Source organism: Plectropomus leopardus, chromosome 17, assembly GCF_008729295.1.
Source record: "Plectropomus leopardus isolate mb chromosome 17, YSFRI_Pleo_2.0, whole genome shotgun sequence".
In the NCBI taxonomy this organism is placed as follows: domain Eukaryota; kingdom Metazoa; phylum Chordata; class Actinopteri; order Perciformes; family Serranidae; genus Plectropomus; species Plectropomus leopardus.
In genome coordinates this window covers 1,811,608-1,882,801 of record NC_056479.1, presented here as the reverse complement: position 1 = coordinate 1,882,801, position 71,194 = coordinate 1,811,608, and the positions used below count along the sequence as shown (strand labels likewise).

Sequence of the window (71,194 nt, the reverse complement as noted above, 5' to 3'; positions counted from 1 at the left end):
CAGACAGATGGTTCCAGTGCTCTGTGTGAGCACTATGAGTCCACGCTTCCTGCATGCTGTCTAACACACAGTACAGTGCGTGCTGATTGTCACAGTGAGACAAAAACCTGCTGGTCTAGTTTCCTTTACTTTAAGAAATTATGTCATGTGTGTTATAAACACGGCTGCAGTGGTGAAGGAAGTCTCCAGATCCTTTGCTTTAGTAAAAGTGCTAAAACCACTAAACACTAGAATACCAATAGTTCCACATGGAAAATATTACTTAAATAAAAGTATTTAAGTATAATCAGGAACATGTACTTAAAGTATTAAAAGTAAAAGTAACCCATATCAGAAAAAAAACCCAAACCTAAAAATAATTCAAACTTAATCAGAAAAAAGCTTAAATGTTATCAAAATTATATGCCAATTAATTTTCTGTCGTTTGGCTAATTGGTTCATCAACTCTTAGTGTCAGCCTTACTTATATAATCTGATGTGTAGCTTAGTTTATAACAAAACATCATATTTTATAATTTTTTTAAAGTGAAGTAAAAAGTACAATATTTCACTCTGAAATGTAAAGGAAATAAAGTGGTGAAAGAAAGAATAGACTCAAGTGAATTACAAGTGCCTTAAATTCATACTTAAAGAAAGAAAGAAAGAAACATAAAAAAATGGACTTTTTTAAAAAAAATAAATAAATAGTTTGTGAGACATGGATGAAGAGGGCAAAGGCAGGGGGCCACAGTGCCTCCTTATTCATAGGGCCCAGAATTAGTAGTTGCACCCCTGCCTATGTGAAATGTAGCCTATAATGTATATTTTTATTTTGATTGTTATTTTGATATTGTTATTTTGATTTTCGTCCAGTGAATCAGATCCAACTCTGGCACTGGTGTGTGTTGTGAGTCATGTTGTTGGTATGAGGATCCCAGAGGAAATAAATGTTGAATAGAGACAGTCCGATTATTTCACACTAAGTCATACAGAGCTGTAGAGCTAGCGCAGAGCTGTGTGGGTGTGTGCTTGTTTATTATGGATGTACAGCACATATCACAGTGTATTTCACACCCAGGGTGCCTTAAGTCATTTTTACCAAATCCAAACCATGTACTGTGTGTGGTTTTTTTTAAATGGCTCTCATTATTTAGACACTTTCAGATCAGTAAAGGCATTTTAGCACACCAGCAGCAAAGTCTAAGAGTTGTAATGTACAGTATGTTAATTTGGTTTGTCCATCCAACATCTTTCAAACTAATGTTCAGACCTGAAATTAGCAGTGAATATTAGGGATTAAGTTTTTTTCCTCAATCCCCATCAGTGTCCTTTAACATCAGGTATCTGCTTATACTGAGTCTAATCTGTTACTCATATTTACATAAATGTAGATTAAATATGTAGCTGACTCACTGCAGTAACAGCTGTCACCTTCTTCATCTGACACACCGGATCTTCCACAAGTTACTTGATCCGAATACTAAAAAGGTTCTGGTTCAAAGATATTAGGTGTATAAGCTTAAAATACTGATTTGATATAATACGTTTGAGTGAATGCAAACACTAAAATTTATGTGATGCGAATAACTAGAAAGAGCGTAGCTCACTCTGTTCTGCTGGAGTGGTGGAGCATCTTCCCTTACAGAAGATCTTAAGCAGAGTACAGACACGGGGTTATAGAGGGCATGTTGTCTTGACAACAGACAAGTTTAATTTGTTCTAAGCGGTGAAAGCAAAAGTCAATGCAGGCAAAACATGAGGAGCTGACAAGAAGCGCTGTTGAAAAACAAAACAAAACCACGGTCAAGTCTGATAAAGAAGGATGAGATTTTGATAGCTTTATTCTAGCCAACAGGCTTAGGCAGTATGTAATATTCCATACCTTCCTAAAGCTTTGTATATGGTATTTGACTGTATGAGTGTGGGGTGCCTGTTCCACCAGTAGAGACCAGACACTGAGCTCTGATGGTGCCTGCTGTGCTTTACATACAATGAGTTTAATAGAAAGAAAGGTGCATGACAGTACTGAAAAACATACCTTCAGAATTTCTAACTACCCTGGTAATGGACTGTACTTGTATAGAGGTTACTGTACATGGTGCATCCTGCTACTCATTAACCATTCATACGCACTCCCACTCAGATGGTGCATGAATTTAATAAAAACCTCAGACATTTTGATATTCCATTGACATTATAAAAAAAAGCAATTGATGTTCTGACACATTGCGGCATTAAAAGTTACAGTCTTGATATTTCTGATTATGAAAATAAAGTTTTGAAACAGTGGATATAGCATACAGCATCCCCATTCACCTCTCTGTTTGTCTTGCAGGGCTCCGGCCACAGAACTGGGCGCTCTGATCGACAAGCTGCAGAAGAATGCTGATAAAGTGGAGAAGAACTGCTATGACGTCGAGCAGAACCTCAACAAGGTACAGTCTGATGGCCGCGTTTCCCAAAGGCCTCTGAGATCTTTTAATACTACCAATGCATACATACTATACAAACATCTGACTCTGTAGAGGTTCTTTTAGTACAACCAAGTGCTGAACAAGACTATTGTAAGCAATCATTACCTTTTATGAACGGAAAACCCACTGAAATAGTGTCAGCTAACATTAAAGCTAGGCCTTAACTGCAAATCCTGCATATTATTAAAGGTAAAATAATGATTTTAAGTGCACTTCATTGCATCATTTAATATTTTCTGCTCTGAATCTGTAAAAAAGTTAGTGTTTTTAGAGAGGATGCTAACATTATATTAGATTATATCTAAACTACAGCAAATAAATACTTATATAGGGATACACACAAATACAGTGTACAGTGACTAGCCAGCCCCACCCACCATAAAAGACTGCACCTAACCATCAGGTAGTGTGTGTGGCCAGCGGAGTAATATCTAAGGGAGAGGTGTGTGTCTGAATTTCAGCAAAATCTTTGTTGACATTTCCAAAGAATGTGGTTAAAGTCCAGTGTGTTCATTCGCTCCTTCTCTTCCTTCTCCTGCTGGATAGTTACAGTCTAAGAGCTCCATATTATTGCCACAAAGCCAGACCCACTCCCACCAGGCCAAATTCCAATCAGATTTAGAGGATTTGTCTTCTGTTTGTTTCACTGACTATAAAAAAAAACAAAACACAATTCAAATGGCTCTCACGTACCTGCACAAACACTGGACCTCATGCAGCAACGTTCTCTTATATTTCTCTTATATTTTCTCTTAACTTTCTTGAAATAGAAAATATAAGAGAAGTTGACTCCAGATGCACGAAACGCTCTCAACCAACCCAATCTGCGCTGACCAGGTGTGCTCAGTGATGAATCCCACATGAGGCACAATGTTACCCCTCATCATAAATTATAAGGGTTGACCAACATTGGTTTTTCAGGGCCAATACCGTTACCAATTATTAGTAGTTAACCAATAACCAATATTGCAACCAATATGCATTTACAATAAAAATGAAAATATTTCTGTTGAATTTTAGAATTTGGAATATAACAAACTCTCAAATATGAAAACCAAACTGAAATGTTCAACAACATAAACAGCAAGTTCCCAGCAACTTTTTTTTAATATAAAGTCAAGTGAAAATTTAAATTAAAAAATGAATAAATAAAAATAGTTCCCTGAGATTTCACAAAGTAAAAGTTCCCCTTATGCTGACACTTTCTTTGCACCTTTTAATTGATTTATTTTATTGGCTGTCATCAAAATAAAATGCTGATACAAATAATCTGCAAAATGCCAAATATTGTCCCCAATAATCAGCCAGGCCGATAATCGGTCGTAACCTAATAAAAATCACCTCTCTTAAGTAACTGAAAAGAAGGGAAGAACTCGACCACTTGCTTCATTTTGCGTGTATTCTGCTGCTGTTTGTGTTTAAATAGTGAGCAGATGTGTTTGTCTGACTGCACGTGACTGATGTTCTTACATTGCTTCGCAGGATGTGAGTAAGATCAATGAGGGGAAGCAGCCACTGTATCAGGATGACACCAACAAGAGACTTCTCAACTCTCTGGAGATGCTCAACAGCCTGGACGAGGACGCTGTTGAGGCCAAGCGCCTCCAGCATCCGCAGACTGCGATGATAGAAAAAGAGTAAGTAGTGCTCAGCTCCTGGGCTTTTTCCAATTCTTCTATGTCACATTATGAAATGATTTAAACTACAATATCCACAAGAGGCATGTATGGCAGTGTCAGCAAGATGCACATAACTCACAGTAGACACTGTCTGATGAACTCCCAGATATATAACTGAGTGGCAGAGAGAAGCAGGATGTTATTTTGAGCAAGATTATTCAATATGAGACAAGCCCTAATTGACCTGTTTCCTGCTATATGCAAATTCATAACTTCCTCCATGTTTATCTGTTGTCTTGATTCATTTGGTATAGTGTACATTTTCACAACAATATTTCCATCATTGCATCACCAGTGTCACCACTCTGTTAGTATTATCATATACTTGTTATTTTTGATTGCTTCCAATTTGCCATTTTTCTGATTGTTTTTTAGCTGCCATCAAGAGCTCCTGGTTCTTTCATCAGAGTACAAGTTTAGCTAGAAATATTATAAATATTTGTACTTACAGAGGCTGTGTTGTTTAAAAAAATGTTTTGCTTTATGGTTCTAGTTGTTCTCTTTTTGTATTGGTGCCCTCTTTCTCTTCTGATTAAGTTACAGACTGTTTAAATGTGATTAATTGATTGTGTGTAATTGCTTTAGTTACCTATTCAGGAAGACTGTCATCAAGAAGCTTCTTTGTACTTACATGTGAATAAGATTATCCAGAAACCCCCATTAATGCAGACACAGCAGAGGGTTTGAAAGGAGTAGAGCAGACTGAATTACTGTATTGTCAATTATCCTGCCAACAATGATTTATTACTGATTTTAAAAAAAAAAATCTTTCAGGTGTAATTCTGTGGCTGGTGCAGATTTGTTTTGTTCACTGTGCAGTGGAGATAGTATTCTACTCTATTCTTCTTTTTTGTTCTGATTTTCTGCAGGATAAGTAACAATACAGTGTGATTCAGACTGCTCTCATCCTTTCATCAACAGTTGTCATACTAAATTTAATGAATTCAATTAATGCATGTGTGTTCAGCATGAAGCAGCTGCGTGAGAAAGTGATGAAGCTGAAGGAGGACCACGACCGAATCTACCACCTGACCCGCACAGAGGGGAAGCCCAGCATCAACTGGGGCACCATGATGGATGAGAAACTGGTAGGAAGCACTTACACAGGCTGCCTCTGTGGACCTGATGTGAACCTCTCTGAAATTTCCATGAATTAATGAAGCTGGCTTATATCGACCGTAGGGTTGGGCAATGTGGAGAAAATCAGGTATCATAATATTTTTGACAAAGATACCTCAATATTGATATTGCAATGATAATGTAGGGTCAGTGCTTTCACAAAATATTTATACAATGATATTTGTGATAAATATTCATCAGTAAGGTGGATATAATGACTAAGTGGCCAAGGGCAGCAATGTCACCACTGAATGGGACCAAATCCTACACACCGCTCCTTTAATGTAAAAGATTTTTGCTAACTTGATGCACACACTCTCTTATACATCCACAAACTTGTACAATAGTCAAGAAGAGCTTAAGTCCAAAGTAATTTAGAAGAACCAGATCCAGTCCAAAGTCAATGCCACTACTTATCAGCAATTTGTGAAATCAGATGTCAAAGTGATGTCAAATATGTATTTTGGAGTGCTGACTAAATTATAAGATAACAAAGTTGCTTCTTCTGTATGTGTAACTGTCCCTTGGTTTTATTACCAGGATTCTTTCAAAGTTTAAAAAGCATGTAACACTTTGAAACAAGTGCAATGCTTTAATGAAATATTTTGTTTAGCTCATTGATTTGTTTTCAAACAATTTATTTTATAATACTCTCTAAGTATACTCTGTGGCTTTCAAGAATATTATAGACACAGTTTATTTCAGTAGTACTCAGACAAAGTTTAGTCACAACTGTTAACATGTGGTGCAGTGGACTCAAGTGTGTTGTTATGTGTCCCTGCCCAGGACAACCTAAAAAACAAGGGCTTTGGCCAGGACCTACCATCTGTGGAGAGCGAGGTGGAGGAACACAACATCTTCCAGAGCGAGGTGGAGGCTCTGGCTCCTTTGCTCTGCAGTGGAGACAAGGTACAAGCAGGAAACCTGCAGGATTTCTTTCAATCATTCATAGTGACCAAAACTCGACTGGGTTTCATGAGCTGTTATAATTATGTAACTATGTTAGTTAATTCAAAATATTGGTTGAACTGGACATTATGAAACAAACACTGAACCACTGAAACTATTGCTAGTTTTTTTTTTTCATTGTTTATATTGAAAATTGCACAGTTGCTTAAGATGACTAAAAGCTTGCAGTATTTTAATTAAAGGATTACTTACTCCCAAACACTTTTATATAAATTACTCACCCCATGTAACATTAAATTCTTGAAAGAAAAAAAACTGTTTTCTTGCATACATTCACAGTGAACAAAGAATCCAAAACTTGAGAAAATTTATAAAGAATTGAATTTGTAGGCGACTGCGTTTTACAACAGCAAAACAATATCAAAACACCCGTCAACAAACTTTTATACATGTGCAGTGTAATCTAAGTCTCAAACAGACTGCTCCAACCAACAGGTAACTGCACTATGGGTGAATCTTGTTTATGCTCTCTTCAAAGCCAGACCCTTGACAAAACACACAGGAGTTACTGATCGAACACCGACTTGATCAGTATTTTGTTTCTGTTATTGTGTGACTTCAGTGTTTTGAAGGTTTAGTTTGGATTGGGTTGCCTTTGACTTCAATTAATCAAGAACTTTCAGAGTTTTTGGATTATTTGTTTACCATGCAGGCGTGCAAGAAAAAATTAGTTTTCTTCACAAATACAATGTAACACAGAATGAGAAGAAAATTAGCAAAAGGTCATTTGGGAAGGGAGAAGTATTCCTTTAACATTTAACAGAACTTTTAAAAGTATTGTGCAATATGTAGAAGTTCTCTGTTTGTAAATTACTCACATGACCCTTATCTTGTTCATCTTGTAAACTTGTTCTCACTGTTCCTGTTTCCTCTGTTTCTTCAGGAATACGTCAATAGCCTCCAGGAAAAGCACAAAAAGCTACTGGTAAATAACACCCACACACACATTCACTCTCTGAGCCCATGGGTGTGTGCTTTGTTTCCTCCTTGTGTGTCATTCTGATCAGCATAAGCTTTGACTGTAAGCTGCTCTTATTCGTCGAGCCGATCACAGTCTCATCAGCACCCTGGTTTTATCTGCAAAAAACAAAAAAGCAAAAAACACTTACCTGCAAGTTTACTGTATCATACTGAGTACACACCTAATGTGTCTTTACTTGCCAGCCAGTTTTTACATTCAAATAAAACCTTCATTACATCTGTTCAAAACACTAAAACCTGTTTGTTTTCCCTATTTTTCCTCCTCATCAAATCCCATGTGCAGAGCAAAAGCAACCATGAATGTGTTGTACCAACAAGTATGAATATGTGTATATGTGTATGAATCATTTCCACGAGTGCATACATTCGATCTCACATGTACCATCCTGCTCTGACAAATGTTCACAGGAGCACCAAATGTAGATCAATGCGCAGCCGAAAATAGTCCCCAACAAATGTACTACTTTCTCCTATTTGTGTAGTGTTTACTAAATACTACAGTGACCAGCTATTTGACCAAACTACATATTTGTGTGCTGTTTTTAAAGATTTACTTCCTCAGAAGGAGCCAGTGGGCTTTCAGCTGAGTATTTTACTGGATTTGTTTAAAATAAGAATAACATAGTTTGCTAGTCTGTAGCTGCTGCCAGTTTTTCAAAATAAAATGCAATAATTCAAGATTTTTGTGCATATAATCTTTTGTGCATATAACATGTTATCCACTTTTATGTTGTTAACACTGCTGTAGCAGAACATATGCCACCTTAGAATAATTAAAAAGATGATATAATAACATAAAAAGTCTACACTTAAGAGCTGTATTAAATTTGTAATATCACCTAAATGCATTAAAACCTGTGCAAATGGGTTTACTATCCTTCAAAAACATTTAAACACAATTAAGCCAAAAAAAGAGAAAAATAAAAAACAAAAACAATCAAGTAAATTACCCAAAAAGTGCTGAAAATTGAAAAAAATGCACGTGTACATTTTTTTCCTGTAAACTTTAAATATATAATAGTAACAATTAAAAATATATAATTTTTCTGAACCCCCTTCTTGTCCTCAGGTCATTTTCTGGACACCTTTTAATAATTTCCTATAATTTCTGGGACATTTCTTATCAAGTTGCTCATGCTTGTTTTCTCCATTTTTCCAAAAGAAATCAAACCAGTTTGTTTGCTCAGGTTTCACAGCACAAGCAAATGATGTAAATCCAGGTTTAAAGGGTTAAATTTATTAAATTAACTTAAATTAAATTAGATTCCATAAAACTTCAGCAGATTAGGACCTCCTTTTATTATTTAAATATCTAAGGTTTACTTTAAATTAATTTTGTAAGTTTAGTGCTATAGATTTCAAGTATTCTAAATCATCATGTTTGAAAATGTTGCTCTAAGCTTTTGCTTCCTTTGGTTAGGCCAGTTCAAGCGCTCGTCAGCGCAACCTGGTGAGCCTGCGGGACTACATGCAGCACTGCACCAATGAGCTGTACTGGATGGACCAGCAGGCCGAGGAGAGGGTCAACTACGACTGGAGTGATACTAACCTGGAGTACAAAACTCGCCAGAAGCAGTATGAGGTAGCTAAGGGATGGACACACACCACACATCAAAATAAGCTGCATATATAAAATGAGCATCAGTGCAAGGATGGGCACTAACAAATAAAAAAATATGGCCCCCAGTTTTTTCACCACATCTGTCTTGCCCCAACAGAACTTTATTGGTAAATGTCTGGAGTCCAAGGAGGCCACCATCACCAAGCTGAATGACGACGGAGAGAAGCTGATTGCTGCTGAGCATCCAGGGAAAAATGTTATTGAGGTACAGACTCATCCTTTAACTCAGTTCATAAGAGTTGCTAGATTTAACTCTCTTACCTTGATACTTGGGCTTCTGGAACAATATTGACCGTGTTGGAGTTCCCCAAGGATTCATTCAAGTGCCTCTTCTTTTCTCCATATACATGATTTCTTTTTTGACTAATCTATCATAGAGACACATTTTTTTATTTCACTGCTCAGCTGGTGGCCAAGTGACCACCTTTTGTCAGTGATTGGCTGGTATGCCATCTCAAACGAATCCCAGTCTAAAGTTGTGATTCGTCACTCATTGCCATGTTTGACTCTGATCAGTTTTAAGAGGCAAATTAATTTGGTGGTTAGATTCAGTTTCCTTCAGCTGTGGACAATATTTAAGGCCTTCCACTTATGTCATGATCTGGAAAAAAGGTAATCCACACTCTTTTATCTAAAAAGAAAACAAACAAACAAAAAAACATTAATTTGATTGGCCAATAATCAAAGACTGTTTTTTTTTAAAGACCACCAAACTTGATAAAGTTTTTTAATTAAGCTGTTGAAGCATGTCCCCAAAATGTTTCTGCAGTTTACCAATAGGGGGTGACAATGTTGCCAGAGAAGAGCCTGGCCCATCTGAGATTTGGATGGAGATGAATGAGCGTCTGTCTGATCATCATAAAATCTGTCAGTTATCTTAAATGCAGGTGTTGTGAACTGTCAAAAGTCTTTATACTTTGCAGCTTTTAACTTCTAATACCTGGAACAAAGTGCGGGAATTAGCAGCGTGTGAATGTTGTGGAACCTTTTTTTTTTTTTTTTTGCCAGCGCCTGCATTAACAGGTTAGAGCAGCCACACTGCCTGTGTTAGCAGTGCTGCTCAGGCGCGTTTTTTCCTTCGTGCTGTGCACGGTTGTCAGCAGAAATAGCCAGTCAAATTGTGTTTTGATAATTATATTTACTGCAGTTTCAATGTCTTTATCTGTCACAGAGATGAGGAAATACAAACATATCTGTTTTATTCAAGCTTTCCTGTTTTTGTTTCAAAATAAAAGTCCTCTGACAGGGTTTCTGTTGACAGAATCCCTTACGCTGTTGACTCAAGGAATTTAATCATGAAACATTTGTAGGACTTGTTGACAATACAGGAGGTGCACGATTTCATAAATGAGTGGAACATGTGCTTATAAATGTGGAAATACAGTACTGATAGCAGCAGGCAGCTCTGCAGCAGCATTGCAGCAACAAAGCTGCCAGTGTGAACACCGCGTGTGTGATAGGTGAAGCAGTTCGGCGAGGCTGCCGTCACGCACTGCTCACACATGCAGTGCGTGAGTGAGTGTTCCAGGTGCAACCGCCTATGCTGGCTTGAATCCCAGAATTGTCCCTTGTGGGTACATTTTAAAATGTGCTTTGAATAGAAAATGACATTACTTTATTTTTACTAATGAATTGCTCACACTCACATTGTTGTTTGACAGGCTCATATGGAGGCAGTCCATGCTGACTGGAAGGAGTACCTGAACCTGCTCATCTGTGAGGAAAACCACCTCAAACACATGGCTGAGTACCACAAGGTTAGACACAATGGAAAGATGAGCATTCCACAGAAATGTACATATTTCAAACACACTTGTACAGATTTAAACAGGTAAAGCTCATCAGTGTCTGCATATCTGTGTCTCTAGTACCACAAGGAAGCCCGTGACACTCAGGACCTGCTGAAGCGGCTGGATACAGAGCTCAGCCAGAAGTACAACCCAGAGTTCAAAGATGTGTATCAGATGGAGAGTCTCATCGAGGAGTTGGATGTGAGTATTTCTCTGCATCTGGCAGTGCCACTGACTCCTTCTACAACACTGGAAAATATGCTACCCTGTGTGTGTGTGTGTGTGTAGGACCAAGCCAAGGCCATGGACCACTTTGATGAACGGGTCAAGGCTCTTCAGAAGCGCAGCCTGCAGGTTTCTCCTCTGCCCTACCGCCGAGAAACCCCCTCGAAGCTGATGCCTGTTGAGGCTCTGTGCGAGTTTGACACAGATGATGTAAGTAGTGTGTTGCTGAAAGCTAATACTAATCATTTTGGAGGATAGCTGCAACTACATAGCATTTCACTTTAAATGTGAGAAACCAAAAACCTTTAAGTAGGGCTACCTTTAAGGGATCCACCGAAAACACCCAGTACCAGTCAAACCTGCATCCTTGATCCTTTGAGATTTCACTAGATCAGCAAGTGAAGTGTGTATATATATATATTGAACACTTTGTTATATCTGACACCCTGTGTTAGAGTATTTCATTTAAAATGAACTTATTTGTAATTGAGGTTTTGAATTACAACATTTATATTTAAAAGACTTCTAGATCTGCTTTTCCATTTCCTTATGTAATGTTCTACCAAATCATTTGTAGCCAAAAAGAAATTAAAACCAAGTCAGAGTCCTGAAAAGAGCAGCAAGAGCTCTGACTGGCCAGACTCCTGATAACGCATCATAGCTATCTAGAGCCCACAACAAAATGAGCAAAAGTGCTATTTAAAAAATTCAAGTTTGGGTATTATCTGGATATTCATATTACAATTAATTTATTTGTTAACTAAGTTTTGATGTAAGCTGTGTGTTTTTGTGCCGTGAATGTGATTGTTTTAGATGGGTCAGGTTGATGACAGGTTGTAATTTTTGGATGTGTACAGGGGCAGATTGTGCGTGGGGAGAGGTACACTCTGATCCGGAACAATGGTACCAAATGGGACGTGAAGGATGCATCTGGGCGTCAAATCACTGCCCCGGCGGTCTGCTTCGTGTTCCCCCCCACCGACCCTGAGGCAGTGGCCATCTCTGACAAGTGAGTGTAAACACGTACCAAAACAACTTTCACTGCATTAGAATCTCTATAATATTTTATTCCAGTGCAGATAATACAGTTTTTGATATTGTGTACTTGTAGCCTGGCCAGCCAACAAAAAGCCCTCAAGCAGAAGACTGCAAACAGCAAAGCAGCTCTGCAGAAACGCTTCAGCGAGCTGAAGAAGGAGAGTGGGACTGCGGGCACAGGTACAGGACACATCCACTCCTGCTGCGTGGCAGCTTTTAGGAAACCCATCACGTCTTCACATTCAAGCAACTTAGGTTATCTATTGTAAAAAATGAGGTGGTGGTTTGCTAGAGGACTGTCTTTGTCATATGCAACTCAACAAAAAACATAGGTGCTCTTAATTAAAAAAGGTCACCACATGGAAGGAAAAAACAAACTTCAAGCACTTCTGTGTTGAGCGGGGATAAATGCAGTTAAATTAGATTGAAAAGCATTTATTCAAAACATAGCTATTTTCATAAAAACACTGACTAGTTTCAACACTGTGGTCTTCTTTTGGGTGCAAAAGGGGAAACAGTAACCAAGCAAACAATTTCTAAACTTGGCTGTTAACCAATCCTGTATCTGCATTCATACATTACTTGTGTACATGGATCTGCAAAAACAACTAAAAACACTGTAGTATGAATGCGAGGCCAGAAGTTGACGGTGTAACTTTGTAATGACACACCATAGAAGAAGACCACGCACCTGCGCAAAGTGCACCATGATGTCACTGTTTTCCCAGGATCCGCGCATTGCCAGTTTACACAACAACACAAAGGGTGGCGTTTTCAAAAGATGTGAAAGAAAGGCCAAACCACAACAAAAGTTTAATGTTTCATGCAAGAACAGTTGACAAGTAAATGGCCCCAAAGAGGTCGTGTTGAACGTGACACACCTCCAAAAGTGGTCAGAGAATGATTCTGTACAGAAAAACAACAAAGTTACACAAAAAAAGCCATTTTATTAAAGCAACGTTGCACAGACATTTGATCCCACAACTCTCCGGTTCTCAAGCCAAGTCTCTTTGCCAAGGACTGATAAGTAGTATTGATGGTTGATTCACAGAATGTATGGTCTTGAAAATTTGCAGCCAAGTCATGGAAAAGTCATGGAAATGTATTGTTAAAACCATGCGTATGAGCTATGTATTTTACCTGCTAAGTTAACTGCTGAGATCTGGAAACACTGTGACATCAGTAAAAACAGGTCTGATAGGATAAGAAACACAAGCTGTCAGATGATCAGAAAGGTTGGAAACAAAGCAGATTATTCCAATTTATTTGGAAGAAAAAACGCTGGAATTCTCTGGGATTCTTATTGGCACTGCAGGTGTGATCGCTTTTAGTTTTACCACAGGTTTCTTGGTGGGCCAGAGTGGGCTGCAGGGATGTCATTGTGTCCCCAGATCTTACTTTGTTAAGTACAATGTGTGGTGTCAGAAAAACATTTCACCCCAGAGCTGTCACTTTGTACTGCTGACGAAAATGGTCGAAGCCAAATAATGAAGCTCATCATGCTGTGTGTGATGTGTGACCTCAGACAAGCAGGAGCAGCAGTGTCGCCAGCTGATGGCTGGTCTGGACAAGGTCACCAGTGACCTGGGCAAACAGGAGAAAGCCATTTATGCTGGTGTGCGCCCGCCACTGGAGGAGAACAGGCCAATGCAGGACAGCGCTGACCGCCTGCAGGATATGAGGGTAATGACCCCCACTGCATTCTGTTGTTGGTTCCAAATGCTATTTCATAAACTGGCTACATCTCTCAATTTAGCTTGATAAGCTTGGAGAGAGTATTTACATCTCACCAAGTGTGATATTTCCCTCCAGGACATCGCTGCTGCTGTCAGTAAGATTGAACCAGAGAAGTCCGCCAAAGTGCAGGAAGCAAGAAACTTCTTGGTCTCCAATCCAAACAGTGCCAGCTCTTCTCAGCTTCACAGCAAGGTGGATGAAGCCGAAAAGAAGTACAACAAGATCGAGCAGCTTCTTCAGTGCTCTCAGGAGAAGTATGGGACTTTATCTTTTTGTAGTAGTAATGATGAGAGCAGTATTCCTCCAGTTGTTTATTTCTGAATTGCTTTTAAGGGTGCAATATGTAATTTTCTGCTTCAAGGGGTCTCTCAATCAAAACGGTAACAAAAGACAGAGCAATGCCATCAGCATAGTCAGTCACTAGTTATCTGCAGAGGTCTGTGTCAAATCATTTTTTAAGCCTGGGGAGGGACTTATGTTTTTTTGTTGTTGTTTTTTGCTTATGGGAGGGCATGTGACTTCAAAGGTTTTGTTTTTATTTTACCGCAAATTTGTATTGATTTTTTTTTCATTAATCATTTTTACTGATTTGTGAAAAAAAAGTGGGTGTTTTTTTTTGTAAAAAATGTTGGCCTTTTTTTCATTTTTGGCACATCAGGGGCTGGAGCCATTTGTTCAGCTTGTTTCTGTGATAGCTTAAAGGAATACTTGGTGACATGTCATTTCTTAAAATGACAGATTTCTCTGGTTTGAACAATGTTGGAAATGTCTGAAAAAAATGTAAGGATACAACGTAACAATATATAACATTGGTCTTCTCAATTTTATACATTTTAATGTGGAAAAGTTACATGTTATATTTTTATATCTGATTTAAAAGGGTTCAATGGGTTCAGTTTGTAATTAAAAATTACATTTTAGTTGAATTGCATGCTTTTCTACTCACCTAATATCTGCACTTGCCTTTGTTTTAGACTGAAGAATTCAAACCAGCTGGAGACTTCCCTTCAAAATGGAAAGACTCTTCTTGCCAGCCATGAGAACAAGCTGGCCAGGGAGGAGGTTGCTCCTGCTGACCTGTCCTCACTTGAGAAGGCACAGCGGGAACTTGCAGTAAGATGGCTATTTTATTCTCAGCCACATGCTTTAATCATATCTCACTCAGACTGAAAGTTACACCACAGAGTTTTCAATCCCAAGTAGTGCTACTGATTACTACTGTAGTCCCCATTTTGTTTGTATTCTGTGCACGCACACGAGGAAAACCATGAACAAGCAGGACCCAATACACAGTGCTGCACATGATTTTATGGTGTTACATTGATCTGTGGGCAGCAAGAGGCCAAGAAATATAAGCAATGTGCCAACAAAAGGAAAGGAAGGAAGAATATTCAAAGAATCAGATCTACAAATTAGTAAATGTACAAGAAAATTCTTGAAAATAAGAGGAGAAAAAAAGTATTTTTTTAAATTATCCAATTATTCTAGCTACACATTACTGTGTAAAATGAAACAGTATGCTTTGCTTCTCTGGTAGGATACTGCATCAGAACTGAGGTCCAAGAGGTCACTTATTGCTGAGACTGAGCAGAATCTGCGTTTGGCCCAAAACAGCTGTGACAACATGGCGACCAAATTCCATGAGCACTGTCCTGACATTGAGAGGCAAAAGGCAGATGTCCAGAAGCTCAACAAGCGTTATAACAACCTCACCAAGCAGACTGATGCCAGGTGAGAGGCCTGGTGAAAAGGAGGGGAAGTTCATGAAGATCTGTGTATCAATAATTACTGGAAGAAACACTGAATACCACATCACAAAAACACACAACGTAATGCATGAGATCTGTATAATGAGCTCTTCTGCTTTGTGTTGCAGAGCCCAATGCTTGCAAAGAGCCAAGATGTCGCTCGTAAATTACAACAATGGTTATGACAATCTGAACAAGTGGTTGGCTCGTGTCCCAAACTACGAGCCCAATGAAACTGATGACGCAAGACAAATTGAGACCAAGCTGAAGAATCAAAAGGTGAGAGTGATGAGCAACAGGGTGATTCACAATATGCATACTGACTGCTGTACAGAGATACTCTCCCAGTGGCATCATAGAAAAATACATATAACAACTTCTTTATTTTCTACAGAACTTGCTCTCTGACATTGCCAGAAAGGAGTCCGACTTGAACAATGTGTCCAAAAATGCTCAGCTTTACCAAGCAGCCGTCAAAGTAGGATTTTCTACATTGATTTAATCACCATGTTACTACATTTATTTTGTAGAAATACAATAAGATAAAGGTTGACCATTGGTTTACCAATTCTTCTTTGTAGGACTACGAGAATGAATGTGAGAGGTTTAGAGCCATCCTTGAACTTGATGATGGACTTGTACCTCAGACATACAAGAGGAACAGAATTGAATCACCTTCACTGAGAGTCAGAGCAGAGGTGAGGCACCATAGTCACACTGAATATCAGTATATCTTCTTTAGGTGAATGCAGTGAAATGAGTAAGCAGATAGATAGATAGATAGATAGATAAATAGATACTTACTTTACATTTTGTATTGCACTTCCATAATTTCAAGGGGGTAAAAGTATTCTGTTTCACAAGTTCTTTTAATTTTTCAAGCTCTCCTTTAATCTGCTTTGCTTTGCTTTTTTTTTTCGACAGTTTTCCCCACTTCACAATTCCAAAAACTACTTAACTGAGACAAAATTAAATGTTTAAAGGGTCATGAGCCAAAAAGGTTGTGAACCACTGAGGTAACTGAAGGATTTACTGTATGTTATGTTATGTCAATGTTTACAGGAATCTGCTATTGAGGCCAAGTTTACTGAGGTGAATGCTGTGAACTCGGCAAGGCTTCAGAATCTGGAATACGCCCAAAATCTTCTCAACCAGGTGAAATATTTTGTAATAATAATGATAATAATAATAATTTGAATAATAATAAGAAGAAGAATCTAACAACTATAATAACCACCCCCCATAGCAACCTGACATCCCTATGATCAAGTCTACAATGGTCCAGTCAGTAAATGCTAGCCAAGGAGAAGAGCCTTGGAGAGTCAGAAAGCAGCTGCAAGATGAGATCCACAGGAGGGAACAGCTAGAGAGAGAAATTGAGACTATTCAAACTGAAATCTATGTCCTTGAAGGACAGAGGCCCCAGGACACAATTGTCAAAAAAGAGAAAATCAAAAAGGTTGCTGACCCCCAGCTGGATGAGGAAATCCATAAGGTCCAGCAGAAACTCTCAGAGGAGCGCCGCACTACCAGTGTCCTGGAGAATGACCTTGAGATACTGAGGTTGAGACTGCGTGGCCTTGAGACAGAATCCAGAGAAGGGGCACAGGAATATGTGGTCAAGGAGGTCCTGCGTATACAAAAAGATCCTGTTCAAGAGGAGGAGATGCGCAGGCTTAGGGATGAACTGGATGAGCTAAGAAGGCAGAAGATAATGAAAGACAATGAGCTGATTCAGATACAAAAGCAGGTAACACTCCTGGCTGAGGAGAAGGGCAGGGAGCAGGAAGTGATCACTGAAGAGGAGGTGATCAAAGTCCAGAATGATCCCCAACTTGAAATGCAGTACCGTTTGCTCTTGAACAGGAAGCAGAAGGAGATGGATGGCAGGAAACAGCTGGAGGATGAACTGCAATTTCTTAAGGAGAAGCTTGTAAGGATGGAGAAGGAGAAAGCAATGGCTGAAGAGAAGATTTCCATCAAAGAGGTGCTGAAAGTAGAGAAAGATCTCGAATTTGAAAGAGAGGTAGACACCCTCAGAAGGCAGTATGAAGAAGAGAAGACCAAACGGAGAACATCACAGCGAGAAAAGATTGACCTCCAGAGGAAAATTACCAGTACAGAGGAGGAAAAGTCCAAAGTTGTTATTCAGGAGAAGATGCGGGAGATTGTCCGCCCTGACCCCAAGGCCGAGAACGAGGTGGCCAATCTCCGTCTTGAACTTGTAGAGCAACAGAGGCGCTGTAAAGATGCAGAGCTCCAGCTTAGATCTCTACAGGATGAGCACACCATGCTGAAGAACAGAGGACCTCAAGTGGAGGTCAAGGAGATCATCAAAGAAGTCATCAAATATAAGACAGATCCACAGACTGAAAGAGAACTGGAGAGACTCCGCAATGATATTGTAGATAAAACCCACCAGACTGAGAAATCTGAGATGGAAATCCGCCAACTTCGTGAGGAAATTAGAAGATGGCAAGACACCAAACCCCAAGTGCAAACTAAAGAGGTGGTTAATGAAGTGCTGCAGTACAGGGAAGACCCAAAGACTAAAGAGGAAATTGAGACTCTCAAAAGGAAACTGGCTGATGAACAGAAGAAACGCCTGGACCTTGAGAGAGAACGGTCAGCCCAAGAAGAGAAGATCAGACTGAGAAAAGTGGAACTGTCTCAGGTCCTCGAGAAGATTGTTCAGCAAGAAGTGGTCAAGATGGAGGAAGATCCAATCCTCAGATCAGAGTGTGACACCTTTTCACAAAACATCAGCAATGAGCAGAAACAAAAGGAGAGCCTAAAAGCAGAGCTCTACCAACTGCAGAGACAAATGGCTGACCTGGATCTACAACTGGAAGAACTGGAGCGTGAACGCAGGATAAGGCGTGAAGCAGAAGTGGAAATCCAAAGGCTTCGGCTCAGACTTACTGAGCTAGAGCTCCGCGACAAGGAGAACCGTGAGAAAGTCACTGTCAAACATAAGGTAGTCCTGCAGCAGGATCCCCAACAGGAGAAGGAACACTCCATTATCAGACTTCAGCTTGAAGAAGAAAAGCACAAACGCACTCTGCTCGAGAAAGAGTTGAATGCCCTCATCCAGCAGCAGATCACCCTCGAGAAGATGGATGTGAAGGAAAGAGTTGTCCGCACTGAAAAAGTCCAAGTTGAAAGAGACCCAGAGGCCGAGATTGAGATTGAGAACCTAAGGAGGACTCTGGAAGAGGAGAAAAGGAGAAGGAGAGAACTTGACCAGGACTTGGCCACCCTTACTTCTAGGCTCTCTGAGATGGAGTTCTCAAACACCAAATCTTATAAAGAACTGGACTACATCCGTGATGAAAGTGGCCGCCTGCAACAAGAAAACCAAAGGCTGCTGAATGAGATCCGCAAGCTTAAGTCTGAGATTGAGATCACCAGCACTGAGACTCGGCTTATAACAGAGTCAGCACCAAGGGAGGATGGAAGGAACCTTGAGCTGAGGCTTGATTCACTACAGAAGGAACTAGCAGAGCTTAGAGCCATCACCCTCCAGAAGGATGAGGAGATCGAGAAGCTTCAAAAGAATCTGGTGGCAGTTAGACAGAAGAAGGAACAGAGGGAGAGCCATCTCAAAAGGTCTATTGTGATCATCGACCCGGACACAGGCAAAGAGATGCGACCAGAGGAGGCCTACAAACTAGGGCTGATTGATTGGAAGATGTTCGTCAACCTGCAGAGTCAAGAGTGCGACTGGGAGGAGATCACAGTCAAGGGCCCCAGGGGAGAATCCTCAGTTCTTCATGACAGAAAATCAGGGAAAAAGTTCTCCATCGATGAAGCATTGCGTCTTGGCCACATCACAAATCGCCAGCTTCAGCAGTACATAAACAAAGAAATTTCCATCCAAGAGTTTGGTGTACTGGTGTCAGGCAAGAACAAGTAAATGCACACCTGCTAAAAGAAATTGCATTTTCTTTTTGTTTTTACATGATTTTCTCTGTTTCATCTCTTATTTAAAGATGCTGTGTACAATATTCAGACCATCAATATAGCAGCAAACAACTATCTGCTATGTAAAGATATAGTGGAGTCATGACATCCTGAGCAGAGAATGAAGTCAACTTTCCTTGTGTGTGTTATATGAGCATCTCTGTTCTTTGTTTTGGTAGCGGGTCCAGCCGTGCATACACTTAAGTGCATTTGAGTCCCTGTGTGTGTATTGCATTGGCTAGCTAATTGATTTACTCTTCATTGTGCTCATATGGCGGTTAACACTGATAACGCCATTCTGACCCAAGGTGGTGGAACGTCGTTGTTGTCACAGAAGCATAACGCCCACCTTCCAGCTCTGAATGTGTTACGCGGCTCATTTAACAATCTTCTTGTTTTATTGTACTTCTATTCTGACTTTAAAACTGTGGTGACTTGGCATTACTTTATGCATGATTTCTAAATGCACTATGTATTTATTTGCTTATGCATATACAATTTTGTGGTACTGACATTAATATATATGGATTGATATTACTATTACTACAGCCAACTGCATAACATTTTGTGTGATAGAAAGAGTTTGCTCAGCTAAGCGATACTCTCATACACTCTGGGTTCTAGGCAAGAGAACATATTTTTGCATATTATTATTTGATACTGCCATTGACATTAAGATGGGTACTAAATGTTTCCTTTATTTTTGGGGTATCCCCAGGTTTACCTGGGTGCCCCAGGTTTAACTGATGTGTCCTCTGTAAGCTTCAATAAAAGTCAAATCAGACTGGAAAAACTGTGGAGTTTTTGTGTGTAATTTTATTATGGTGAAACGTGGAGATTTTCATGGTATTACTGAGAAAAATTATTATTGAATGCCGTGTGCTATCTTTATTTAATAATGGCTGTCCAATAGGCCACGAAGAACTGAATATCTAAATAATACACAATTATAAAATAAGAACAGCTCTAAGACATTCTGATAACCCTGCAACTATAAAGCTACTGTAGTCTCACATTTTGCAGAAAATATTAACAACAACAACAATTAATAATAACAATAATAATTATTATTATTATTTGTATTGTTATTAATTTTGTTATTAATTTTTTTATTGTTAAAGGCCTAATAATAATAATAAGAAGAAGAAGAAGAAGAGTAAGAAGACCTTATAGGAAAATTACAAAATGTAAAAGAGAAGGGCCGTGAAAAAATTTGAAATAATAAGTTTAGTTTTGTTTGCAAATTTTTTCGTTCCTAAGTAATTAGTACCATAACTACATTAAAATTTGCCTAAGAAATTGGTTAAAAGGCCCCTCTTACCCCTTAAAGCTGCAGAAAGTCTGCAACTGCACTAGGATTTGTTTCTGAACGCAGAGTGAGTGACTATGTACACTACTGGAGCACCAGTGTGCACTGTCATGTCTTTCCCTACGGGAAATCAGGGTTCACTCAAAGAAAGAGAGAAAGACGGGGGTCCTGTTATCCTGCCATATTATAATTGCACCAATCCGTGGTTCCAGTCAAGCCAGGGAACCTTGGCTGCATGTCATCTCCGTCTCTCTTGTCACCTCTCTGTCCACCTTTAACCCTTTGAAACCTGAGCAAATTGGCTTGATTTGTTTTTTTTTCCCTTTTTTTTTTCAAAAACATGGGAGGGGATGAGCAATTTAACTAGAAATGGCTCCAAAAATTAACTTTAATAATTAATTTAATTTTATACTATTATACTTTATAATAAGCAACAGGGGAAAAGGGAGTTAAGTAAAGCATAAAAAGGAAAGAAAAAATGACCTAAAGAAAGTGCTGAAGAAAATAATTTGAAAATTGGAGAATTTTAAATGTATTGAAATAATTCAGAGAAATATGTAATTCAGAGAAATATATATATATATATATATATATATATATTTCCCCTCATTTTTGATCAAATTTAATGACCCCCTACATTTAATTTGCTGACCATTTCCTTGTCACCTTTCACTTATTGCAGTTTGTAAGGCATTTCGTGCTAAGTTTTTTTTAAAGAAATCAAACCAATTTTCTCAGGTTTCAGAGGTTAAAATAGTTGTGAACATCTGAATGCAACACAGGAGAACAGATGTTGATGAAGGCATTAAAGGGCTAAATAAGGTTAAAAAATGGCCAATAACTATTTAAAGGATTAAATGTTTGTGGAAGGCACCTGAAAGCCACACAAGAAAAATGATGTCACTCCAGCTTTCAAAGGGTCAAACCTTTTACTCAGAGTAGACACCAAATGAAACAGCAGGGTGAGCTGAACTCACACAGAGAGCAGCAGTGCAGATGGTCATCCTCCCGCCAGTGGGTGGCAGTAGGTCCTGAGAAAAAGAGCTAAACATAGAAACACTTATGATACAGAAATAGAAACGGATCTCATTTAATATTAAAAGCTGGCCAAATATTATACTCAAATATAATATAACTTTACTTTATAAACCTATTCATAAGTGGGCTTTAGATTTGCCATTGCGTCTGCTTTTCTGTTGGTTTAATGATAAAGTAATTTCCTTCTTTTTGGCGTTCAGTTCTTGAAATATTAAACATATTTACTATTTATAAGTGTTGTATGTTTAGGCTCGTTGGGACGTAGTTTTCATCTATATGAAAAGTGATAAAGAGAGTTGCGGATGTTAGATGGAGAGGAAGGGCTTGTCCTCACATGTGATTAGTGGGTGTGTGTTGTCTTTTCCTCTCATTCAGTGCGACGTTTTATTAAAGTTGTAAGATGGCGACGGTGCATTTGAGGATCGGGGACCTAGTGTGGTGAGATAACCTTTAAACACTGTCAAACGCCTCTGCTGCTGCCAAATCATCTCGCACTCCTTACGACGATGTTTTATGAGTTAGTTCAGCGTTAATGATGCATGTCGTTGTTAACCAGACGTGATAAATGCAAGTGTTTTCGTACTCGGTTAGTTGATGGTCAACCCAAACAAATTGCTAGCCAAGCTGACTCAGCCAGCAGCCGTCGTTAGCTAACGTCACTAGCTAACGGAAAACTCACAAAAGATTTGACGGTACACCGAACAAAGGCTTTTTGTCCCCGGGTAGTACGAGTCTTTCTTAATGTCCGTGCTTGCACCGACGCGTTTACGTGTAAAGCTTCACCGAATACTTTCAATTTGCAGCATAGTTGAAATGTTGTGATCTGTGACGAGCTTCGCTAGCACCGTAGCATAAGCGGATATCTGGCTAACTGTCGATAGCTTCACATTTGCTTGTCTTCCGTGTTAACTGTTGCTCTCTCTCTGTTGACTGTCTGTAATGAGTTACAGGTTCCTCTTCGAGTCTGAATTTGGGTCAGTAGAACCCAGATAGAAAACTTATTTGTGTCGAGAACAACGTCAAACTGCTCGTCTCGTGTTTGCCTTGTAGCACAGTTTGTATCGCTCATGATGGACTGCAAAGTGACAGGACATACACGAAACTGGGGCTAGTGGCCTTGAAATTTTAGCAACACGCATTGCGAAATCTTGTTAAATTAAAGCTAAAGACGGATTCAGTTTAATTCAATTCAAATTTACATTTGACAGCTGTGTGAATGTGAGGTCCAGTAGTTGATGATACATCTCTCAAAACACTGCAAAATCATGTACCGAGGCAAAAGAGAATATTTTTACTCGGGGTCGACCGATGTGTTTTTCAGGACCGATATCAATTATTAGTAGTTTATATCAATATTTGAAACTGTTATGCATTTACAGTGCAAATGGAAATTTGACTGTCCATATTTAGAATTTAGAATTCAACAAACTCCAACATAAAAGTTCGTTTAAATGCCTTCAGCAAATGTTTAATCTGTTAATACTGAAATGTTCAACACTATAAAGCAAGCTCCCAGCAACTTTTTTTATAAAGTCGAGTTAAAATATAAATTAAAATAGCTTCCTGAGGTTTTACAAAGTTGCTCCCATGCACACTTAATTTGCACTTTTTAATTAATTTTATTAGCAATCATTATATTAAAATACCTATACAGATAATCGGCAAAATGTCTGTCCCAATAATCGTCCAGGCCAATGATCTGTACATCACTAATTTCTACAATTTTTGGGGGCATAACTACAAACAAAGAGAGACAAAAAGAACAAGTACAACCCTGTCAACACAAACAAAACAATTGGTTTATCATTAACACCTACCACAGCCTGTCTCTCTATGTGAGGTATCAGTCCACTATTACTGTATTATGCTTAAACATGATCTTTTTTTGTGGTTAGTTCTCTGTATTTAGCTCTGTATTGTCCTATAGTTGTCCTGTTCCACTGTGCTGCTGTTCCACATTGCTCAATATTTGCAGTCTTGCAGCAAGAGGGTAGTTTTCGGGTTTTTTATACTGGTGAGTCTCTTGGACAGCTTTAGTTTTGATACAGACACGATATAATTTTCCTCAAAATATTTTTACTTTCCTAGAGTTGCATTGTTTTACTTTTTAAAGTATAACGTGTAATGAAGTTGACAATTATCATACTGAAAGAGACGAAAAAGTCCAGGGCTGTTTACAAAACATTCGGGACATGCAGGCCTAACAACGCCACTGATTCCACACGACTGAAGCCGCTCAGAACGAAATCCTCCACTGTGGAGCCAGTAGCAACTTTTCTTTCAACCTTGGTTGTTGTAGCTGTGTGGTATGACGTCATTATGTTAACAAGTTAAAATGTTGCCAATATCATGGTATGAACACTTCTTATTATATTTAAAATTGTATTGTGATAGTGTAAAAAATATGATATGGTACACCCTTGAAGTGAATGCAGATGTTGGTGATTGGAACTCCGCAGAAGTGCATTTCAAAGCCAGGTCCCTGCTGGTCACAAAATTAGACCTGGGGAATCGCCAGAATTATCTTCATAGAGTGTGTTGTAATGTTTGTCTGTAAGAGCAATAACGATGTATACCAGGCTAAAAGCAGCACTCTTCTTTCAGGGGGAAGCTTGGTCGTTATCCACCATGGCCAGGGAAGGTGAGAAATTGAAACATGCCAAAAGCTGGTTCAAGGCTGAATAGCACAACATGTTAACACAACATGACAAATGCTGCATTAATGTTGGAACTGTATTTATTCCCATTGCAGGTAGTAAGCCCTCCTAAGGACCTGAAAAAGCCCAGGGGCAAAAAATGCCATTTTGTGAAATTCTTTGGAACTGAAGACCAGTAAGTATGGATGGTGAGGCACCTGTTGTAACTGATCCTTCTCCTACACACGTGTAAGAACTGTGTATGTGTGTGCCTGTACAGTGCCTGGATTAAAGTAGAACAGCTGAAGCCCTACCATGCCCACAAAGAGGAGATGATCAAGATAAACAAAGGAAAGCGCTTCCAGCAGGCGGTGGATGCAGTGGAGGACTTCCTAAAGAAAGCAAAGGGGAAAGAACAGGTGAGGAGATGTCCCATAACACACAGTCCAGCATCTGAGATGTAATTAACACGTCTCGATAGATTGTGCTTTTCTCTCGTCATCAGAAATAACTAATTCCTTTGCTTTTTCTATAGTTTGTACAAACACACATGTGGAACATTCTTGTTTCCAATATGGAAGTTGATAGAATGACTTAGTAACTAATTAGTGAGACTTTTCTCAGTGAGTCCTGCTAGGTCTCACCTTCAGTATCACCATGTGTTCATTGGAGTGGACACATGTACGTCATTCCCACCGCAATTAGTGGGTGCACACGCTTTTTATTAAATGCGGGTAAACTTGCTAAATGTCTGTATTCCTACAGCCACTGAACTTCTGACAGTCTGCCCCTCTGTCAGCTGGCTTGTGTATGTGTGTGCGTTGTCTTGTTGGTGTGTCCGTGCAACGTCACAGACAGGTAACAGAACAGGTAAACAGGTGACAGCGGCAGGAACAGAGATCTTTGAAAACTTTTCAGTGGTTTCTACTCATTATGTATCTCTTTCTAATTAAGTCCCCCTTTCAAACTCAGTGCAGATGTATTTGGATCTGTATTTTAGTGCTGCTTTGGAGGAGATGGACAGTTATTAGTGAGGGCACGTCATTGCATCTCGTTGGTTAAGGAGCTGAAATTACTGCGTTCACCCGGGTGTTGTGTTCCCATCAATGCCAGTCGGAGCCAAAGGTGATAAAAACCTGTGTCTACTGCAGAGTCATTTGACCCGGATGTGAATGCCGATTGTACGCATTCCCATTGCATCAAACAGCCCAATGTTAGCAGGTGTTAGCAGGTTTTTGTGCAGTGGGAATGAGGCTAGGGTCTTTGTTTCGGCCATCTGCTCGCCAGAACAGGTGAATTCAACATCCTGGAATTCAGTTAGCTCTTTTTCTCAGTGTATTTGTAACCTTTTTGGACAAGATTAGTTTAAAATCACATTCATTTATCAAACTGCTGAGAACTATCTCAACTTGCAAAAACAGCAGCAAAAAATGATCATCTGATGATCTGTGTTTTCCCAAATCTGTTTATTGAATTTTTCAAACAAGACAGTTAAGGACAGTACAAAAAGAAAGTAATAATGAGTCAAACTAAAGGGGATTTAACAAAAGTATCTGTAGCAAGTGAAAGAAAAGGCACTACAAAACCAAGACAGGACAAGACAAATACTACAAATCAAATCAGCACCCAGACAAAAAACAAAAACTTAAACTTAAAAATCAGTTAAGATAAGTGGCCTGAGTAAAAAAGCAACAACAACAACAAAACAAACAAACCAAAAACAAACGTGAAATAACTGTTGTTGGTTGGACAACTTTCTGTCATATCACAATTTAATGTCTCTTAAATACATGATCAATCATTCTGGGATATCTGGAAAGTCCAGCTCTTGAACATGTTTGAAAAAGGGGTCCCACGTCATGTAAAACTTGCTCAGCAAGCCTTTCATTATGCACCTGATTCTTTCTAGCTTGGCAAAATTAAGGACATCCCCTATCCAAAGAGTGTGTGAAGGGGGTTTCGGAGACTTCCACTTAAGTAATATCAGGCGCCTGGCTAAAAGCGTGACAAAGGCTGTAAAGTTTGCTTCAATGGGGAGACTGGCACTGTGGGTGGGGTTACACTGAATAGTGCAATCATAGCGTTAAGCTCTACAGATCTCCCAGTAACCCTCGAAATTGATCCAGCGATTTCTCCCCAGTAGGTGTCTAACGCAGGGCAAGACCAGAACTTGTGTACATGGCTTGCTGGTGCTTGGCGGCACCGGTCACAAGTTGGGTCCACATGTGTGTATACCTTAGAGAGCCTGAGCTTTGTGAAATGGGTGCAATGTAAAATTTCGCACTGGATCAGCCAATGTTTTGCACAGATAGATGATTTGTGTACTTTTTCAAGGATATCCTCCCAAACTTCCTCAGGAATCTCCTCTCCCAGATCCACTTCCCAAAGTTTTTTAATAATGTTTAAGGAGTCAGTGGGTAAATTAGGAAACTGAGGGAACCTACTGCTAACAAAACTACGGACCTGAAGATATTTAAAGAAATGTTGCTTAGTTGTTGAAAATATGCAAAGGCATTATTAAAATATAGGTCTTTGATTGATTTAATGCCTAGGGTGGACCAAATTGTAAATGCACCATCTATCAAAGATAGAGGAAAGACATGGTTTGCAATTATTGGGGCTAATGTAGAATATGACTGAAGACCAAAATGACGTCTGAACTGACTCCAGATTCTTAATGTTGTTTTGACACTTACATTTTTTGTGAAGTCTGAACAGGAACTCTTAATGGGTGTATGAACTAATGCTGGAAATGAGACTGGACCACAGGAGGCATCTTCCATTTTAAGCCAGATAGGAGGGGCGGTGGCTGTATCATACTGTAGCCAGAATTGCATTATTCTAAGATTGGCGGCCCAATAGTAAAACCTACAATTCAGTAGAGCCATTCCCCCCAGCACCTTTGGCCTCTGTAAAAACTGTTTTCTTATCCTTGGAGGTTTTTTATTCCAAATAAATTCTAAAATAATGGTATCAATTCTACCGAAAAAAAATTTAGTGAGAAAAATAGGCATACATTGAAAAAAATATAAGAATTTGGGGAGAGTGTTCATCTTATTGGAATTGATTTGGGCGACTAACGATAGATTCAGTACTGACCATTGGTCAAAGTCTTCTTGGACACGAATCAGAAGGGGAGCAAAATTAGCTTTATATAGGTCTCTAAACTTGTCAGTTACCTGAACTCCTAGATAAGTGAAGCAGTGCTTTGAAATCTTAAATGGCAGGCTACGTAGTGGGTACTCATAAGCAGCCTTATTTCATGGAAATAATTCGCTTTTATTTCAATTTAATTTTAATTTTTAGCACCAAATGAGTCAAAAATGGTAAGAATCGCAGGGATAGACACTGAAAAATTAGAAATATAAAGGAGAAGATCATCAGCATAAAGCGAGACTCTCTGTTCCAGTCCATTCCTGAAGACACCTGTAATACGGGGGTCACAAGGAAGCGCGATAGACAGGGGTTCGATGGCTAAAGCAAATCAAAGAGGACTCGAGGGACAACCCTGCCAGGTAGAGCGATGGAGAGGGAAGTATACTGACTGGGTGTTATTAGTCTTCACTGAGGCTAAGGGGGATGAATACAATAGCTTCACCTATGCAATAAAACTTCCACCAAAGCCAAACTTCTCCAAGGTGTAGAAAAGATACTTCCACTCCACCCGGTCAAAAGCCTTCTCTGCATCTAAGGATATCACAGCTTCTGGTACAGAGGGTGTGGGAGGATAGTAGACTGTGTTAAAAAGATGTCTTAAGTTAAAAAAAAGTGCCTGTTCTTAATAAAGCTGGTTTGGTCACGAGAGATGATGGTTGGTAACACATTTTCTAAGCACGATGTGAGCATTTTGGACAGCAGCTTGAAATCCACATTTAAAAAGCAGATTGGTCGGTATGAGGAGCAGCCAAGGGGATCTTTATTCTTTTTCAATATAAGGGAAATAGAAGCTTGATTGAGTTGTAGTAATCAGATTTTCCAAAGTTTTAAACGTACCAGGGTGAACTAAAGTGATCTGTGTTTTTAACAGAACTCGGACAGCAAAGGAGACTCAAAGGGAAAGAAGACTTCAAACAAGCCACTGAAAATACTGGAGGAAGATGATGAGGATCTCAGTGCCCTGAAGGACCCGTCTGAGAAGGTCAGTAGGACACTTACAAGTTAAACCATTGTCCTGTCAAGCATTACTTAAATAGTTTACCTTAAAATAAACAACATTTACAAAACAAAGCAAAATGGGGCTTGTAAAAAGTAAAGCAAAGAGAAGGACACTGGTTTCCAGATGTTTAATGAGTCTGAACCCCATCTTTCCCACCTTATTGCACTGAGCCATGCACAGACCCTTTCACTGACACTAGGGACTGTCAACTTGAGAAAGAGATCTGATGTCGAATTCTGTTCCAGGCATGAGCTTTCACCACAAAGCAATCTGATGAAATTTCATCCCCTAAATCTGCAATCTGCATTTAATGGATTACAATTTGCGGTGATCGCATCCCTGCTTAGTATTGCAGTGTTAAAACACATATAACTTTTGAGTCTAATAAAATAAAGTGAGAACTGGGGCTCTCCCTGAAGTGTTAAGCCATCCCGACTCCTGGTACCAGTGAACTAGTCTGTTGCTACTGCTCTCCTGTGCTTTGAGGAAACTCTGGAACTAAACTTGGGCACTGGTCAAAGTATTTTAATAAATCCAGGTTCTAGGTACTGTCAGGGTTTAAACAGGAAGGAAATCCAAGCACTCCAAAAATTTGAAAAATGAGGGGGGACACTACATTAAAAAAAACCTTTATTATAGCAGCTATCTCTTTAAATGGGAACCAGAACCAGTAGGAAGCCATAATGTGACCCAGATGATGACGTGATGGCTTCCTAACATGTTGGCTTTTTCGGTGATCTGGCCACTATAATGAAGGCTTTTTAAATGTAATTTCCTCCTCGATTTTCACAATTTTGGGGTGTCTGGATTTCATGCTGTTTCCCATTTTCCATGATCAGCCAACACAAGTTTTTGACCTTTTGTCTGATTATAGCTTACAGAGCAACGAGTTATCTCTCTCTTTTTCATGGTCAGGGGTTGCCAGCGATGGCGATTGTGACTGGTCAGGCAAATGCGATGTCACATCACAAGAAATGATTTAACTGCAGCATGTGAATGGACCAGAACAAACGGTACTTGCAGGTCCTCCTTAGTATTTGTTAGAGGACATCATTCAGAGAGCTTGAGTCACTAACTAAAAGATGAAACTTTGGTAAAATGCAGCAGAAACACTTGAAGAACCTGGTAGTAAAAGCCTTACAGGGTTCTTAAAAGTTGAGGTTGAGTTTGAAGTTCCCATTGCGAAAAAACAATCTTATGGTGATGATTGCTGATAGCAAAAAACTCCTCACATTTCCTTCCATTGTTCAGGAGATGTTTACAGTGAGCTGGATTATACACAGAGTTATTTTCCTCTTCAAAGCAAATGAACCAGGGGTCTCATTTATAAAACTGCGTAGGATTCATAGTAAAAGTGAACACGCGAACAAAAGCTGAAAATTGCTTGCACTGAAAAATATTCTTATTTATAAAACTGTACTTACACCTGTCAGTCCACAGTTTCCTTTTATAGATCTTAAATCAACTTGGAATTGTATGCAGGTGGGTCAGCCTCATATTCAACCAGAAAAGCACCTCATGAATGTCAATTAGCCGGCTGAACAATGGATCCTCACAGCGAATCACGGGAGCTGAGTGTCACCACAGTTTACAGCAACACACTGATTGTTTCACAGCTTGCCAAAATGATCACTACAATCATTGGTATCCTCGACCGTGGGAGATCATTTCAGGATGAAAGACTAATAATTGAACACAGGGGAGTGACATTTGTTGTTGTGAACTGAGCCTGTATTTCGATTTGGACTCACAGTGAGAATATGGAGTGCAATGACTGTGCGAGAGCGGCCACTGGCTTTTTTTCCAGACTTGACTAATTTACAGAGTTCATATGTGCACGTGATGAAGATGTACTGTATGTGAGGTAACAGGGAGGATGAGTGTGTGTGTGGAGACATCGCTGTGGCTGATGTCTCCAGTGGGCTCTGTGCACACAGTCATGTTCACTGCTTTGATTTCAAACACAAAAAATACAATTGGACTTGGTGTTATGTATGATCAGTATCAGAAGATATTATTTAACAATGTCGACGCGCTGTTTTGCAATTACCTAATGCCATATCATGTGCACATTTCACCGTCTGAGATGCGTTTAACAGCTGAGTGTCGGCTGCACCTCACAGTCCGGCCATCTCCTCTGCGCCTCAGGGGGGTTGTGATGGTGATACAGTGCTGATAAAATAACGTGCCGAATTCAATGCAGGATTTAAGTTGTCTGATAATTTTTACAACTGAAAGGCTCACTACTAGTAGCACAAATAAAATGGCTGGACAAAATGTTTACGATAAAGTTGATCTATAAGTAACTCATGCTGTTAGGCAACATTTCATGTGTGATTGAAAGGCATCATTATACGTGAAATCCTGCCTCTCACATTTAATTTGAGCAATCTGGCCGTCTGTGTCAAATTTCTCACCTCCAAAATGTGCGCACTCATGGGTCAGTTTCCTACAGGTGTGCACATTCTCCCAACAACTTTGTTTTTATAGATCACAACTTTTGTGTTGGAAGTGGTGTTCATCCCTTTCAGGGCTCTTTTTGTGTGTATGCACTGTTAATAAATGAGACCCCAGGTGACTTTAGACCAGTAAGAAAAAAAAAAAAAAAAAAAAAAACTGAATAAATCTGTGTCATGATGGAAATTGGTGGTTTTTAATGCAGCTCAATGCTAATGGGCTGCTAACTACTGTGGCCAACACAAAAGCATTAATGTCCCTATGTAGAACCAGTGTTTGGGTTGTCCAGTCTGGGGTACTGTAGAAACATTGTAGATCGGGGCAACACAGTGCTTCATCTATAATCGTATGCCATGACACATTTTAACTTCATCAAGGAATTGCAATTCCTGTGCTTTTGGTACTGCACTTTGGGCTTTTGATTTTAAAAATATTTAGATTAATTGTGCAACCCTATTCTATTCTAGCCTCTGGTTGATTGTCATTAAAGTGACATGAATTCAAAGTGTCTGGTTTGCAAAACCCTCCAGTATTTTAGTTCTTGGTAATTGAGAAAATAACTTAACTAGTAATTAATAATTAACTTGACCTCATAAACTTGGAGTTTCCACCTTGATTTTGACAGCTTTAAGAAGGCCATGTTAAGCAGCAGAAGCTGAGGAGCTTATGATGTTTTAACCCTGAGGCAGTGTTTGGTGCATTTTACATGCTTTTCATTCTTCATTTTTTGTTAATTTTGGCTGTGTTCATGCATATGGTAGTGTAAACACAATTCTTACATTTAGACTGTTAAGGTTAAAAAAATGCTCCATTGAAATCCATTCAAACTGCAGATTTCGATCCCACAGCCATCAAAGCATAAAAACATGTACTATTATTTCTGGGTGTCATTCTGCGTTCTTTTGCGTTGGAGTTTGTCATTTTTACAAGTTTTCACCTGATGACATCATTTTTACCATATCCTGCATATAGAGAAAATACATGCTATTTTCCTTGGTTCACTGTCACAATCAATGTTGCTGCAAATCATTGACGTATCCCAGGCTGTGATTATCCAGCTAATCTACTTTGAATAGATAGATAGATAGATAGATAGATAGATAGATAGATAGATAGATAGATAGATAGATAGATAGATATACTTTATTGATCTCAAAACTGAGAAATTGGGGTGTAGCAGCGCCATGCAGTAAGAACAAGAGAATAAAGAGCACACATTATTAATAGAATATAAAGGAATACGCTCAAAAAAACTAAAAAACTAAGAGACTGTACATATATACATATATACATGTGTAAAGTGCGGAACAGTATCTGAATAAATAAAAATAAAGTCAGCAGTGTAGAGTGACATGGAGCTAAGACCGGAGTTTAAAGAGCAGACAGAGGTGAGTTATTGTACAGGTGGATGGCTTGTGGCAGGAAAGATTTCCTGTATCTGTCCTTTCGACAGCGAAGCTGAATCAGTCTGTTGGAGAAGGTGCTCCGCTGTCGTATGTATATGAATGTAGTATATTGAAAATAATATTTTTATTTTTAATCTAAAAACATAGTTGGATCATGACAAAAACATTGCATGTTGGTGAAATAAAATAACTCAATGAAAGTAGAAGATGATTTTTTTTTCTTAAACCTTGATTTTGAAAAGCTCATTTTGTGCACAGAGTGATACAAGTGTGTGTAATATTAAAGCCAGCTCTAAGGGTTATACCACATTTCTCACCCTTACTTTAAGGTTTGGTTCACCCATTTTTTCTCTCATCTCTAGTGGCATCTGTCCCTGCAGATCAGTTTGGTTTTATTCGTCCAGGTCTATGTGAGATTTCTGCCTCTACCCCAGTAAGGTGGAAATCAGTAGAATTTAATATTTGGCCCTCAACACTGTCTCCTTAGTACAAGACCGAAAACCCCCACTACAGCGGACATGGTCCTTTAAAAAATTCACCCTTTTGAATTAAAAGGTGAATATGTGTCTCTCTCCTCCTTAAGGACTTAACTGACTCTGACCCCGAGCCGTCCACTCTTGAGAGGCTGGGGGCTGGACCTGGCTCAGGATTCAAATGGGAAAGCAGTGTAGGTGAACCCCCTTCCCAACAAGCCTGCCTTGCCTTGCTTTTTTTTCTACCTGACCTTAAGCTTTGGCTTTAATCACCAGCAACTGCAGACCTTTCCCTTCTGACCTGTTTGGTGCTCACTCCTGACTACTCAAACTCTTTGTTTGGCGTGTGCTGTTAAAATGGTCACTGACTCTGTAAGTGGAGGCTCAAAAGGAGACAGAGGTTTGACTGAGTTGACCTAGAAATGTGTGATTTCCTGACAGGCTTCCTGCTTTCTATGAGTGTTCAGAAGTAATGAGAGCTAACCTGCTCGTCGGGATCAGGATTGACGACAACCCTGAATGCAGTGCTCTGAAAGAAATGCTGCCGATTTGCAACCAGCTCTGTGTCAGACAGACTAAGCTTCATGTTACGAGTGCCTGAAACTCCCTTCTCATTTGCCAGCAGGGATGGATGGATTGATATTAATTTTGAACATGTAAGGCAAATAAAAAAAGGAAAGATAAAAATGAAACAAAGGTCCCAGTTATGTTTTCATGTTATCCGATGGACTTTGGCCAGTGCATTGGTTGGGGGGGGGGGTCTTGGCACTCGCAGCACAGCTGTAAGGCAAACACAGTTCATTCAGGACCTAGTACCATGACACAGATCTGGTTGAAAATCGATGTTTTCCTGAAAAAATGTGTGTGTGTGAAGAAAATGCACTCCCAACGGTTGATCTACGTACAGTGCTAGTGGTGCTACTGTCCCTGCCCCAGATGTCAAGTGTGCTTCTTAATTTCAACTTTCCTCACTAATAAATACACAATAGAAACCCACAAAATGTTAAGAAAAGTAATATTCGCACACCTATTTTCTGTATTAAATAGAGAACTGTACACTTTTTGAATTCAGTTTTCTCTCGATAACGGGAGACTGACGAGGCTTAATTGCTATGTTAACCCATCATAAAACACACTTTGTTCAAACTCAAAAGAAACAAAATAAAACTCACCCAAACCATCGTAGTTACTCTTTTTAGGAAGCTAGTTAACAAGTCCACTGTTCCAACAATCACCAGCTCTGGTTTGGTCAAAGTAAAATAGATGTAAAAAAAAATCATGTTATTCCCCACAGTCTCTCCGTCTGCTGGCCACCGGCTGTTTACAGTCCTGTTACTTCTCCCACCACCACTGTGTCTTTAGGCTCAGCTGTCTGTTCCACTGATAGAGACCAGAGACTGAGCTCTGGTGGTGTGTGCTGTGCACTACACACAGTGAGTTTAATCGAAAGAGGAGCCCCATGGATTTATGACGGTATTGAAAAACATACCTTTGGGATTTCTAAATATACCTGGTATAATGTAATACCATGATACCTCCCAAGCCTAATAAAAACATTTTCACAAACCTCGACAGTGGCCAATGTGCTGCTGCAGTTCTAACACAACTTTGGAATTCCAAAACAGCATCAAAACATGTACTGTGATTCAGAAAGAACAGTATTTTTTTAAAGTAGACGTAATTCATAGAGGAAAGCATGTATTGCCTTGATGTGTACCTTTTTTGAATAAAGTTAGTGTGTCAGTACAGCACAGTCAGCCAGCAGAGAGCTGCTGTAGCCCTCGGCTCTCTTTATGGTCTGCTGATTTGGAAACAGAAGCTCATTTCCTTCTTTCATCTGGCAATTTTACTGCTTTCAGAAACCTAAACGACAGAAATCCTGTTGATGTGTCTGTATGTTTGTGGGCCAAAATAGAAGTAGAACAGCATGAAGAGAATCTGCCAGGGACTGGTGTTGTGCGTTAAGCTGATTATATTAATAGAGATGCAAGCACCTGATGCATTGAAGTCAAAAGCCATCTATTTGCAAAGGACTCACACTGAGCCATTCTGTTACAGATAAAACGCAAAAGTTAGTTCTCTCACTTTGTGACGTGCTAACACGTTTTGGTTTTGATTACCTTATACTACATTTACACTCACTGCAGGATATGAGCCAGTGATAAGCATAGAAGTGTAGAGTAATGAATGCAATTCACCTGTAATTGTCAAATCAGAGGCCACTGATCTCATACATTACATAAAGCATGTAGATTTTTTTCTAGTTGTTTTTAACATAAAACTTTGTTCTTCTTGCTCTGTGTTGGTGTAAGTATTCTAAAGGTCAGTAAATAAAAAATAACTTGCTGTTGGCTTTTTAACCTGATTGATGAGTACATCAGTTGAACACATACAAGGTTCTCACCCATGTGGAGTTCTTTGACATTGTAGAGTTTTAAGAGACTTGTTTAATGTATTTGGGGAATTAAGACCCAGACACACCAAACCGAAATTAGAGAATTAGTGACGACATAAGCCCCCCTCACGTTGCAGTGTCTCAGCCAAAAGCTAGAACATGAGCACACCAAACTCGTGGCCAACCAGCACGTATGTTCGTACGCCTGCATGAGAGGAAACCCCCCTATACTAGCAGATGGCGGTCGTCTGTCTTTACCATTTAAAAAATGAAACAGGAAGATCACCTTGATGCTAGTTAGCCAGTTAGCAAATTAACAAAACAATCTAATGTTGAAAGTACAAAGCAGATTTGCGAACAACACAAACTATCAGGAAATTTTTCTGCCAAAATATACTCATGGCAGGAGAAAAACGATCAACTTATAGAACAAGTTTGTTTTGACCTCGCATCCTCTCGACTTTGGCAGTTTGTTTACATTTTTCACTTCTGTTTCTCTTCCCATGTGTTAAGCTGCAATGCAAGTCAGAGTCATTTCATAACAAGTCAGGTGCCACTGCCAATTCAACATTCATGTAGTTGAGTCAAGAGCCAATGGTGCGGGACACACTGCATGGGCGAGGGCCACGCACACTCCAACATTGACCTACAGCCGACTGTCAGCTTGGTGTGTCAGGGCCTTTAGAGACATTTGGGGATGCTGATTAGCCTTTCATCATTAAAAATCAAGGGCAAAACTTGATTTATAGGCCATGTATGGAATCAAAATTCCTGAAAATTGTGTCAGTTTGTGTCAGGAGCATGGTGGGAGCCCTGAAGTGTCAGCATGGTGTGGTGTGGACTTAATGCTTTCTGCACTCAGGTGTCGCTACATAAGCAAAGAGAACGCTGTCATAATGAACTCTACTTCTGTTTCAGCCGGTGAAAGATGACCCACATTTCCATCACTTCCTACTCAGCCAGTCTGAGAAGGTAAGAGGAATCATGCTCAGTATTTTGACACTTGCGTTCTATAATATTTTCTCTTCTCTTGTTTTGCATCTGGATTAGTTTTAGGTTTGAGTTTTATATTGTCCTATCAGCTTTTCATGTTTGATCTTGTTTGTTAACAAATCTGAGACTCCGTAAAGTTGTTTTCATGTTTTCTTCTGAGAATGTCGGCCTGGCTCTGATTTAGTCAGTACTCATAAAGATCTTTACCTGTCTTTGGGACATACAGTCCTGACTGTAGAGAATTTGGAAGAAATAACAATATCCAGGCGGAGGGCTGAGTCCCTGCAGATACACCTCTACACACAGAGAGAGTGGGTCATTAGTGATAACTGAGAGGGATTACTGCTGTATGAGTCCATACATAGTTTGTGGGGAACATCCTGCATTGTTTATCTTTAATGTAGTGACTGTAATGTGAAATAGGTGTTACAGTGGGATGTATGAAGAGAATTTTGGTCACTTCTGTCTGTTTGCTTACTGTCCACAGCCAGCATCATCAATGGAACCCATTAGCAAGCGCCTGAAGATCATTGAAGAGGTGAAGTATCTCATTAACTTTGAGTAAAACTAACCAGTTAAAATGTTCCAACTTTAGTGGATCTACTTTACCTATCCATTTGAATTTTAATGTGTTTTTTTCTTTAATAATAAAATTTTAGGGATATTTTGTTGACAGTTTTATTTTTGATGTGCAGGACACAGGGTCAACATCTATCCAAGCAGCAGACAGCACAGCCATCAATGGCAGCATCACACCCACAGATAAAAGGTATTCACACATCCTAACTGCAGCATCACACACCATTATCAAAATGACTTACCACATTTAACAAAAAAAAACAGATCATGAGCTTAAAGGAATACTTCACCCACAAAATGACAATTTTTATATCAACTAGTCATTCAGGGTTACAGTGAATTCATGAAGAAACACTTGTTTTTCTCACATGCCTGCACAAAAAATACAGAACATATTAATTGATTGGGGACCATGTTTTACAACAGCAAAACTATTTTTTAGTGCAAATGCTTGTGTTTGTGAAGTATGCAGTATACAGCTGGATGAGTGACACTTGGATTATACTGCACGAGTAGTGTGAGTTTGTAAACAGATATTGTGATATAGTTTTGCTGTTGTTAAATGTGGTCCTAAGTCAATCATATCAATATGTTTGCCATTTTCTGTGGAGGCATGTGAGAAAAACAAAGTTTTCCTCACAAATTCAAGGTAACATGGCGTAACTAACAGTTACAAATGGTTATTTTGTATTAAGTATTTCTTTAACACCTAGGATTGCTATTATTGACTTTGTTACCAACCTTTTAATGGGTTACGTGGACATAAGAATGTAAATATTTCTTGCTCATGTTTGGATTTGTTTGTTGTGCTTGGACTTTGCCCTTCAGGATAGGTTTCCTGGGTCTGGGGCTGATGGGTAGCGGTATAGTTTCCAACCTGTTGAAAATGGGTCATGTTGTCACAGTGTGGAACCGCACAGCAGAAAAGGTACTGTCGTCCAGCACAGAGTCAATACATGACCCTCCCATTGAAAAGCATAAAAAAATATGGTGGCCTCAGAAAAAAAAGTCCCTAGTAGACACAGCCCCATTTGCCTCTACCACTGTTCAAAACATCTGGCTTTTTCATACAATGGGAAAGGTTAACAATTTGCAATTACACCTGGGTCAAATGACTCTGCAGTAGACACAAATAGTTATCAGCTCCTGCTGTGATGGAAATTCAACACCTGGGTTAATGTGTCAATTTTTTCCCCTTAGCTAGCATGATGCAACGGGGCAGCGACTGACTGAATAAGTAAGAAATATAAAAAAAAATAGTAACCACAGTAACATTTCTCTGGCTTCCATGTTGCTTACCAACTAGTTTCTCGCCTGTCCATGGCGTCGAACATGACACGTCAGAAGAAAAAAAACACACATAGTAAGGCATAATTGTCTGCTGCTGGGCACTGTACACAACTCTGCTCTACTGGCAATGGAAAATGACAGGATCACCTATTTTTAGGGGGTTTTCCCATGTTTAAAAAATCTGTTTACACGCTATAGTTTTGGTAGAAAAGGAGTTGTACAGTCATGTAGCCAGTTTGGTACATTAACAATTAGGAGAGTTTGATTACAGAAGCCAGATTTAAATATTAAACATCAGTATTAGCCCAGAATTTCAAAATTGGTGCATCCCTGCAGACACCACGACATGAATTAAACCAGAGGTTGGCAGCGCTTATTTGATTCTTAATGACAATATTGGCTGCATTTGCTGCATTGATGTATCATGTGTGGCATGCTGCTGCTGCTTTAGAAAATGACCCCTGCCTGCTGTGTTGCAGTGTGACCTGTTCATCCAGGAGGGCGCCAGGTTAGGCCGGACTCCTGCAGAGGTGGCCTCCATGTGTGATATCACATTCTCCTGTGTCTCTGACCCAAAGGCTGCCAGGGATGTGAGTAGCAGCTCAGCTACAATAAATGGCTTCCTGTGGAGGTGTGAATGACCTGCTTGTTGCTAAAAAAAACCCTCTGTGTGTGTTTGTTGCTCTCCAGTTGGTGTTGGGACCCAGTGGCGTGCTGCAGGGAATCAGGCCGGGCAAATGCTACATAGAGATGTCCACTGTAGACCCGGAGACCATCACAGAACTCTCACAGGTATACACTAACTCAACAAACACACAACTTTATTATAAGTACACCGGAAAAAGTCACTCACTATATCTGATTTCAAAAAAGTTTTACCAGCAGGAACCATTCCGAATCCTTAGAACGACTGCAACTTTCACATCCACCTGAAATATTTACAGCAGTGTTTTTTATCGTCACTGGAGAATCATAAGTAATGCTGTATTAACCCTTAGGGCCCCCTTTAATATTTCACACACTGGTATTGCTCTTCACACAAATGTGCTTCAAGCTTTAAAAAAATGTTATTACCATGAGTATTATTTTCTACTTTCACTGACATAATTTTTTTGCCAACATTAGTCCTAATCATAAATATCAAATATTCATACATTCTTTTTAAATTTGAATCCTCTAAATGCCAAGTTTTTTTCATGATGCTTTTATTTTTTAGATGACCCCACCCTCCCACACGCACACAAAAAAAATATTTTCAAGTGCTATATGCTTAGTAGATTATTAATTTTTTGATTATCACAGCCTGGGGTGTGATAATCAAAACTAGCAGCAGCATTGATTTTTATACATTATTAATGCCAGGTTTTTGCATGATGCCATTATGTTTTTGAGATGAAAAATCCCCCACAAAAATTTAATTATTTTCCATGTACTACAGGCAAGGGTTTTTTTTAATGATGACAGTCTGGGATATGTCAGTGATTCAACATTGATTGTGACAGTGCAACTAGTTGAAATAGCATTTATTTTCTCCACATGTCAAATATGGTAAAAATGACGTCATCAGGTGTAAAATAGTAAAAATGACAAATTCCAATTCAAAAGCCCAGAATGACATCCAGAAATAATACAATGTATGTTTTTATGCTTTGATGGCTGGGGGATCAAAAATGTCAGTTTGAATGGGTTTCAGTAGAGCATTTTTTGCACTTAACAGTCTGAATGTAAAAATTGAGTTTCCATTGTGTATTTTAGACTTATTGTAGGAGCTGAGCTGGAAATTCACTGATTCAACTAAAATACACAATCTTGCCAAAATGTATGCCATATACATGAACACAGTAAAATGCACTAAACTCTCCTTAATGGTTAAACTGTTTTTTAATGTTTGAATGTCAGGTAATCACATCGCGGGGCGGCCGTTTCCTGGAGGCTCCAGTGGCAGGAAGTCAGCAGCTCTCCAATGACGGGATGCTGGTCATCCTGGCAGCTGGTGACAGAACCGTCTACGAGGATTGCAGCAGCTGCTTTCAGGCCATGGGCAAAACCTCCTTCTTCCTGGGTATGTAGGGTGCTGTGATACACGACAGCTCCCAGTTCAGTGAGGCAAATGTTCTGGGTTCACACTCTCACAATAGTTTAAACGTTAACAACAACTGGGCTATGTCTTGGCTCTGAGCAGTTGCCAGGAAACCAACAAAGACTCCAGAGAGTTAATGGTCTTTGCATAGCGCATAACCTTCTGTAAAACATAATTTTTAAGCCACGTTTAGACGAGAACAGCCCTACTAAAACCAGAAAAATCTGTCCTTTGCATTAAAAAAAAAAAATCTGTGTTCATATAATAACATTGTGAAAATCCTCATGTACACAGATCTGCAAAAACAAGTGAAAACAATGTAGTATGCTTGCCAGGCCAGTAGTTGGCAGTGTAATTTTGCAATGACACACCACAAATGAAGCACCATGGCACCATGCACCAGCTTGCTTTTCTTCGGTCATTACCTTTTCCTAGTAGTCATTTTTACTGAGCTGACCTTGAACACATCACAATGAAACCTTATGGAACCTTGTTTATTTCGCTAACTAGTGGATTGTAATGCTGTAAATGGTGTAGTCTCCCCTCTGGTTCCTGTCTAGTGTGTGTTTCAGTTTCAGAATGCTTTACTGCAGGCCAACACAACTTTAGACATACACACACTAAAGATGAGTGTTATTTCACTGTGGTCACTGTCACATATCCCTCCTTTTATGTGTGTTTATAAATGTTTGTGTGTTTTCAGGTGAAGCAGGTAATGCGGCGAGGATGATGCTGATCCTCAACATGGTGCAGGGCAGCTTCATGGCCACCATTGCAGAGGGGCTAACGCTGGCCCAGGCCACTGGCCAATCACAGCAGACCTTCCTGGATATCCTGTCGCAGGGCCAGATGGCCAGCACCTTTGTGGACCAGAAATGCCAAAGTAAGTCCACACAAAAGAGGTCTGAGGTTTTTTATGTACTGACTTACCTGAACCCTGCTTATCTTTGTTTTTTTAACCCTTTATTCACCATTTAGTGTATACATACTGTATAATCAACTACAAAGTCAACAAAGTGATGATACAGATGATATATGATATAGATGAGATATTGGATAAAAGTACGAAAGCAACAACAATAATGAACATAGATACTTTAAAAAAGAAAAAAGAAGACAAAACAAGAAGAAAATCAAACAAAAGACAACAAAAACAAACAAGCAAAGAGAGCTTTGGTTGCTTGGAATGAGTTACATTTCATGGACGAGTTTGTAGGAATAAAAAATTATTTTTATTTTCTTAAGATATTGTTTTAGGTTTTTTTATGGCCTTTATATGATAGGACATACGTAGCGTTAAATGGGGAGAGAGGAAGGGGTTGACATGCAGCAAAGGGCTGAGACAAGACTTGAACCTGCAGCCGCTGTGGTGAGGACATAATCTTTGTACATGGGGTGCCTGCTCTACAAACTGAGCCACCGGGTGCCCCCTGGTTTGGTATTATTAATTCTTTCTGCTTATGTCTACACACCTATACTTTTTTAAGATGTTCTTTTTCTCTTTTCCTTTCCTGCTTTCCTCCTTTTCCTTCCCCTCCCCGGCTACACAGTTGTGTTTCCATTTATATCCGTTTTGTGGCATGAGGCTCTGTGACAGAGCTGAGAATTGTTGAACACATTTTATTAAGTTCTCCAAGTTTTTTTTGTTTGTTGTTTGTTTTTGCCAAGCTGGTTATTTTCCTAGTGACATCTGTTATGTTAGGAGATCTCACCATTGTGAGATACTGAATCCTGAATTGCCCTCCTCGTGGTTTTCTTTTGTTCCTTTTCAATGTTACCTGATAAAGTTTTGAGTGGCTGTAGAGAACTGCTTACATGAACACTGTTAGACAATTTCAAACAAAAATAATTTAGAATATCTTTGAAGTTAGGGTAATAATAACCATTTTTCTTGCCTCTTCCAGATATTTTACAGGGCAACTTCAAGCCAGACTACTATTTGAAACATATTCAGAAGGACCTGAGACTAGCCATCTCCATGGGTGACATGGCCAACCATCCAACCCCAATGGCTGCAGCAGCCAATGAGGTAAAACTGAGCAGTGTTGTTACTTTGTACAGCAATAAAATTTAATATTTTTATTGCTGTTATTCCTTTGAACTGGTGACCAAAAACTGCTTTCCACTCAGCACTCATATTGTGATATGTGTTTTCAGCATGTTAAACAACGACGGACAGTAATTGTGAAGTGGTGCTAACACCCTTCATGATCGTTGTGTTTGAAAATGAAAACATATAAGTGTGCATGCAGCTTATGTGACAGCCCTGTGATAGTCTGGTGACCTGTTCAGGGTTTAAAAAAACAGAAGGTGCTGCCTAGGCGTTTGGTATACTGCTCTTTTCTAATAGAAAGAGTGAGGGCCGATAAAAGGTTTGATAGGAGATTTGCTAGAGCTTAATGGCTTAATGACTTCACATATTCTGCCAGCTGGAAAACTGTAACCAATCCCACACTGGTTGGCTTATGAGAAAACCAAATTCATGATGTTACAGTATCAGCCAGTCTAGAGGAAACTGTCCTCTGGCAGTTCTTCAAATTTGGCACAAACATCCACTCTGAAGACTGAGGAATAAACTGATAAGAATCTGGGCGTGACCTCACAAAACATGTTTTTGGCCATCACTTAAGGATTCTTTTGCTACTTATGACATAACACAAATGTCTAACAGGATAAAATGAAGTGCTGACATTTGATATGAAATATGAAAGCGATATCATAAGATCACCTTGAGGGAATTTTTTGTGCGAGGGAACTCAATGCTGAATGGATTAGATCTTGGTGGTCAAAGGACAAGGTCACGGTGACCTTTCTTATGTCTAATTCTTGTAAAAGTGATGCCTCAAGAGCACCTTGAGGGGATTTATTCACATTTGACAGAAACGCTCATTTGGACTCAATGACAGGCTGATTAGAATTTGGTGTTCAAAGGTAAAGGTCACTCCATCTCATTTTCATGGTTAGAATCTGATGGTAAAAGGTCAAATTTTAAGTTTATGGTGACCAAATAAAATGTTTTGGTCACAACTCAAGAGCCACCTTGAAACTGTGCTGATTGTAGAGATCTTCTGTGTGTGAAGCAGCTGTGTTTTCACAGACATTGGATGTAAACTGCAACTCGAATGCTGTGCAGGCAACCACATGGTGGTATATCTACTTTTTTGTTTGTTTTTAATGAAATGGGCACATCTTTTGCATGTATAAAGAGGTGGAAAAATGGGGGTACTGTGACAGAGAGAGGGAAAGTGAAGAACGTGGCGAGAGAGAGGGTTGGATAAAGAGAGAAAGCCACCCTGCAGCCACTCCAACCGAGGGAGAAGTGTGTGTATCATGCAGCAAAAAGTGCTGATCATCATCTGTGCACAGCATCGTCATGTATCGCTGTGCACATTTAAAGACATAGACACACCAAGAGGCCTAGACCTTTCTGCCAAACCTGCCTTATGCAAGACAAAAGAAATAAGAAAGAGAAGAAGAAGTGGTGCGGGGAAACATGTCAGCCCTTAGCTTGTACTAAAGGTTTTAATAGTGAAATGTATGTATTATTTTAAATAATTTACAGGAGAGGTTAGGTTTTAATAGGGCTGGACCAAAATATTTGACTATTTGAATATTTGTTTATTGGTTAGGTATTCGTTTTCCAATTTAGGCATTTGGAAAATTGTTTTCTTTTTTTTTTCCTTGCAGAGGATAAAGGCCCACTGCTGTCCCACACATAGTGACAGGAATGATCATTTTACCAAGCGGTTAAATAATGGTTTATTGACTGAGTCAAGACATTTCTGTGTCGGTGTGAGCAGCACTGCAGCGCAAACATGTGAGCCCCCCCGCAGCTCAGCCTGAGTGGAGCCTTTTCTTGCAGCACAGAGTAGATTAATATCTATACCTTCCATAAAATGAGTACAATGATCATTGCAGATGCACTACAGAATTTAACAGACTAACTTAGAACACTGGACACAGATTACTGTATTGTGTAACTATGAGTTTTTTTTAGCTTTACAAGCTATAAAGTGTCACAGCTGCTGACAAGCAGTCAGAGGCACACCGAACTCGCTCTCACCTAACACTGAAGCTCCAGGATCCCATCTCCGCCTCACCTCCCTCGTCCGTGAAGCAGAGGCGTTTTTACCTTTATTTCTCTCTAAGCTGTTGTGTGTGCTGACAGAAAATTGAAATGTTCTTTTAACCCCTTGCAGTAATATTGAATCCTTTCTAACAATAAATGAATCCATAACCTGAAATAACAACAGGAGTGAAGCATGTGTAATACAACAGAGTCCTTTTTGTTTTTGCTGTTCCTGTGCAGGTTTACAAGAGGGCTAAGGCACTGGACCAGTCAGACAACGATATATCTGCAGTCTACAGAGCCTACATTCACTAGAGCGAGGTGTGACTTCTCCTCTGGACCACACAGTCTTTAATCCCTTCTTATTTCTCCCCTGTCATGTAATGAGGTTTTTTTGTTGTTGTTTTTTTTTGTTTTTTTTTAAATTCTAGTTGTTTTATTTCATTTTGCCACAGCGCCGGCCATGTTAGCTGCCCAAAAGTCATGGGGTTGTAATTCCTTTGTTAGAGGCAACCTTGAGCATTGCACTGACTGTACTGGGGGAATCTATGCTGTATGAGTGCTCCAGATCAGGTTGTACTACTGCAATTAGCTGTGGGGGCAGTTCTGTGGATGCATAAACCCTAAAGAAGATTGTTTTTTTTTTTTTATTCCTGTGCAAATGTTGAGTATATTTAATTGAGTGTGATCTTTGCTTTTCTTTTAAATGTCCAGAATTCCACGAGAGAAAACACCAAGAACATGCCACTGCATTGCCTTAATATTGTAACCCCTCCAGTCTCTCAATAATAGTATTTATTTATGTTTCTTTTTAGGTCTTCTTGGTGCAGTTTGGCCATGGCTTGTTTCTGTATTTGACAAGATGATTTCTGCTTTTACGTTTGTGTTAATGATCTTTCTTGAACAGGTTAAGGACAGAGCAACAGATGTGTTGAGGCCTTAAAATGCAGTAATAATTGATATTTCTCATCAAGACTTGAGATTTCCACATTTGAAACCCTTTATTCTTGTGTTTGGAAAAGTTCTCATTTACAGTGTTTTTTTTTGTTTGTTTTTTAATATATTACAATGAAACTAGATGAATCCACTTTCTGAGTTGCATTTTAACTGAACGGCATCATTGAGCCCCGACATCCACGGTGTTTTTATCAGGTAGTTAGAGATAACAGTTGTGGCTGGGTTTTGAAGGCCAATTTTAGACCATCATGGGACACAAGTACATGATTAAAAACCAAGCTAATCAAACAGTTAGATGTGGGTTAGTGGGTGGATAGTTTCTTGACTGTCTAAGACTGAAACTGAAATCTGTAGAATAAATACAACATCTGAAGCTCTGCACACAGCAGCTAATGGACTCGGAATTATTGATAAACTGCTACATCAGTCTAACCCCAAGACACACACACACACACACACACAACTAAACAGCTGAACAGTTGGGCTAAATATGGAAAGGTAACGGTATCAGAGTTAACATGAATTCTGTTTTATTATTTATTTCTGTTGTCGGGCTCAAACAGATTTTGGGTTAAAAAAGGGAGGGATAGCAGGTGGTCACATGACAGGGTCAGGGTCGATCTTGACTACGTAGTAGAGGTTTTCACAAAGTTCACCAAGTTGTTAGTAAACGGCCTGATTCAGGTCTGGACAGTGACTGTTAAATTGGCCACATCAACCGCTGTTAGCTCATGACGGACTCATCCTGAACGTCTGCTCATAATTAACAAAGATGTCAGTACAGATATTGGAAACCAGTTTTAGATCATTTAGAAACAGGGTCTCCACACATAGTTTGTCATCAGAGAGCACTGATAGGTTTATTTTTTATTTTTACACTGTAAAATATTCCGTTCACCACAGACATACTGCACTATGCTTGAATAAAAAAATGAGGGGGATTGCTATTAAAAAATGCATTTTGTTGAAAATAGGAACTTTGCAAAACATGTTTTAACTTTAAAATGTTTATGTCCATAACTGCCTCATAACCTCATTGCGCTGTGTTCACATTATGAACCACATCACAACAGCGTTAGCAGCTACATTGTTGCTCATGCGCTCGGTACCGCAGTTACGTTGCCACAAGCTTGTTTGTGTGTGCGACTTGCTACAAAGCACCTTGACTTAACGTCATCTAAAGTTTGTATATAGTCCTAATAATGTCTGTGCTTTTGATTAATGTTTGAGCTTCATTTTAACAGCGCATTTCATCGCCCATTGTCTTCCCGTGTGCACCACATGCACATAAAGCTTGCAAGTATTCCAGAGATGATGGTTTTCTGTAGGCGGATGCAGAAGTTGCCTCACTGCGGTTCCCTTACAGAAACCACCTTGGATCTTTTAATTGCATTTTGGACCATTGCAGAAAAAAGCTCTGTGGCAAACAAACATTTATAATACTTGCATGTTTTATGTTAAGCAAGATAATCCTCCTTTTTGAAGTCTAAATGCAGTCACACATAGAAGAAGAAGCTAATGTTAGGCTATAGACAAACCACAGTATTGTCCCAATAAAAGCTGTGTTCAGCTTGATAACGTTCTGTAGCCTCATTCAGCCACTTGTTAGGAACTGCCTTTTTCAAGACATAAAACTTCAGAGTTCACATTGAATTATTTACTGACGGGCTGTTTGTTGTAGAACAAAATGTGAAAATCTCTAAAGCTTGTGTTAACCACAGACCTAATTTCAGGCTTCTAACCAAAAACACATTCAAAAACACCTATTGGAGCCAGAAATGTTGAAATGCTAACTTGTTTCTAGGTTTTAGGACTCATCACTGGGTTTCTCTGTAGTGCCAACTAACCATGCTAAATAACATCACAGCTAGAAACAAAAGCATGTGATTGGTTGACGCATCATGGTATCTCCGGAGCGCTAAAAAAAAGTTGAGGCTTCCATTGAACATGAATGTAGCTTGTTGTTTTGTTGTTCATAGTGTGAATGCTGCAGGAGGGTTTTTGATGAGGTCCTACTTCTGCAGAGTCCAGTTCTGTTGCTGCAGGTGTCAGGTCTGTGTATCAGAATATCTAATACATTAATACCTGAACGGGTCCAAGCACACCTCTTAACAATCTGGATATGCTGTATATCATGATCATAATTTGATGAACCCTTTGAAACCTGGAATGACATCTTTTTTCTTGTGCTGCTTTCAGAAACTTGCAATTCTGAACTGTGAGCAAATGTGGTGGTTTGATTTCTTTCCCAAAAAAATGAGGAGAAGGCTAAAGACAACTTGGTAAGAAATGCCCCACAAATTGCAAGAAATCAGTAGAATTAGATAAGTATTAAAAGCAAGAGAAAATGTCTAGGGAAGAAAATGATGGCACGGGAAAATCTATATTCATAATTATCAAAATTAAATATATTTAAAGTTATTTTTCAGAATTATAGCTTTCTAAGCAATTCTCTTAGGTCAATTCCTTCTCTTTTTCCTTTCTTTTTCATCTTTTTTATTTTGCCACAATTTTCTTGTACCTTTTACCAATTCCTTGCTACTTTTTGGGTAATTTCTTCTTGCATTACTCATTGCTGATTTCCATGTTTGTTTGTTTTAAAGAGATCAAGCCATTTCTCCAATGTTTCAAAATCAATTTCTGCATATTAGGTAAGGGTTATTAGTCTGTTTTTAGTATTTGGTACAGACCTGGCCCTGGGAAGACCTCTACTACATAGTCTAACACACTCTGCACAAGTATGCAGCTGCAAATGATGCAGCAAAGCTGTGCATGCTCAGCCAGAGGTGTTTTTACCTGATAAGAGGAAACAGCTGAGTTTCTGTATCTGTTGGAATTCTGATGACAACATGGCTTTAAAGGGATAGTTTGGATTTTGTGTATAACCTACAGTAGATGTCGGTTGGCACGCCCCCAGTTTGGACAAACAGATTGGCACTCGACACAAAACCTAAGCAATGTACTGCTGAGCAATAAAACACATATATGCATACATTTCACCACATACAAAGGTCCCACCTAAAAAGGAATCAGTGCACACTATATTGAGAGTATTTTTCAATGTTCAGTCAGTCAGTGATTTCTGATAAAGCAGTTCTATCATGTTCCTCAAAGCCAGACTCTATTGAGGAAAACAGTGATTTCAAAACGCTGAACACAGGAGCTGCTGGTCTACTGCTGCTATAACCAGTTACATTTTTAAAAGTCATATTTGACTTTGACGTTTTAACTGGTTAGTTTAGATTCACCAAAGACACAATAACACTGACTATCTGATCGAAGTAGCGATGGACCTGCAGCTCCTGCGTTCAGTGAGCTTAAATTCCTGCTTTTCACAGTGAAGTCTGGTGGCTTTACAGAGAGCACAGATGGGAAACTGAAGCTGTGCATGGTTTCTGCATTAAAACAGGGTGTCTGACAGAAAGCTGTAAAAATAATCTCAATATAGCGTGCACATAATTTGTCATAGATTTTTTCACTCAGGACTTTTATTAGGTGCAAAAATTGTATTGCTGACCCGTCTACAATCTACCATATGTAATACACTGACTGGATAAACACCTGGTATAACCCCAGATTATCTGAACTATCCCTTTCATCTGTTGGTGACTATTGGAGGGCTCTTTTCCACCACTAAAACTGATCCAGCACAGTGTGTGAAATCTCAGCTCAAGGCATCAGGTAGCATATTTTGCAGAGTAGATTTTGGGTTTTATACTATTCATGTTCATTTTCTGTCAAATTTGACTGATTTAACAAAAATTCGCTGGTGCAATTAGGCTTGGGTGGTAATACTTTTGCTTTTCCGACTAGTAAATACACAATATCAGTGCTCAAAATGTTATGAAAAGTAGTATTCTCACCAGAGAAATACAGCTGCCCATCTATTAAACTCAACTTTGTCTTGGTCACAAAAGACTGACAAGACTTAATTGCCTCATTAACTCACAAAAGACACTTCATTCAAACTTGACAGAAACAAAATAAAACTCCCCCAAACCATCAAGGTTACTGTTGCTTGTAATCTAGTCAGTAAGTCCACTGTTCCAACAATCACCAGCTTCAGTTTGTTCAAAATAAATCGGTAATTCACCAAGTTAGATGTAAAAAACTTGCTGTTCTCCACAGTTTCTATGCCTGCAGGCCACCGGCTGTTTACAGTCCTGTAACTTCTCCCTCCACTACTATGTGTAGCTGTGACTTTCAGCTCAGCTGCTTGTTACGCCTGTAGAGACCAGAGGCTGAGCTCTGGTGGTGCATGCTGTGCACTATGTACAATGATTTTAATAGAAAGAAGAGCATCTGTAGTTATGACTGTATTTAAAAACATACCTTCAGGATTTCTGAATACCCTGGGATACTGCACAAGCCTAGATGCAAAGAGGATGTGGGTTTATTTTTGGGCTCTTGTCTGTCCCACATGGTGTTGGAAGTAAGTGCAGTAATGTGAAATCTTTATCCTCAGAAGAAATAGCACATCAATAGTCGACCCCACTGTGGCCATGTGGAATGTGACTTCAAAGATGAGCAGCTGTGGCAGCAGGCCCTGATGACCCGCACAGTGTGACGTGAACACACAGGAGGCAGGAGTGTGTGCAGCATTACAAAGTGTAACGGCTTCCATGCAGGAAATAATTAGTTGATGGTGTTTCTTTGGCCCTCGGTTTGGATCAGTGTAAACTGTACATGAATGCGTTTCACATAAAACCGAATCATTTTGTTTCTTGTAAAAAATCCAACGTCCCATTCTGAAAGTTTTCTCTGTTTGCTAAAGAAATGATGTGAAAGGTTTTTGATTTCTCTGACCCTTCAACACTCTAGTGTAAAGAGCAGTTTTTAGAAGACAGATGTAAATAGCACATTAGGTTGCGTAGGGTTTCTTTTATATGGACAGTAGCTGTGATGAAAAGGACTCTACCGAGCAGCTGTCTAACATCTTCGTTTCTTAATACTGTAGATTATTGAGTTCAAGTGTAAATGGTTTATTAATATGTGGTTTCTATAATCTGGCTTATTATCGCATTGAAATGACTTGGATCCTGTTAAAGGAAGGAGGGTGGAACTTTGGTTTTGGGGGATATTTATGATTTTGTGTACATGTGGAAATATCAAGACTTTTGTGCTGTTTAATAAATCCTCTCCAGATTACTGACATGTATGCATGTGTCATCACTGCTCATGTGTTGTCATGGCATCCACAGCTCAGGAAGAAGAGCAAGCCGTTACCACAGGGTTACCTGTTCAGTCCTCCTGTCCTCATGTCCATGTGTCCTTGAGCTGCACACTGAACCCAAAGGCCAGCCCCTTGCATTCCCTCACATTCCATGTTTTTGACAGAAGTTAAATTTTCTCAGGGTTCAAAGATTTAAATGCTTGCAAAGGAAAGCGGCACAAGGAAAGTGATGTCGCTCCAGGCTTTAAGGGGTCAATAAGGAAAAATGCATTACTATCTCTGTCACAATAATTACAGCACCCAAATATAATATTTCTATCGTAAATAGTTCTAATCTGAACAAACAGTCGTCAACTATAAATCACTCATATCAACTCATATCCTTGCACAACACATATGTAAAATTACAAGACCAAAATACATAGATTTTTGGATGCAAATCACAAAAGACCGCTTTACATCTATTTCGCCGTCACTTTTTAAAGAATATCAGTGTTTTCTTTTAAATTGAGAAATCGAACATGTACAGAAACGTCAGGTAAAAGATTTAAAAAACAGATCTGAAAGATGCAGGTAGGCTGTTTATGAGGAATACAGATGACAAAACAAATATTTACAAATAAGCACACAAGAAAATATGTAGAAAAAATAAAGAGAAAATACTAATTAAAAGAAGGATAAAAAGGGTACAAGCATACAAAAAAGGATATATTCAATCAGCATTCAGGGAAGAAAGTTGCAGAATTTTCCAAAAGCTTTATACTTTTTTGTTATATTAATTCTTTAAAATCTGGAGTGACATCACTTTTCTTATGGTGCTTTTAGATGCCTTTTACATGCATTTAAACCTTTAAATCCTGAGAATATTAGTGTGATTTATTTCAAAAACATGGGAAAAAGACAAAGCCGCTTGGTAAGAAATGCTTCACAAACAAGAAATTAGTAGATTTAGAAAATTATTTTTAAAAACATAGTGAAAATGTCTAAGGCAAAATGTCTCTGAAAAAAAGTTAAGAAGTTAGAGGAAAATGACAATTACCATAATCACGTATTTAAATTATGTTATTTATGAATTATTATAATTTATAGCACGCGTTTGCCTTATTTTATTTTATTTTATTTTTTGTCCTCTTCTTTGACTAATTTTCAGGTAACTTTATTGTACCTTTTAATAATTTTTTGCTTTATTGCATTTCTTAATTACTGTGACAAAAATATTAATTATTTTTCCTTAACCACTTGAAACCTGGAGCTGCATCACTTTCCTTGTGCTGCTTTTCACAAGCATTTAAACCTTTTAACATTTCAAAATTGCTGAATTTCTTTGAAAAACATGGGGGAAAAGAAAATGAGCAACTTGGTAATAAATGGTTCAAAAATTAGATTTAGAAAATCATTTTCAAAAAAGCCAGGGGAAAAAATCTAGGGGAAAACTATATCTATAGCCTTATTGTCATAATTAAATTACTAATTTCTTGCAATTGCTCATTGCCTTTTCCCATATTTCTGAATAAACCATGCACGGATTATAAAGGGTTAAACTGAGTATCAGAGTATTTCAACATTTTCCGTGTCACCTGTGTGACGCGGGCCGGAAGTCATATTCCCACATTAGGAGTAGTGGGCGTGGCCGCAGTAATAGTGAACGTGTGACCAGACTAATGCTGCATTCAAGTGTATCTCGTAAAAGGCAAAACAAATTCCTCTCACTGTGTATTTATCGCTGATTCGCGTCGTTCCTGTGAGCGTTCTCTTTATTCCCAACAGCACCTGAAGGCAGCACATCCTCCGTTAATCCAGTAGGTAGTGAGAGCTCCTTATCCCGGGGACAGGACGGTGTTTTAACGTGTTCATCGAGTGTCTCCGTCTGTGTTGTGGACAAAATGCTGAACCCGCAGAGGTCTCTGTCCGAGCTGCCCAAGATGTCCGCTGCCAGCCAGGTGGAGAGAGCCGTGCTGGTAAGCTGCTGAGCGGGCAGAGAGACGCTCTGTTGTCCGCCTCTGAGGCTAGCTGCTCCGCCGACTCACCGGGCCGTCTGTTATTAGAACGTGTTGGCGTTTGATATTGATAAAATGTAAAATAACTCAGCTTCAGCTGCACCAAGCTATCATTAACTGTTTAGCTGTTTGTTTAGCTGCTGCTAGCCGACAGGGACAGAAGCATCCGCGCGCTACTATGCAGGTGCTGTAGTCAGGGTTTGGGCTGTCACAGTCACTGTGTGAGGATGTTGACAACAGGCCTGTGTGTGTGTGTGTGTGTGTGTGTGTGTGTGTGTGTGTGTGTGTGTGTGTGTGTGTGTAAAACACTGTGAAATAGAGAAACTAGTAAACATGCAGCGACCATAACAAATTACCACATTACCGACCACCAAGTGAGCTCGTTGTCTCCATGCTTGTCACTGAAAATTTACTCCAATCTGTATTTACAGTCATTTTCCCATCTAAGGGCCTGTGTCTGCTGCAAATCACACGCAGTAATGTGTTTTTAACAACACTACACGCTAACGTGGTCACTGTCATGATCAAACACGATCACTATCATACATAATCACTGTGTTAATCAATAGGATCACAGTGGAAAACATGATCACTATGATGATCAAACATCACTATGATGATCAAACATCACTGTGATGATCATACACTGTGATAATCAAACATGATCACTGTGATAGTCAAACATGATCACTGTGATCGTCAAACATGATCACTGTGATAGTCAAACATGATCACTGATAATCAAACATGATCACTGTGATGATCAGCACTATAACTGAGATAATCAAAAACAATCACTGTATTGATCAATACGATGGCTGTGATAATCAAACACGATCATTGATGATCTAACATGATGACTGATAATCAAAAACGATCAGCATGATCACATTCCAAGCTAATCCCCTGAAATCTGAAATGTTCTACTGCAACAGCATGACCAAATAAAGACCAGTGGCTGCCTGGAGGAACTGAAAACTCCATTCAGAGTTTATGATATTATGATACGCCTCAGAAAATGGTTATCAGTGATGAAAAGCTGACATGACTTACAGTTAACAGGCTGGAAAAATGCTTGATGCCAAGCGTAACGTGATGTCAGAGTACTTTACCAGTAGAGTTTTAAAGTTCTCAAACATATGAATATTTTTAAAAACTGAAATAAATAAGAGTATGAGTAGAGACAGAATGCATTTTTAACCATACAATTGTGAAATACTTATATGTTTAATATTCAGCTCATTAATATGAAATGCTAAAAACACATACTTCCTTTCTCAGTAACAGAGTTTACCTCAGCAGTTTTTATTTCAAAATAACCTTTTCCAAAATTGGATTTCACAGCAGGGCAGAGACAGTTATATATATTGGCTGTTGCTCATTCAGACCAAAGCAGCAGCCAGTCACATAACAGAATGGGCCTGTTTTTTCTACATAGATCGACAAAGACTGCGAGGAAAAGCAGCATTATGGAATAAAACTGTATTTGGGAAACATATTGTACAATAGGACACAGGTTAGAAAAAGCACAGTTTGAATAAAAACTATGGTAATGAACTAAAACTGACCCATAATAATCTCTGTTATTGAGGGGTAAAGGGGGAGGAATACAAAAATAAACAGACATGACAAATTTTGTCTGTATTTATTTATGTAAATGTTTATCTTACAATCTATGATTTATTGGTGTGATCTTGAATACTGTGTCTCCACATTGACTGGACCTCAGAGTTAACTGAGGAGGGAGCGCTCTGTGAGTCAGCACTCCTCAGTCAGGAAATGCTCTGATACAAGATTCTGGGAAATGAATCCTCCTCCATGCATGTTTGACCTTGGAGAGTAAACATTTTGATTCATTAGTTAAGAAATGTATTGCTGCTAAGACGTACTGTGTAATATTCCTCCTGCGCGCCCTTAGTCTAACACGTCTCTCAATCAGTTTAAACAAAAACTGAACATTTGAGGCTGTGTTTATCACCGGGCTGATGGATCAGACTGCATTATTTTTGGGCTAACTATAACTGCTGCAGCAACTGCACAAAGAGCAGAATGTTTTTGATGTTTCTTATCGTTTGCACTTATTTTACTGTCCGAGTTAACCCTTAGGGACTGGCAACTTTTTACGTGCTTTTCATTCTTCTTTTTTTTTTTTTTTTTTAATCATTTTGGCTGTGTTCATGCATATTGCATACATTTTGTCCAAATTGTGTGTTTTTGTTTAATCTTGGAATTTCCAGCTCAGCTCCTATAATAAGTCTAAAATACACCGTGGAAACTAAATTGTTACATTCAGACTCTTAAGGTCAGAAAATGCTCAATTGAAACTCATTCAAACTGACATTTTTGATCCCACAGCCATCAAAAAATAAAAATTGTTATATTTCTGGGTGTCATTCTGGGCTCTTTCTTTTGCCTTAGAATTGGTCATTTTGACCATTTTCCACCCGATTATGTCGTTTTTACCATATTTGGCATATGAAGATAATACATGCTATTCCCTCTAGCTGCACTGTCACAATCAGTGTTGCTGCTAATCACTGACATATCCCAGGCTGTGATCATCAACACAAAAAAATTCTACTTTGCAAGTAGTATGTTGAAAACATCTCATTTTTGTGGGGTTTTTTTCATCTAAAAACATAGTGGCATCATGAAAAAAGAGGAATTTAAAGGGTTAGAATTCTGAAAACTAATGAATATTTTTGATTTTAAAAAATAAGCTCAAAGACAATATAAAATAAAATGATGTATAAAGTTTTTAAACCTTGCTTTTGAAGTGTTACGAGTATACATGATACATATATATACTGAAACGAGTGTGTGTGATATTAAAGCGGGCCCTAAGGGTTAAATATTTATGCAAACTTTTGGCAGGAGGAGGAGTTCAACTGGCTGCTGAAAGAGGAGGTGCATGCTGTCCTGAAGCAGCTCCAGGATGTCCTCAAGGTAAAAGTTAAACCTTCATCTGCATTTAGGGCTGCGTGCTGTGTTTTGAATCAACATCACACTATTAATGTGTCATTCCCAGCAATGGCAGAGCGCAAGTAAAATAAAGAAATGAAGAAATGGTTCCAGGTACATTGACACATTCTCCGCTGTACCGGATTTTCAGCAGGTGCCAGTCGTGTCGTGTCTGATTTAACCTGTTCAGAACCCAATTATGTTCCAAAAACAAAATAAATATTGTAATGATGGATTTAGACTCTAAATACACTCATAAATCTTTAGCAAATTTTATTTTTGATGGGGATGACTTATTATATTTGGGTTTTTTTGTCAGTTCCAATATACAAAGAATCTCAATGTAGGTATCACTGTAAAAAATTGTAAAAACAAATTCTACAAAAAAAAAGACATTATTTATTTTTCATGAATAATGAACTCAAATCAATGACAAAATCGATACTTTGAAATGCATTACATACATAATTTTTACAAATGTTTTTTGTCATTATGGCTCAATATGTCCTTAATTTCCCCAAGTATTTCCTGAAAACAGTATGTGGCAAACCTTCACAGATTAATATTCTGTGAACATAATCAGAAAGATGCTGAGTTAAATCTCCATGAAAAGTGACTAAATTAATGTCAAACAAATCTATTGTAGTAGAGTGTAGCATATTTCCCACTGAAATGTAATGAAGTACAAGTATAAAGTAGTCCAATGGAATTAGCCAAGTAAAGCTACCTCAGATTGTAACTAACTAGCTACATTACCTGTTAGGAGGCAGAGACACTCATCATTGTGCTCTGAGTAACTCCTCGTACATGCAGCACATTCAACTCTAAATATCATTTCTCTCTCTGCGTCAACTGAACAAATTACTAAAGTGGTTAAACAAATGGATGTTTTGTGACACGTTGATGTTGTAACTGCAGTTGAGCTGATTTAAAAAGAGGTCTGGACATTCAGGATGAATATTTAAACATTTCATTTGTGCATGTGCAGTCTATGTCGTTACTATATGAATATATATATATCGGCTATATATCGGTGCAGTCAGACAGACAAAGTCCTCCATTTAAAAAAATCTGCCAGAAACTAATGGTAAATGGGCCATACTTGTACAGCGCTTTTCTAGTCTTATTGACCACTCAAAGTGCTTTAACACTACATTGTTACATTCAACCATTCACACACACATTCACACACTGGTGGCAGAGGCTACCGTACAAGGTGCCACCTGCTACTCAGTAATCATTCACACAGATGACGCAGCATCAGGAGCATGCATGATGACATGTTGTCCAGAGGAGCTGGGGATTGAACCGCTGACCTTCTGATTAGAGGACAACCCACTCTACCTCTGAGCCACAGCCACCCCAAACTACATGCTGCTGTGATTGGATGACTCCGCTGTGAGCATTTGTTGACGTGCAGCGGAGTTCCCGCCCCCGTCCTTCCCATGGTTCTTCCAGACGATCCATTCTAGCATCAAACATTAAAAAAGGGGGCGTGGCTCTACTGAAGTCCACTTTAGATGATGTAGAACACTGTGATTGGCTTAAAAAAAGTCGCCTGTCCCAAATATAAGCCTGTTAAGTTCAGTGGTTTAAGCAAATAATAGCCCAGAATATTAATTAAAGTTTTTACGGTATCCATAAAGGTAGTGACTTGACATCATAGTGATGAGATGTGATTCTAACAGTGAGTTTGCTGTGTCTTCAACAGGAGGCATCGAGACGTTTCTCCATGCCGACGCCGGGTCTGGAGAGTCAGCTCAAACAGGAGAACTTCATCCTTGGCAGCTCAACGTAATGCTCCACCTCTGACCATTTTCTTATAGCTCTAACTCTAACTATAGTTACTGTGTTACAATGGTTAGCTGCTCTGTGGCGATACCAGGAGGTCCAGGCTGTTACACAACAGTCTTCCTGGGAAGGAAGTGGCTGTTAGATGCTCAGTGAGTGACTGCGCTGGTCATTTCCTTTGTGTTGTAATCTTTCAGATCAGGTGCTCTCCTCCACACATTGTAATGTCTTTCCTTTTGTTCCTCTTCTGATGTTGACATTGAACTGTGCTGTGTTGTTTCGCAGCATGGATCAGGTGAAGGGGGTGCTGACTCTGCAGGGAGAGGCTCTGACTCAGGCTGTGAGTTAGTCCGCTTCTCACTGACAAACACTCATTTACCAGAAACATGTCCCTTTGTTAATGTTTTGCTTTTCTCAACAGGACATAAACCTGAAGGTCGCAAAGAGCAGCCAAGTGCTGCACTTTCAGTTCAGAGAGGACAAGCAGTGGAAACTGCAACAGGTACAGTATGTTATACCTCATCCCACCGCAATTAGCAGGTGCATGTAGGTTTTTACCCGCTAAATGGCTGTATTCCCACTGCTACTGAATTTACAGCTGGAGAGTTAGTCTGACTTTCTGTCAGCTGGCGTGCATGTGCGTGTGTGTGTGTGTGTGTGTGTGTGTGTGTGTGTGTGTGTGTGTGTGTGCGCGCGCACGCGCGCGCGCATGCGTTGTCGTGTTGGTGAGTCAGTGCAATGTCACGGACAGGCAGGACAGCAGGTAAACAGTTGACAGCAGCAGCAGGAACAAAGATCTTTAATAACTTTTCAGTAGTTTCTTTTCGTTGTTTATCTCTAACTTATGAAGTCCCCCTTTCAAACTCGGTGCAGATGTATTTGGGTCAGTGTTTCACAGTGTTCACCCGGGTGATGTGTTCCCATCAATGCCGATCGAAGCTGATAAAAACCTGTGTCTACTGCAGAGTCATTTGACCCAGGTGTGAATGCCAATTGTACGCATTCCCATGGCATTAAAAAGCCAGATGTTAGCGGGTGTTAGCAGGTTTTTTGTGCAGTGGGAATGAGGCGTAAGAGTGTGACGCTTCCAGAACAATGGAAACAAAACAGTTACATTTGGTTGTCACTGTAAGGAATCAGTTCTTTTCCTTAGCAAGAGTTAGAGAGAAAGAGTTTTCCCACTTTTTTGACTACTATAGTAGAAATGTTGACTGAGGCATATTCTCACTGTCCACAAATGAGTTAACACAAAGGTGATTGAGCCTATGCCCCAATGATTGCATCATTTACATTTTTATGATCAATGTTTGCAGAAAAAAATGCTGTATGAAGTTCCTACTGCTGCAACTCCACATTAGAAGCATTGACCTGGAGAAACATGAGTTGACTTCTATTATGAAGTCGTCACAGGAAATACAATGTGTTAATCAGTGACATTAGCACTACCAATGTGGTCATTTTGAGCATTTTTTGACAGAGGATCCGTTTGAAATCTTGCAGGGAGTAATGGAACAGTCGACAACAGCCACAGAGAGCTATTCACACTTTCCAACTATCCAACTTTAACTGTGCACTGCTGTCTGCACAATCACGCTGTGTGCAGCAGCAGATCAGATCACAGTTGCTCACAGTGTGTGAATGTGTGTGTGAATGGGTGAATGTGACATGTAGTGTAAAAGCACTTTGAGTGGTCAAAAGACGAGAAAAGCGCTATACAAGTGCTGTGCATTTACCATTCCTGTCTGAATTACATTTATTTTTCTAGATCTTACCATGTGCCTCCATGACATTGCATAATCCTAAAACTGCTTTCGTTGCTGTGTAATTTCATCATGTGCTTTTATCTCGGAACATCAACAGCAGACGCAGACTACAGCATAATATGTAGATGCAGAAATCGGCTGCAAAGCGGCAACGTGACGAATTGTGATGAGAACATGTCAGTATCCCCTACAAATTAAAAAATTCTAAACCAACTCCTTAACATGAACACTGGGCTTCCATAAGAATGCTACATTTTAGCACATAATTATTAATGTATTAAGTTTTAGTTATTAATATACATGGTGAATTTGGAAGATTAGATGAAGGACATCTAATCTAATCTTCTGATTTCACCCTGTGTTTTAATAACATGTCTAATATAGTCTGGCATACTTTCTTATCTTGGCTTTAAATATAAACTGGTAACTTTTTTATGCTTATTATGGTAAAGCTCAGATCCTGTCTTACTTTCCTCCTCACAGTCCCTCCTGTGTCCTGTCTCTGTCCCCGCTTCAGATCCAGGATGCCAGGAACCATGTGAACCAGGCCCTGCAGCTGCTGAGCAGCCGCGATGAGAGCTACCACTTTAAAACAGGAGCTGAGGTTAATAAGGTCTGTCCTCCGTATCGTCATGGCGACCACGCCCTGTTCTTGTCAGCACACAGCTGGACATCTCAGTCTGTCACCGTGTCACTGATCCCAGCTTCATGTTTGTGTCACTGCTGCAGCTCATGGACGCTGTGATGCTGCAGCTGACGAGAGCACGAAACCGCCTCACCACGCCGGCCTCCATGACGCTGCCTGAGCTGGCCACCAGCGGTCTCATGGTACAGGACATACAGCAGTACACACGCGCGGGTGCACGCACACACGCGTGGGTGCACGCACACACACACACACACACACACACACACACACACACACACACACACACACATACACACACACACACACACACACACACACACACACACACACACACACACACACACACTCTGCTTCAACACACCAGAGTATAAATGAAAACGGATTTCTGACACCGGGTTTATACTGGACATGGAACAGCTGCAAAGTGCAACAATTTTCCATGAAGCACCAGCGGCTCGCTTTCGGTGCCCGTATTGCACAGTCAGACTGTTCACACTGGATGCGTTGTGGCCCTGAGCTCCCCAACAGGCTCACAATCTACAGTGACAGTTTCAGGGTCTGGTCGTTTTTTTTCCAAGAACAAATCTGGCAGGAAAACAGACTAAATACTTTATACAATATAAAGTATATATGAGATATGATATAACTGATTTGATCATAATAACTAATAAAATATACTTCCAGTGCTTCCACAGTGCTTGTCAGTTGTGCCTAAACAGAGAGAGGCAAGCAGACACACAGAGACAGACAGGCACATTCAGACACACAGACGCAGACACACAAGCAAGCAGGGACAGAGAGACAGGATCAGAGCTCTCTGTGTGAATAGACAGTAGCAGAAAAGGAGAATCGCTGCTGACCAGCGCAGACAAATGTGCTCCTGGTGTGAACAGCAAGCAGCAATTTCAGTTTGGCACCTCTGTTTCCTGTGTGAACCTGATGTTACCCTCTGAGATAAGTTGCCAACAGTGAAGGTTAATTATTGTTATTGCCATGTTAATGGCTCTGTTATTGTTTATAAAGCATTGATAAAACGTGTATGTTATATGTCACAATAGACAGAGAGACTGTCTCGAATGTGACATATAACCCCTTATACCTCTTTTGTTTCCGTGATGCCAGCATGCTGGCTCTGTAAAAATGCAAGGGTGCTATAGATAAGAGACTTCAGTGGCTGTATAGTGCGATCACTGTATAAAAATGACATATGTCCACTGACCAATGCATATATGTACTTTATGGGCCAGATCCACAAAGAATGGATTGACCCTGCAAATAGCACCATAATTTTTGCAATTTGCACTAATAATATTGCGCCAACACACCAACAGAGTTTGGCAGCTTAGCACAATTTGCCCTCCTTTTCCAAGTGTTTTAGGATTTTTCCCATTTTTCAGTACACAGATTGGTTCATGAAACCTGCAGAGAGCACATTTGGTAGAAAGTGTCAGTTTAGTTTGTTGCCCACAGCTGGCTGCAGCATCTCACAGCAGCTGACAACATACATGTGACCCAAAAATTAGACTTAGGTCGTGCTTTTTTACACACGGTGCCACGGCTGTTTCATTAAGAGGATTGGCCAGGACTGCCAACAATTAATGTTCTGTAACATACAGATCTCACGTTTCTACAGTGAGATTTCCAAAGTTTCTTTTAAAGTGGCAGCTGGACTTGTTGAGGTTTCTGGGAGACGTTTCGCTTCTCCAGAAGGCTTCTTCAGAACTAAAAGTAGACTGGCCAAAAGCGGGAGTATAACGCCTAGATTGACCATTAGTATGCTAATGATCAAGATGTCACATGAGAGTCGTCAGCTAGTAGTGTGGGGGCGTGATTGACGACACTCAAACAGTCTTGGTCCTTTCTGGGTCCCTGGTGTCACATGATTTAGAGTGGTTGTGTTTGGATTTCTGATGGAAATAATCCAGAACTGTATTGTAAATGTGTGATAAATGGTGTCTTGGACCTCCTCCTGTTCAGAGATGGTTTTTCTAGCTTGACATAGATGACTTCTTTATCTCCACGTTCAAACCAACCCTCTTCTTTGGCCAGAATGCGGACTTTGCTGTCTTCAAAGGAGTGTCCAGTATCCTGAAGATGCAAGTGGGCCACTGAGTCCTGACCTGAAGAGCTGGCTCTCCTGTGTTGCGCCATGCGTTTATGGAGGGGTTGTTTGGTTTCTCCAATGTACAGATCCTTGGCGCAACACAGGACTCTCATGTGACACCTTGATAATTAGCATACGACAGTCATGTGACATCTTCATTAGCATACTAATGGTCAACCTACGCTTTATACTCCAGTCCAGTACTCTTGGCCAGTCAACTTTTAGAACTGAAGAAGCCTTTTGGAGAAGAGCTAAAACTTCTTTAAGAAACCCCAACAAGTCCAGTTGCCACTTTAAAACAACCTCAGATTACCATGACCTGGATGATTGAGAACCTACACAGACATACAGTGAGACTGTTTGTAAGAAGGCAGCCCTTATGAATAAATCCTGAGCTTCATCACAACTGTTTCATATCATAGTCCGATAGAAGCTCACAGCCCACTTGATTCCCTCTTTGACTGTAGATTTTACCTAAAATATTACTCAATATCAATTCAATATCATTCAAAGTTCACCAGTTTTGAAGAGAGAGAAATTATACCTGTTTAATAAAGACCTCTCAGTTGCATTGAATAGCACCACAGTAACCTCCTGTTGCAGTTGGTGCTGGTCTTTGTGAGTTAGACCTGTTTCACATAGCACACAGCAGTGCATGAGCAGCGCCAAACGTTGTTTTTTATTTCGAGGCCCATGTTATCAAGTGAGAGCATTCACACTGCGCGCCTGAGTAGTGCTTGTCAAGTGTGTCTCAGCTGTGTGTCAGTTGCAGCACATCTAGAGAAACGGTGGCTCGCAGATTTTTCAGACGCATTTGTAAGCAGAAATAGACAGTGAATATGATGTTCTGATGATTATATTGACTCTATATCAGTTTTTACAGCAGTTTAAATGTCTCTCCCAGACACAGATGAGGAAATACAACTACAGCAGTTTTACTCCAACTTCCTGCTTCCCTTTCAAAATAAAAAACCTCTGACAACATCTTGGTGGACAGAATCCCATCAGTTGCTTATATAAGGCATTTTATTTTGAAACATTTTGGCTCTAAAACCCAATTAAATCATAGTTCAACTTTAGGTCATTTTGCATCGAATGTACATGTTATCTTAAAATGACAAAAGATTTAAATCTTTTCTAAATCTATTTTATTGTCAGTTTAGCTTTCATGTTAAATCGACTGTAAACTGCTGAAACAAAACTTAAAACTTCAATTTAAAGTTTGACTATTAACTTTAAACGACACTTGACTAGGTTTAACTTTAAAAATGGCTGCTTTTAATTGAGCGAAATAATCAAGTATGTTAAAGAAGGTTCAAGGACAGACTGAGCTGAGTTTTATGTTGCAACTGAATTTCTTTCAAGATGTATCATTATGGAGCTGAATGGGAAGATTGGACCAACTGTCAAACATGGCAGTGAAATGAAAGCAGCTGCATCAGCTCTGCTGCTCTGTTTACTCTGTTTGTCTCCCTCTGTTACCAGAAAATGTTCACTCCGCCCATGCCCGGGGACGTCATGGTCAACTTCTACATCAACCTCAGCAAACTGTGCCTGACAGTGTACCAGCTGCACGTGCTGCCGCCCAACACCACCAAGGTTAGACTCTGTCTGCAGCTCTGTCTGAGGGCAGCTCTGTCTGAGGGCAGCTCTGTCTGAAGGCAGCTCTATCTGAGGGCAACTCTGTCTGAAGGCTGCTCGATCTGAGGGCAGCTCTGTCTGAAGGCAACTCTGTCTGAGGGCAGCTCTGTCTGAAGGCTGCTCTATCTGAGGGCAGCTCTGTCTGTAGGCAGCTCTGTCTGAAGGCACCTCTGTCTGTAGGCAGCTCTGTCTGAAGGCACCTCTGTCCAAGGGCAGCTCTGTCTGAAAGCAGCTCTGTCTGAGGGCAGCTCTGAAGTCTGCTCTGTCTGAGGGCAGCTCTGTTTGAAGGCTGCTCTGTCTGAGGGCAGCTCTGTCTGAAGGCTGCTCTGATGGAGGGCAGCTCTGTCTGAAGGCTGCTCTGTTGGAGGGCAGCTCTGTCTGAAGGCTGCTCTGTCGGAGGGCAGCTCTGTCCGAGGACAGCTCTGCCTGAAGACAGCTTTGCCTGAAGTCTGCTCTGTCTGAGGGCTGACTCAGCATCATGGGACTCATGTTAACGCTCTGTCTCCTGTCTGTCCTCTGCATCAGAACTTCAAACCTGCTGGAAGCTCAGTGTTACACAACCCCGGAGCCATGTTGTAAGTCTGCTTTTCTTTCTTTCTTTCCTCCCTCATTCCTACCTTCATTCATTCCTCCTCTCACCCCCCATATCCTTCCTTCCCTCCCTCATTTCCTCTTTGTCCTTCCCTCCCTCCTTCCCTTCTCCCATAGTTGCAGACTATAAATAGATTGAAGTAAATGTAAACAATAAAACATTTTAAAACACTGATGTTCATGTAGAGAACTAGTTCACTACTGATCATGTAGAAATACTCCACTGATTTTCCAGAGCAGTTTGGAAATCAGTCCTAAATTGTGGGACTCCAGGACTCTATCAGACTCTGTACCATATTTAGCATGTGTATCTTTAATGTTCCTTTAATTTCTCCATACTGTTTGCTGTGAACTCTTTCCTCCACAGCGAGCTCAACAACAACCGCTTTGAGGTGAGCCACGTTCACAAGGTGGAGTGTGTGGTGCCGTGGCTCAATGACACGCTGGTGTTCTTCACCATCTCACTGCAGCTCTGCCAGCAGCTCAAGGACAAGGTGGGTGACCACACAATGTCACTTATCAATCTTATAGTGACAGTTGTGTAATTTGGCCTGAATGCAGTTTATGGTTACGCAGGTGTAATAATGCTCTGACCAGCTGGTTGGTAGATCAGTAACTTTGCATCTGTAGTTTTGTATAAATCTAATGAAGCCCATCTGTCTTTCCATCCCCACAGATATCTGTCTTCTCCAGTTTCTGGAATTACAGACCCTTCTAATCCAGCTGCTGTCCATCGTCCACAGACCCAAACTAACCACATAAGTGTAAGGGACATCCTGCGAAGGTTTTTATTTTTATTTATATATATATATATATTTATCATCCAGTCATTCAGTTTCAAGTGTTGCATGATTAGCTGAAGGAGCCAATCAAACCCCCGACAGATATCAATATCCCCAGCTGACTGACATTTATCTTTGTGTGGTGCGTCTCATAGCACTGACTTGAACTTCTCCATGAATAAATGGGATTGTTTCTGATTTATTAGAATAATTTGCTTGTACTTACTGAGTATTTATCTGGTTCTGGTCCAAAATTGTCATCTGAATTGTGATGTTGTGTGGAACATTAATGTGTGCACTCAGGGCAGGAAGACTGAGCAGTACTGAGAGGACACAGTGGTCTCTGTTTTATTCCCTAAAATACTTTGAGTTCCCTCACAGCTGTTTCAATGTGTACTCATCTTTTTGTCTTTCTTTGTATCGTACTTTCTTCAGAAGGGCGCTCCACCAATTTTACATGTCAGAGTCAATCTCGTGGTCATGATTAAGAAGTGGAAAAGTCTTCTGTGGCTCTGGAGGAGCTTCATAAAGTCAAAGAAAAGAACTCAAGTGACATCACAAGGCCCATTTTGGGATGTTTTCTAACCCATCATTGGCTGGCTCTGGTCCAAATCAGTGAATGAGATCCTCAAACCAGTGGCTGAGGTCACAGTAGCTATGTCCATTATTTCTACAGTCTATGGTGCGCTTTATAGCAGCCACATCATGACCTGCTGGAGAATTTGGACCAAGACAACTTCCTCTAAATGGTCTCTGTGCATTCAGCACTTGAGTACAATTGCTGTGTTCAGATCTGCCCAAACCAAACCAAATGCAGTATCTGTGGGAAGTCCTGGTACCCCAGAAGTACCCCTTATCCACCATGGGGCCTTCTGGGATCAGACTTGGCTCTGACCTGTTGAGGCATAGATGCAAGTCCGCTGGGGGTTTCCCTTAGTGTCTGGCACTGGGGTGTTGGCAGCAAGTCCTTTGAGTCCTGTGGATTGCGAGGTTGGGTACTGGGTAATTTAGAGGCCAGGTAGATGCCTTGAGCTTTTTGTCACATTCCTCAGGCCACTCTTGAGCAGTTTTCGGGGCATGGCGTGGTGCATTGATCTGCTGGGGGGCCACTGCCATTGGGAAGTGCCGTTTCCATGGGGAGGGTACTTGGTCTGCAACCGTGTTTGGGTGGGTAGAGTCAGATGGTATCCACATGAATGCCTGGACCCAAAGTTTTTTCAGCAGAACACTGCATTGTAAAAGGTGATCAATGTTATTCACTCCATCTGTCAGCAGTTTTAATGTTTCAGCTGATCAGTGTATATTAGGAACTAAAAGGATATATCACCCTCTACTGCACAGATTTTGAGCATCCTTTTGTAATCTGTCCCTGTAATCTGAAAGTCCCCAAACTTTATAGAAGTAAATAGAATATAGTGACTTGTGCCAGGTGTTGCACAGTATGTGTGGAATGCAACAGTAGCACAAAGAGAAGGCAAACAGTCGTGTTTGGGAGGGAACAGTCTAAGCCATGAGGGGGCGCAATAGTATGAGGAAAACATTTCCCACTGTGATCTTTTAAGGGACACAAACATATTTTTTGACAGATGATACTGAACTATTTATGACCAAGGCTACACATTTTCTCCATTCAGTGACAGTACAGTATCACCTGTTAATGGACCAGCTCCATTGTCGGCCCTCCAGACACTCTTTCATCTCACACAGGTGAAGTCAGTTAAAATGTGTGAGGGTTTAGGCCTCATGCCATGCTTTTATCACATGGGAAAGATGGCAGAGTTTCCCATTTTAACAGCTTGTGAGCATCCAAGTTATCAAGATGGTTGTGTTATTGCACAAAAGAAAAACTGTGCAATATAACACCATATCCATTACATCTGGGTTAAACCTTTTGAAACCTGAGCATACTGGCTGGAATTCTTTCAAAAACATTAGAAGGAGGCAATGAAAAACTTACCAAGAAATGGACCAAAAATAAGCAAGAAATTAGCAAAAATGACCTAAAATTAACCCAAAAAAGATAGGTAAGAAAAAAAGAGCCAAAAGAGAAAGAAAAGGGCATAACATTATTTTGAATACATAATAATAAGAACTACTACTATTATTATTAATTTTGTCACCTTTTCCCAATGTTTTTGCAATTTGCTGGACACATCTTTGCAAATTAATCAATGATTTTTTTTTCTCGTGTTTTTAAAAGAAATCAAACCAATTTTTTCAGGTTTTCAATGCTTGTAAAAGACTACTGAATGACCAAAAAAAAAAAAGAAAAAAAACCTGATGTGGATCCAGGTATTAAAGGGTTAATTAGACTGAACAAGTCTCTTCCTTTGTGGTTTTAAGGCACATCCATATCACTGAGTGGATGATGGATGTATCAGATCTTTCCCACTCGTAATAACAACCTGGCTGTTGACATGGACGCTCGTTACAAGTTATAAAGTGGGATAACTCTGGTATGACATTAACATGGCATCAGGGTGAACACTGGAGCTGGGCCTCTGCTTTATTGTTGGTTTTTGTTTTTTTGTTATTGTTTATTGATTTATCCATTTGTAGAAAATGACACATCTTACATTCCCTGTTTGTTACTATACAGTTATGTCTGACTGATAAGCTACTTTTATGTCTGTAAATGTAATCTTTGATTTCAAGTGTTTGTCTGCTCTATGTTCATATTTATTTGACACGTTTTGCACATATGTTGATTTTCTGTGAACACTAATCCAATCATGAACAAATGAATTCATTCCAATAAGTGTTAATCTCTGTTGAAAAGCTGCCTATCATGTCAAATGTGGAAATGATTTATCTGATGTCTGTGCAATAAAAATATAGTAACCACTAACCTGTCCATGTTGACCTCTTTACAGCACTGAAGCTGCGTATAAACGCAGCCCACAAATGTAATGAACCACAAGCATAATACAAATCTGTTACTTTTAATGTCATACATTTTCCCATAAATGTAACTGCAGTTGCCTACTACAAATGTACAACATAATATGTTATCAAGTCCATCTTCAACCTCATGTAATACATAAGATGTAAGGTGGACTTGTTAATGCACAGCCTACGTTGTGTGCAATGTTTCTCTAAGTTATTTATAATTTATTCACACTTTTGACCCACTCTGCCCAAACCTGTGATATATTCTAATGAGCTGACTGGAACCTGTTGGCAGGTGTATGAGTAAATAAACAACAGTGACCACAAAGATCATTTTTCATTTCATATAACATTTGAGGGAAGTTATTACAATTTTGAAAGCTGAAGATTTTCATCTTCCCACAAACATAACAAATCCCTACAAATGTCAAAGTTATTACATTTGTAGGAAATTACATATACCATTAACAGTAGGCAACTGCTATTACATTTGTGGGAAATTTATTACGTTTGTGGGATCATTACATTGAAAGCTGCAGATTTGTATTACGTTGGTGGTTTATTACATTTGTGGGCTGTTATTACGTTGGCAGCTGTCAAAATGCGTCGTCAGATTAGTTTGTCTCCACTGTCAGTGAGTCAGTGAGGGGAGATACATTCCTTTCCTGGCGAGGACTACAAACCATCATGGCATCCAGTAAAAGACTACAAGACCCACAATAAGCCAGCAGGCAGGCAGCCAGAGCACTGATTGCTGCTCAGCTGAAACAAATCAGCTGATTGCTCCAGAGGAAGGGCTTCAGTGCATGTAGAGGAGAAGGCAGTGACTGACACAAACTGAGAAGAGCAGAGTGTTTAGTTCTGGTACCAAGACGAGTGAACTGGAGTTTAGATTTACAAATCTGTTTTTGTAAAGTATAACTTGAAGATATAAATCGACCTTTCAAAGAAGACTGAATACACTAAGTCTAAGTCGGAAAGCAACATTTGATTGTCTTCATTTCCTGCAGCTTTATACACCTCCAAAATTCCAGGGCCCAGTTGTTTCAAAAATTTAATTGAGAATCCAACATTTTGCTATCCATGATGATCCATTTTACTTTAGTACCAGTTTTTCAAAGCAACATTGGATCACCAGTTCTCCAAATGGGAATTCATTTCAAAGTGTCGGCTACTGGTAATGTAAAGAACAGGTAGGACAGCCAGCGTGGGGAAACTTGAAGTGTTTCATTTGAAGAGACAGAGAGCAGCATGGGGGATGCAACTGTTAGAAACTATTTTATTAGTAGTAAGTAATAAAAGTTCATATTAAACTAATGACCAGATCTGGAAGATTTTCATTTGCATTAATGTCTATAACTGAATGAGGTTATCACCATGGTAACTGAAAGCATGTGCATTTGCACTATTAGTACTGGATGTTTGATATACAGGACATAAATTCACCAGCCTGGTTTCAAAACTTAGTCTGCCAACATACACACTGCAGTTACTGCTCATTGCCACAGGAGCCACCAAAAAGAACCAAACAGGGATCTTTGTTATTGTAACTTTAAATAGTTTTTGTTAAATATTGACAATTTTCTGGGGGATTATTTGGGGGACAAAATAATTGTTTTATTTTTATAGATTTACATTACTGAAAGTCTGAAGAGGTAGTCTAATGTCTATGTTACCTACTTTATTAATGCAATGGTTAAACAAATAAAATACATGATATAAAAAATGTATTTGACCAGTTTAAAAGTTTTATCACATTTTGTCCCTGAAATCCTCTCTGAATCCAGCCTTCTGATAGGACCAGGATAAACCTGGGCCCATCAGAAACCACTATCCTTATCTCCACTTTAGAACTTTGAAATACCCAGAAACAACATTTGATCAGGATTCTGGGAAAGCCTCGCTTTTGCCGTTGCTGTGGTCCTGTCTGAAGCTACGCTTGTGTCATGGGTCCTGGTTTTCCCAATGCCGTGATCCTGCTTGACGCGACCTTCTACTTCCATTATTATGCGTCATGCCTCCACTATCAATACACACATGAGACTCTTATCAACACACACAATATTTGCACATGATATCACATGCTATTATAGAGTGCATTAAGTAATTTTACACCTATCACTATTGTAATATGACATGCTGTTTTTACTGTTATTGCTGTGCATCTCTCCCTCTCTCTCCTTCTTTTTCCTTTTTTTCATTATTGTAATTCAACTGTTATTTACGACATCTATTGCACGTCTGTCCGTCCTGGAAGAGGGATCCCTCATCATCCTCTGCCGCTCTTCCTGAGGTTTCTTCCAGGGCTTTTTTCCCCCCTGTTTCAGGGGTTCTTTTTCAGGAGTTTTTCCTTAGATGATGTGAGGGTCTAAGGGCAGATGGATGTCATGTGCTGTAAATCCCTCTGAGGCAAATAGGCAAACTATTTTTTTGTTTGTTTGTTTTTAAATAAATGATCTCATTCGATTTTGGTGGCCAGAGGTCAAGGTCACTCTGACCTTTCATCTGTCTCATTCTTAAGAACACGATATTCCAAGAGGGCCCTGAAGGAATTTCATCAAATTTGCTACAAACATCCACTTGGACTCAAAAATGAACTATTATGAATTTGGTGGTTGAAGTTCAAGGTCACTGTGACCTCATATGTTTTTGAATTCTCTTGCTAATTATGATGAAATTTCAGGTCAACTTCATCGTGCCATTGTAATGTTCTGAAAAAAAAACAACACTTTTCTAGCCACTACTCAAAGTCATATTTTAGCAACAGAAGAGGAGACGTTTGGTTAGATGCTGAATTGGTGACACTAATCTGTAAACTGTGCTGACTGTAGAGATTGGATGTGTATGAAGCATCCATGTCTCAGACATGGATGTAAACTGTAAATGCAACTTCACTAGGCTCGCTGAGCCTGTAAATCTTGGCGCTGTCCTCAGAACAACACAAACATCTCTCTTCTGTTTTATGATTTATGCCTTCATATGATTTTATGTACTTTGTCCTCTGAACATGAGTGTGTCTGTTTGCCAGGACAAGAGGTCCATAAATGATCATGACATGATGGGGAGGAATAGACCAGCACATAATTATAACAGAGAGCAAAGCTGATATTTTTTATGACTTATATATATTTTTTACAAAGCAAAAACTTCAAGTTGAAACAAATATCCATTAGACAAACAGAACAATAGGAAGTGACTCTGAACTCTCCAGAGGCCTGAAAACACAGACAGCTGAGTGTTTCCAGCTCCTCTGAGGTTTCCTAGCAACACATCCCGCACAGCAGTGACAGGTAAAGGGATCATATGTGTTAGATTTTCATAGCTAGGTAACAAAGGACTCGTGAATGATTCTGTCTGTGTGCAAATGAACAAAATGTGCTTCCAGTCTGGTGACAGAAAAATCAAAGCTTTGGCACAAGATTCAAACAATATGGCTAGAAAATATATGAATTCATCCGCCTTCACAGTACGGGAGGAGTGCAGCTCAGCTGTCAGGGCTCCAGAGCCATGTTGTCTACGCCAACCTTATGACGTCGAGGCTGTCGAGGAAGCAAAAAGAAAGCTTTCTGTCATAACACACCACGTTCATGCTCAGAGCACAGAGTCATAAATGACCTCTGTTCAACTTCACTTCATTTTTATCACATGACAGATCTCTCTCTGTCTCTATAAGATGGTTCAGTCTCTGCATA

At 39.6% G+C, this 71,194-nt stretch overlaps 4 protein-coding genes across 6 annotated transcripts in view; 3 read left to right on the top strand and 1 right to left on the bottom strand.

Annotated features, from left to right (window-relative positions):
- The window catches only part of ppl (periplakin), a 24,551-nt gene extending 4,435 nt beyond the window's left edge, over positions 1-20,116 (top strand). Inside the window, exons 2-22 of the mRNA XM_042504479.1 lie at positions 2,315-2,414; positions 3,936-4,090; positions 5,100-5,220; positions 6,038-6,160; positions 7,104-7,145; positions 8,622-8,783; positions 8,920-9,027; positions 10,484-10,579; positions 10,691-10,813; positions 10,901-11,047; positions 11,695-11,846; positions 11,949-12,055; positions 13,401-13,558; positions 13,688-13,866; positions 14,587-14,725; positions 15,150-15,343; positions 15,489-15,639; positions 15,755-15,838; positions 15,942-16,058; positions 16,423-16,515; positions 16,607-20,116. Of these exons, the coding sequence (XP_042360413.1) occupies positions 2,315-2,414; positions 3,936-4,090; positions 5,100-5,220; positions 6,038-6,160; positions 7,104-7,145; positions 8,622-8,783; positions 8,920-9,027; positions 10,484-10,579; positions 10,691-10,813; positions 10,901-11,047; positions 11,695-11,846; positions 11,949-12,055; positions 13,401-13,558; positions 13,688-13,866; positions 14,587-14,725; positions 15,150-15,343; positions 15,489-15,639; positions 15,755-15,838; positions 15,942-16,058; positions 16,423-16,515; positions 16,607-19,276 (5,221 nt within the window). The 3' untranslated portion in view covers positions 19,277-20,116. The remainder of the gene's footprint in view (positions 1-2,314; positions 2,415-3,935; positions 4,091-5,099; positions 5,221-6,037; positions 6,161-7,103; positions 7,146-8,621; positions 8,784-8,919; positions 9,028-10,483; positions 10,580-10,690; positions 10,814-10,900; positions 11,048-11,694; positions 11,847-11,948; positions 12,056-13,400; positions 13,559-13,687; positions 13,867-14,586; positions 14,726-15,149; positions 15,344-15,488; positions 15,640-15,754; positions 15,839-15,941; positions 16,059-16,422; positions 16,516-16,606) is intronic.
- A 1,910-nt stretch (positions 20,117-22,026) lies between these two features.
- On the top strand, positions 22,027-45,549 carry glyr1 (glyoxylate reductase 1 homolog (Arabidopsis)). 2 transcript variants are annotated; one of them, XM_042505029.1, is made up of 16 exons: positions 22,027-22,108; positions 24,275-24,311; positions 24,423-24,502; positions 24,587-24,725; positions 28,334-28,444; positions 32,909-32,992; positions 36,112-36,165; positions 36,674-36,724; positions 36,882-36,955; positions 37,594-37,693; positions 38,535-38,645; positions 38,746-38,847; positions 39,955-40,117; positions 40,839-41,018; positions 42,040-42,164; positions 44,445-45,549. In XM_042505029.1, exons 1-16 carry the CDS (start codon positions 22,071-22,073, stop codon positions 44,517-44,519), a joined length of 1,524 nt encoding a protein of 507 aa, XP_042360963.1. In that variant the 5' UTR covers positions 22,027-22,070; the 3' UTR covers positions 44,520-45,549. The 2 variants fall into 2 exon arrangements, with proteins under 2 accessions (XP_042360963.1, XP_042360964.1); XM_042505030.1 differs by lacking the exon at positions 32,909-32,992.
- Positions 45,550-52,112: 6,563 nt separating this feature from the next.
- On the top strand, positions 52,113-66,646 carry rogdi (rogdi atypical leucine zipper). The gene is made up of 11 exons (XM_042505031.1): positions 52,113-52,292; positions 55,206-55,277; positions 57,004-57,086; positions 57,369-57,423; positions 57,505-57,585; positions 59,364-59,459; positions 59,576-59,674; positions 63,085-63,198; positions 63,766-63,815; positions 64,199-64,325; positions 64,508-66,646. The coding sequence occupies exons 1-11, from the start codon at positions 52,218-52,220 to the stop codon at positions 64,547-64,549; spliced, it is 894 nt and encodes a 297-aa protein (XP_042360965.1). The 5' UTR covers positions 52,113-52,217; the 3' UTR covers positions 64,550-66,646.
- A 3,935-nt stretch (positions 66,647-70,581) lies between these two features.
- smim22 (small integral membrane protein 22) overlaps positions 70,582-71,194 on the bottom strand; it is a 4,028-nt gene continuing 3,415 nt past the window's right edge. For both annotated transcript variants that reach the window (XM_042505656.1, XM_042505655.1), the window contains exon 4: positions 70,582-71,041. In XM_042505656.1, coding sequence (XP_042361590.1) covers positions 70,994-71,041 — 48 coding nt within the window. In that variant the 3' untranslated portion in view covers positions 70,582-70,993. The remainder of the gene's footprint in view (positions 71,042-71,194) is intronic.

Bases quoted from the DNA above. Each gene is read 5' to 3' on its own strand.
- glyr1 (XM_042505029.1), top strand. From the start codon at position 22,071: ATGGCGACGGTGCATTTGAGGATCGGGGACCTAGTGTG. The intron at 36,956-37,593 runs GTATTCACACAT...TTTGCCCTTCAG, and splicing joins ATCACACCCACAGATAAAAG to GATAGGTTTCCTGGGTCTGG. The intron at 42,165-44,444 runs GTAAAACTGAGC...GTTCCTGTGCAG, and splicing joins TGGCTGCAGCAGCCAATGAG to GTTTACAAGAGGGCTAAGGC.
- rogdi (XM_042505031.1), top strand. From the start codon at position 52,218: ATGCTGAACCCGCAGAGGTCTCTGTCCGAGCTGCCCAAGATGTCCGCT. The intron at 55,278-57,003 runs GTAAAAGTTAAA...TGTCTTCAACAG, and splicing joins AGCTCCAGGATGTCCTCAAG to GAGGCATCGAGACGTTTCTC. The intron at 57,424-57,504 runs GTGAGTTAGTCC...TTTTCTCAACAG, and splicing joins GAGAGGCTCTGACTCAGGCT to GACATAAACCTGAAGGTCGC.